The sequence below is a fragment of the Cyprinodon tularosa genome, unplaced genomic scaffold (genome assembly GCF_016077235.1).
Source record: "Cyprinodon tularosa strain WSP-4 unplaced genomic scaffold, ASM1607723v1 ctg857, whole genome shotgun sequence".
Lineage (NCBI taxonomy): Eukaryota > Metazoa > Chordata > Actinopteri > Cyprinodontiformes > Cyprinodontidae > Cyprinodon > Cyprinodon tularosa.
The window spans coordinates 1-52,192 of record NW_024039626.1 but is presented as its reverse complement, the minus strand read 5'-3'; the positions used below and the strand labels follow the sequence as shown (position 1 = coordinate 52,192).

General features: G+C 41.0%; 1 protein-coding gene across 2 annotated transcripts; it reads left to right on the top strand.

Moving 5' to 3' along the window:
* Positions 1-334: 334 nt before the first annotated feature.
* Positions 335-31,110, top strand: slc25a1b (slc25a1 solute carrier family 25 member 1b). 2 transcript variants are annotated; one of them, XM_038273101.1, is made up of 9 exons: positions 335-699; positions 20,360-20,467; positions 22,574-22,673; positions 23,108-23,246; positions 26,915-26,999; positions 27,179-27,283; positions 27,359-27,474; positions 27,553-27,626; positions 29,676-31,110. In XM_038273101.1, exons 1-9 carry the CDS (start codon positions 588-590, stop codon positions 29,788-29,790), a joined length of 954 nt encoding a protein of 317 aa, XP_038129029.1. In that variant the 5' UTR covers positions 335-587; the 3' UTR covers positions 29,791-31,110. The 2 variants fall into 2 exon arrangements, with proteins under 2 accessions (XP_038129029.1, XP_038129030.1); XM_038273102.1 differs by lacking the exon at positions 335-699 and adding an exon at positions 15,506-15,536.
* Positions 31,111-52,192: the final 21,082 nt, after the last annotated feature.

The window sequence follows — 52,192 nt, the reverse complement described above, 5'->3', positions numbered from 1 at the left end:
TTAAAAATGAATAAGTGAACGTTAAATAAGTAAGCATACAATTAACTGCCCCCAAAAATACCCAAATTTATTTGTTAATAGTATTCTGGGTGCAATTAATTGTAAGCTTATTTATTTATTTAGTATTTATTTATATAAAAGCTGGTCCTCCTCCTCTTTTTTTTTTTTTTTTTTTTTTTAAATGAGCTGCGAAGCTCCTGGCTTTATTCTGGTAATGGGAAACAACGCCCTCTGCTGGTAGAATGTTGGATTAATGTTGGTCCTCCTTAAAAATAACAAACATGGCGTTTCTTTTTTCCGTGTTGGTGGGGTGAAGTGTGACGTCCGGGCCCCGCCCTGCATGAGCCAGTGTTATCAGCTTCAAGTGTGCCACGGAGGGACCGAAGCTGTCAAAAGTCCACAGACAAGATGAACTCCTGAGTCCAACGGTCACCGTCGCGTGCCTGGTCCTTTGATGTCTGCCGCGCCGCATTTCTACACAGCAGCTAGTCTGCAGGAGGACCTGGAAGTGTGCGGCAGCCAAACTGCGTCTGTGCTGATTTAAAAAAGAAAACAAACTGAAGTGAGGTCCGGGGGGAACAGCGAGCATGTCCGAATCGAGTAGATTTGTGAGTCCGTTTCACAGACCGCAGTTTGTTGCTGCTGCGGCTCCGGCTGGGAAAGCCAAACTAACGCATCCGGGGAAGGCTATTCTGGCAGGTAAGGAAGAGGAGGCAGCTCCTGCTGTCACCTCCTTTAAACAACTTTACTCACCCGCAATGTGCTCATCTATGGAAATACATATTTGGGTTTTTACCTATCAGTGGCGGATCTAGACCAAATGTACCAGGGGGCCAAGAGGGGGCCAGGGTGTTTTCATGGGGGCCCAGAAAAGCATAAAATAAAAAAACAGGGCAAGAGATTCTAATATATTAACTATGGCTGAGTATTAGAACCAGGCTATATATATATATATATATATATATATATATATATATATATATATTAGTGCTGTCAATCGATTAAATTTTTTAATCGCGATTAATCGCATCAATGCCTGAGTTAACTCGCGATTAATCGCATTTTAATCGCACATTTTTTTCCTGATTGAAAATCATTTAAATACTCTCGATGACATACAAAAAAATACATACAGGCTAGGTTTGTGCCAATGTTCTTTTTTTAAAATGAAAACAGGTCACAGATACTGATTTATGCCATAGAAACATATGGCAAGAAGATGGGGAGGCATGTAGCAAAAAATAACAAATATGTAGCCAAAAAAAAAAGGCCCTGAAAACAGGCTGATGTAAAAGACAGTCTTTACAGTTAATACAGTCTTTTGAACAAAGACAAGCATTTTACCCTACTGCTATAAAATTTAGTAGAGTTAACATTAGATGTTAATTAACCAAGGTAATAATGAACAATTTTCAATCAATACATCAAAATCAATAGACCGACACCACTAGATGAAGGTAGTCTATGCTCTAGAAAGTTACTTTTCAGCCTCTTAACAAAAATGAGAACACACACACACACACTCACCCACACACAGACACACCCACCCACACAGACACACACACACACACACACGATACCGACCTGTGGCGTACACAGACAGCAAGAGTGCGGTAGCAGATTCCATTTCACCTCAGTAATCTGTTTTCTCAGCGTATTTCAGGTTGCTACTAGTTACCAGACACTCAACTTGTTTGTTGGTGGTGGGGCTTAAAGAAAAGGCACTAGCGCTACCCAGTGTATGAGCGTCTTTTTCCCTTGAGGAGGTCCGCTCTCGAAGCCTATGAGAAATGCATAGACTGGGGGAAAATAGCCCCGCCTTCCCGCAGGCTGCAGCGGGATGTACTTGGAAAATTGTACCATAAAACCACATAGCGTTAATCTCACGTTAAAAAAATTATCGCCGTTAAAATGGCCTCGCGTTAACGCGTTAATAACGCGATAATTTTGACAGCACTAATATATATATATATTTTCCCGAGAATAAAGTCGTAAAAATAACAACAATAAAGTCATAAAATTGCGAGTATAAAGTTGTAATATTACGAGAATGAAGTCATCATACAATAAACTGTTTCAGAAAAAGAAAGCATCAAGCTGCGACCAGCAGATGAAGGCCGACCAGCTCCACCGATCAGCAACCTGAGTTCACTTTGTCTACGTTCACTCTGCAGCCTGAAGTGACCCAAATTCGATTTTTTTGCCCATATGCGACCTGGATCTGATCTTTTCATGACAGTCTGAACAACACAGATCCGATTTTTTCCAATGCGACCCAGGCCACTTGGCTCTGTGGTCCTGAATCTGATACGAATCGGATCTTTTTAAATGTGACCTGTGTCTGAACGACCAGGTCACATTCATCCAACCTGAATGCCATTAATACCCGACAAAGGTCACCATTCTGCTTCTTGCTACACAGAAGCGGCAAGAAAAACAAACACCATGACGGATGATGATGTGGAGAGCAGTATTTTCTTTAACCATCTTGGAAAGATTGAGGTTTTAAGGTATGGAAAGATCGTTAGATGCGCTCCAGCTCTATATCCATATTAGCTTCCGTAAACACGAAGCACGCTGGCTTGTGATATCATTGCGTCCTCTACTGGGCATGATGTCACGTGTTGTATGAATGCAATTTACACAGGAGATCACATACAAGTCGCATATATTTGGAAATATGAACGGCAACGCAAAAAATTCGGATTTCACAAAAAATACGAATTGAGCATCAAGGCCTGCAGTGTGAACGTAGCCTTTGACCTTCTGCCCAATTTGACGCTTGTGATGAAACCAGAACCAAAGTGTAACGTCACATGATGCTCCACATTCCTCATTTTAGGGTAGACAGTGCTGCTTGTAAGAGTTGGCATAAAATACAAATTGTTTCTCATAATTTTTAGGAGTTTATTCTCTTAACATTTCGATTTTATTCTCGTAATTTTATGACTTTTCGTAATGTTACGACTTTATTCTGGTAATGTTACGTCTTTATTCTGGTAATGTTACGACATTATTCTGTTAATGTTACGACTTTATTCTGTCAATGTTATGACTTTATTCTCGCAATGTTATGACTTTATTCTCGTAATGTTACGACTTTATTCTCGTAATGTTACGACTTTATTCTCGTAATGTTACGTCTTTATTCTCGTAATGTTACGACTTTATTCTCGTAATGTTACGTCTTTATTATTGTAATGTTACGACTTTATTCTTGTATTATTACGTCTTTAATTTGGTAATGTTACGACTTTATTCTTGCAATGTTACGACTTTATTCTCGTAATGTTACGTCTTTATTATTGTAATGTTACGACTTTATTCTCGTAATGTTACGTCTTTATTCTGGTAATGTTACAACTTTATTCTCGCAATGTTACGACTTTATTCTCGTAATGTTACGACTTTATTCTCGCAATGTTACTACTTTATTCTCGTAATGTTACTACTTTATTCTCGTAATGTTACGACTTTATTCTCGCAATGTTACTACTTTATTCTCGTAATGTTACGACTTTATTCTCGCAATGTTACGACTTTATTCTCGCAATGTTACGACTTTATTCTCGCAGTGTTACAACTTTATTCTCGTAATGTTACGACTTTATTCTCGCAATGTTACAACTTTATTCTCGTAATTTTACGACTTTATTCTCGTAATTTTATGACTTTATTCTGGTAAGTTTATGGCTTTATTCTTGAAATAGAAGAGGAAAAAAATCTCTAGCCTGGCCCTAATACTCCATAATTAAGATAGCTGCATGAAGTGAAATTTCTATTCAATGAGCTTTAATTAAAATCCTATTTCTTATTAGGTCAATATACATTAATAATTTAGGAATATTACATATTCTTGACTTAATGTAGTTCAACATTACAATTTTTTTAAAATAAAATCTGAATTAGAACTGATAGAAAAAAAAAGATAAATTCAGCTGTAAAAATTAGAGCATTTTTTGTTTGTTTTCAAAAAACATTTAGGAGGTGAAAACTGGGATCCTATCTCAACACCGCTGAAGCTATCAGCTTATTGTTTTTAAATGATAAAACAGAATTTATAAAGAAAAAACATGAAATAGATCCAAAGGACCTCAGTAACCACGTCTGTTCCAGTGAATATCCTCATTAGATTTCTTTTAGTATTATGTCTTCAGTACAGGGGCCAGGACATGATCTACAGGGGCACTTGCCCCCGTTAGCCCCTGTCTAGAGCCGCCCATGCTTATGTTTCTACAACAATAACCCCAGTATTAAAATATATTTTTTTCTTTTAAATTATTGCTGGACGTCTTATTTTTTTCTAAATCCACAGCCAGTAAACTTTAAGGTGTAAAACTTAAAAAAAAACCTCTCAGATTAAAACAATAATTCCCATTAATCAAACTTAAATAATAATGGGAGCTGTGTTTAGTTATGAGGCCCCTCAGTCCTGCTGCCTCATCATCACATTGGAAACAAGTTTCATGAATTCAAGCCTGTGTTGGATAATCCCATCATCAGGCTGCTCTCCACAGCCTGTAGCTCTAATGAAGCAAATAAGAAACGATTTTAATCATTAAGGCTCTAAGAGATTGTTTCTTCTGCATGTTTTCATGTAATATATTCATTAAATATTTACAGCAGCACACCAACAAAAATAGATGCTTGTTTCCCACCTTTTCAAGTTTGAATGATTATTACTTTGCTTGTGAAATCTAAAAAAAAAAAAATAGAAAAAAGTTTGATTTCTTAAGCTTCCCAAATTGATAAACATTTTATGATGGCTATAGAGATTTTTTATTTTTGTAGAAATTTATCTTTGAATTGAAAAGGTTGCAGACCCTTGGCTATTGATCAGTGGTCTCAGACTAAAATCCCTTTGCAGATGTAAATCAAAGGGGTAAACTACATCACTAGAAGTCCTTTAGGGTCTACATAGCTCTGCAGATGCAGACACGCATTCAATGCAGGACATTAGCGCCACAGGACTTGCAAAGAAACTGGAACAAAATTAATGCAAACTTTTACATATTTCATATTAACCTCTTAGAAAGGTTAAGAGAGGCGCAGTTCTATATTGTTTCATTACAGTGATATAAAATCCTTGTATGCAGAAGAACATTAAACATTCTAATGTAGAAGTTTAGGTGGTGCAGCTTTAAAGATAAGCAGATCTACTATAGCACTCTAAAGCCTGTTTCACACTGAAAATAGCAGGTTAACACGTTTTTCAAACATGGATCCACTGGCTAAAAATCAGCATTTGGCTCCTTTTTTTGTCCATTTGGCAACAAAAAAAAGCCTATGTTCAACCCGTCGCTGGAAGCTGGGTGGTCTCTGTCTCCTCGCAACTGAGTGGAGACACAGTCACGCTGGGTTAAGGCTGGTTTATGCTCAGAAAACAGGTCGTCTGGGTGTGTGTTGCCCCGCCCCTTCCGCAGACACACTGCTGCACCTCGCCCAAATTTTAGGTGACCGGTGATTGGTCAAATCTACATCTCTAGATCTCTACAGGTTTGCATCTAGTTACTGGCATATACATTTAAAAAATGTTGAATAACATCTTTAATGCACACTATTTAAGTGGGACCAAAGCAAAACTGAGGCGGCACCTTAAGCGTTTGACTTTACTGAAGTTTTGAATGTCATGGATCACACCTATGACAAAAATGTAGGTGTGTAACTCTGATCTAGGTCTGAAAAACATCTAAAAGCTCCTTCAGTCTGAGATTAGGACTAATGCACAGGCCACCATCTCTGTTCAGTGTTACAGCACCATTTTACTGTGGTATGTTCAGGGTCAGATGGGTGACCCTAAACATACCACTTAATTAGTAAGATAAGAGAGCCATTGTTTAGAAGTGGGTATCACAAAGCCCCAATCACAGCCTGGGAGAAAGTAGAAAAATAAAAGTTGTTTTTGAGCGAGGCGTTCTCTAAACCTGACCCAGTTACACCAGTTGCCTCAGGAGGAATGGGTCAAAATTCCAGCAAACTATAGTTTAAGAAAACAGTGTTGGCCTCAAGTCATACAGTTACAGATACATTATTACCAAATGCTAAGGGAAAACATGTAACTGTAGAAACTCTGATTACTACTCTGGTTTTCATTAAATATGAAATATTGAATATAAGTAGGTCGATTTGTTTTTCTTTTTAGATAGGTGTTCTTGAATTGAGCTTGTAAGTAAGACAACAGTTTACATTTAATATAAGGGAAAAAAAACAACTACATGTCTTATTTTAAGGGCAAAAACACAAACTCCACTGCAAAGTCTCTTATTTACCTGCTGTGATTAACAACAAACACACTTACTTGAAGAGTTGTTATTTATTCTTAGATTGTTTTTGCAATGTCATTTCCTCAAATGACAAGTTTAAACAGAGATAAAAAAGGACGTTTTTAATAAATTCTATGTAAATATCTGGTTTCCGCTGACATTTTCTGTACATATCTAAAATATATTAATTGAGGAGAAGTTTAATAAGAGAGAAAAAGATCTCATTTTACTCATCAGTTTAGGATGAAATCTTCCTCTGAAAATGTCTCCCTCCTTTTATTAGAAAACATCTGTAACACTTTTGTTTTTTTATTTACATATATATATATTCATAGAGTCACCTATGGTTTATTTAGGTTCTGCAAAAAGTGAGTTAAATATAATTGGCGGAGTAAGAAAAAAGTAAATTTTGTCAAGTATTGCAATATTTCATTTAATGATATTTATCGATTCTGCTTCTGACTCTCCGAACCCCAGTCGGCCTCAGCAGATGGCCGCTCAAACTGAGCCTGGTTCTGCTGGAGGTTTCTTCCTGTTAAAAGGGAGTTTTTCCTCTCCACTGTCGCTACAAGCATGCTTAGTGTGAGGGATTGTCTTAGAGTCAATGAGTCGATGCGATCATCTGGTTTTCCTTAGATAGAAAACTTTGAATCAATCTGACTGGATGATCTGGTGAACTATAAAGTGCCTTGAGATGACATGTGTTGTTAATTGGTGCTGTAGAAATGAAAAATTGAGTCGGTGAGTAAAATGAAAAACAACTAGAATACATGTTTTTGCTCTACTTAAAATATCTTTAGCTGCAGAATACACAATGATCCTATTCCAGGGGCAAACTCATCCATTTAATTACGTTTATTTTAGTTTATCTGTTCAACTCTAATATGAAAACTATCCCCAGTATTGATACCAAAGATCTTTCTGTTATGTTATCCAACAACTTGTATTGTTTATCCCCTTTAATGCCGACTTGTCCTCACTTGTTATTTACCGCTCTGTCCTGAGATCAGCTTTAATTTAGTCTGTTTGCAACATCAGTGGAAAATTAAAAAAAACAAACTAAGCCCCTGAACTGATCGCGGGGCAGGCGTGTTGTAATCTATAATGTGGGTGCAGGCAGGCAGGCGGGGCAAAGTGCTTTGTTATTGTGGTTTGTACTTGTAAGCGCAGAAAGTCAGGCATCTAAGCCGACTCTGAGGGCAGCCGGTTGGTAAACACTGGCTGAACAACTCAGACTCTCGTTCAGTAAAACATTGAAGAGACGACTGTGGCTTTTTACAGAGCTTCAAAGTCAAAACGTCATCAGTAGCATTGTCCTCTGATCACTGTGTCTGTGTTAACGGCATTGATGACGCAATGTCGCCGACAGAGTTGCTCTCTAGAACACACTGATCTGTGGAGTCCAACCATCTGTTACTGTTTGACTAGAGAGGAGTAAGATAAAGGGAAAAGTACAAATACCTCCAGAACAGTGAAGACAGACATTGCTTAAAGCCATCATAATGTCCTATTCATCAACAAACAGTTATTCTTCTATCAATGAGTGATAAATGGCTTGAAAACATAAAAAAGTGTTGAAATGTTTGCACTGTAGTTGAGCAAGTATGTAAAATGATCTACCAATGGACAGAGTATTCACTATCTTAAATAATCATCTACTAATTTGGTTATCAAATCGAGAGAGTAATGGAAAACAGGCCCTACACTGGAAAAACGATCCAGAAATAAGTAAAAATGTCTTAAATTAAATGTATTTTACCCTTAATTTGAGTAGGTAAATGAGATAGTTTCCCAATGGAATGAGTATTTTTATACTTAAAATAAGACACTTAGAGAATATGCACTTGAAATAAGAAAATGCAATTGTGTTTTCTTATTTTAAGAGTAACATGTCTTGTTCCATTGGCAAGACGTCTTTTACCTCCTCAATCCAAGAACAAATGCACTTATTTTAAGAAAAAAAATAACAAGATCTAGATTTGGATTTTGTCCAGATATTCGCTGAAAGAATAACCTACAGTTATAAAGACAAAACTCTACAAAAACTGAAAATGATTTTTTTTTTTTAAGATTTAAAGTATTTATTTTATTTATGTCATGTATTTAGGCACATATATAACATCTTTTGTTCATTTATTGTTCATTTAACATTTGCAATAAAGGTTATTTTGTTTAAATTTTAAATGTATTTTGAAAACATTAAAATAATCGATAATCTGCAGCCCTAATTCATGTAGTTATATCTAACAGATGCACCAAACCAGCAAATGCAATTTTTTTATTTCATGTTAAGTAAATGGAGTCAATTCAGGATTGTTTTCTGTATTCAAATAGGCCAATCTTAGATCCTTGAATTTGCTTTATAAAGGAAAGCACATTTAGGTGATATTTCTCTTTTTTAGCATGAATGTAACTTTTTTCTCAATCAGAATGTGTAAGCTAACCAGAGTCTAACTGGTTCTGGGTTTGCTGATACTGGTGGAATCCTCCAGAGGCTGGTTTAGTTCAAAGGAAAGCAAACTTAAAGAACAGTATGTAAATATGCAGGTATGTCACTCTGATGTCAATCTCCAAACCTGCAACACCACGTTCAGTCACATTTAAAAAAATTTTCTTTTGCTTTTTGGGAGAAAAAACAATGGGAGAAAAATGCTTAATTTTGAACGTCGAGCGTAAAAATCTGATCAAACCTGTTATTGGCCGTATTGTGAAAGAAAAAGCTCCACTCCTGATTTTATGATTCGAAACCTGCAAGATGAAAACCTGACCGATACATTTTTAGGAGGTTATTTTCAAAGTTCATTCATAAGAGGATGGAAATTCAGCTTTCAGATTTCCCCTTTAAAGGTCTCTCTTTGTTTAAGTACTTCAATCGCATGGACCTCACAGAATAGTAAACACTCGTCTTCTTACTATTCATAGCGTCCCACTTAGAGATTAACGGTTTATATCAAGGATTAGAGCTGCAGATAATGAATATTTTACAAATCAATTTATTTGTTGATTTATTTTTAAGTTTTTTGGTTAATTGACTAATAATCAGACAGCCAAAGGTTACTTTAAGACAATTATTTTATGAAATTAAACCAGGTGAAACTCAAACGTTTTTCACTTTAGGACAGATGAAATCCTTTTTTTATCCTAAATGCAAACTGTATATATATATATATATATATATATATATATATATATATATATATATATATATATATATATATACATATATCATTTTTTTGTTCTGTTTACAATTTTGATATAATTACTGTTCTAAGTGGGTTCCTCTGTCGGCTTAATGCAAGTTTTAACAATCTCTATAATCCAGTTACTGATTAATCAATTACTAAATTAGTTGCAATTATTTCAATAATCGATTAATCATGATAAATCCGATTGTTTCAGCCCTACAAAGGACCCAAGTTATCGATTAATTAGTATAAAGTCAATTGTCCTTATTGATCATCTAACGGTTATCTATAAGTGGCCATTTTATTAAAACCTGAGTTTTCTCTCGTTTTCAGAGGATCTTTTCTTACCCTGAAGGATTAGATATTTTTTCTACAATGTGCTGAATAATAAAAAGCCCATTACTATATTTTAATAACTGCTGTAAATAAAGACTGGGTGAACAAATTTTTTTTATAAAAACGGAATTAAAAAAAGGATGTATAAAATATGCAAAGCACCTGATTTCTAATGTAAAGATGTAAAATGATCCCTGACAGGGTATGTGGCTCTGACCTATTGTCAGGCTACTTGCCTCTTTTTTTATTAATGAAGTCGACCCTAACTGAAATGCTTTTTCAGATCCGACAAGCAATGGAGGGAGAGTGTTTCTGCTGTTAGCAATGCTTATAAATGGGCAGTCGCTCTGTTTGCTCCCAGGGGAATGTTAAAACCTGGCTCCATGAAGTGCATCAAACCTTCCGCATCTACCATGCTAACGGCTAGCATGTCTTTTTCTATCTTTTGGCAAAATCCTATATTCATATCGCCTTTAGAGCAAAGAAGTTACACTGCTCCATCATGCAGCATGGCTAAATGGGAGCTAATTAGGTGATAATGTTACATTTATTGTGTGATTATATTTATATAAAGTGTATTCTGTAATTAAACGGTGTAAATAATTAAGGACCGGACTGTGGACAGATTCATGGAAATGTCAAAATGTCCATCCTAATAACTATATAGTTCACTATAAAGTGGTTACGCCATTTTAAATGAGTGAACGAACGTATAGTGTATGGAAAAGTAGTGGACTCAAAATTTCCCACAAAGCCTTGAATAGTAGTGATCGTCCATGGTCACTAGATGAGCTGATATATCCCATAATGCTTTGTGACGAGATCTCTCCTGGCAAAGCATTATGGGATTTGCTGCCACAGCGGCCCGCTATCGGGCGACTAATAACAAAGATGGCGCAGACACCGCACAGTGGAGTCTAAGGGCGTTTCTCAATATGCGTTCTTGAGCTTTCTCGTGTGCTCGTGTACTCGTGACACGTCATCAGCCTCAGCCCGAGTACCGTTCCAATTCTCGAGAACGCCAGATCGAGAACGCATTAAATTGCCGGATGTTGTTCTCGCCCCGCCCTCTTTATCGAGCATGCATCAGAGCAGACTTGTGCGTTCTTGAGACTAACCGCTTCCCCAGAATGCCCCGCGGCCGCAGCTTGATTCCAGACAGCGCTCACAGTGTTAAGTTAAACATTCCCTTTTCTGCTGTTGTTGTTCTTCAAAAGTACGATTTGAAATCGTTTGAGGCGATAACATTATACATTGAAGCCTCCCTGTGTGGTCTGTTTACAGAGTTAGTGCGAAATTTTTAAAAAAAGTCCGACGTTGAGCGGACCAGAGTGACCAGCAGACCTCCGAGGGTAACCGCAGCCAGGGCTAAATTTACCCCGTCTGTAGTGCACTTATCTCGGTCTAGTTATGTGTGAACTACCGCTCGTTCTGATGGCGGTTTTTTGCGGTTCGGTAATTTTTTTTAATGTTTTTTAAGCTTTAGAAATTAAAAATATTGTTTTCAAAATGTTTTGTGTAGGGAATAAATAGTTTTGACTGTTAAAGAAATGCTAAAGAACGTTGCATGTGATGACGTCACAAGTACGCTTCTGTTCCAATACACATACGTGCTTGCGTGCTCGCGTTCTCGTCAAGTCCGATCTTCCTGCGTTCTCGCCAAGAACGGACTTCACGAGAACGCGAGTACGTACTCGCGTTCTCGTGAATTGAGAAACGCCCTAAGCTATGTGACAAACGGGGTGCGGAAAGTTGTGATCAACGGCACCCTCTAGTGGATGGTGGTAACACTACAGCACCGAATAGTTAACTTTTCAGGGAGATGTTTTCAGTTAATCAGATGGAACAGATATGAATCAAATAAACCTTAAACAAACAATTAATTTTATTCTTAATTTTATTCTTTTATACAATTTATGTCCCTAGTTTCTACAAAAGCCTCATGAGCACTGATGTGCTGGTCTATGCATGTTACTTTAGGGCCGCGGTTCTCAAAGTGTGTGGCGCGACCCACTGGTGGGGAATTGAGACGTGACAGGTGGGGCGCGCCAAGTTCCGGTGTGTGTGTGTGTGACTATAACGTGTGAGAGAAAACTGTCCTTATAGCTGTATGTTGCCGCTTTTTAGACTAATCAAACCCACAAAGTAATCATTACTAGCCTACATGCAGTCTAATTAAAAGAACATTAGATATGAGAAAAATTTCCCCTGGAACTGAAGTACCAAAATGATGATTGACGTGACGTCGGCATATTATTTGTAACGGAATAAACTTTCGCGCCCCAGTGTTGCCAACTCAGCGACTTTGACGCCATATTTCAGACCCCTCCAGCGACTCTTTTTCAAAAAAGCGACTAGCGACAAATCTAGCGACTTTTGGAGAACATACTCCGTCAGCGCTCCGCCCCGCTGCGCTCCAGACCGCCTGCACAAAGCAAAGCCTACAGCCGCCGCTGTCCCCTCCGCTCCGCTCTGAGTTCCTTGGAGATCGTAGAGGGCATGCGCCAGATGAACCAGGGTTTCCGCGGATCATTAAAAATAATTACAATTCATAATTCTTTTTTTAATCAAGCCCTTAATTGGCACTAAAATTAATTAAATATGTTTATCGTTGCATTTATGATTCTTTAATAAAAATGCTTCTAAAAACAATTTTGTCAGATATATTATATCGCTATTAATTTGCGTGGAACTGTTTATAAAGCCGTATGTTCGGAAAGGAAGCTCGAGGCGGAGAAAAAGCTAGAGAATATATATACGTATATATATGTGTGTGTGTGTGTTTTTACATACATACAGGAGTCATGGAACTGTGCTTACAGCTCCATATTTCATGTACACTAATAACTTGTGTACATGGTTCTTGTTGATGGCATTAAAATCATTTCAAATAGCATTAAATTAGAGTCACTCATTCCTGTATGAACCCTGTGAGCGCTTAATTTAGTATGACATATTAAAAAAATCCCACCATCATCCAGCATATGTTCAGTTTCTGCCCAAATATATATATATATATATTTTTTTTTTTTGTAGATTTTTGTAACAGAGATAAGGATAATTCAAAACTGCTTTTTTTTTTTATGAACTTGTTCTCTACAACTCAGCATCTCTTTTCATTCATGTAATAAGAAGTTTCTTTTGAATGGATTTGATTAAACTTTAAGTCCCTCGGTATAAAATAAATATTTTAATGGAGATGAGAAATCTGCTTCCTGGTTGGTGAATAACCAATAGTTTGGATCCAATCATTTAAATAAACGGTGTTATTTTTTTTATTTTTTAGATATTTATAAGAATTGTGCTATAATTTCTAGTCACCAATCTGTTGCTACTATATTTTAATTTGACGAACCGGAATTTGTCGAGGTTCTTTTTCCTGTTTGGTGCGATTGCAATTGCGGATCTTGACCTGGCCGGACCGGAGCGGAGCAAAAAATAGCTCGGCTCCGTAATTTGTCGGTGACGGACGGAGAAGACGTACGTGGACGGAGACGTGCGGAGGAGTAGCGGTGGATGTGGAACAGCTCTCATTGATTTCCATGAAAGACAAGCGCTCCGCACGACGTACGTCAGCGGGGCGGAGCGGAGCGGAGCGCTGACGGAGTATGTGGAATCTGGGGGTTACGGGAAAGCACGTATCGTTCCTTTTCTTGTCCTGCTGCCGTGGGGCGCCTCCTCCCTCCCAACCCCGTTCTCCCCCACTATGTGTGCTGTGTGCATTCTTCTTCCCTTTGCCACATCATATCTCTGTGAGATGGGCTTTTCAGCTGCTGCTTCACTGAAAACAAAGCATGACTTGAGAGTGGCAGTATCAAGCCTGCAACCCCGTTTTGAGAAACTGTGCAATGCAAAACAGGCTCATTGAAGCCACTAATGCAGGGACAAATAGACCTGTATTGCCAGATGGATTTCACTTATTTTCTTTTATTAACAGATTGCAGAGTGGCACATTAATTTTTTCTATCTTTGAGCTTGATACAAATTTTGACACAGCTGCATTTTTATTTTCTTTATTTTTGAGCTTGCTGTTATTTGACGTAGATAGTTTGTATTTAGATACTACTTGTTACTTCAATAAAATTGGAACATTTTAAGATTGTTTCATATTTCATTAGCATTGTGTTGGGGCGATGGGGACAGGCGGGGCTTGAAAATTCCCCCTTGTCCAAAGTGGGGAATGACAGAAAAAGTTTGAGAACCACTGCTTTAGGGTGTGAGAACTAAAGAAAACTGAATGGAAAGTTCAAAAAAAAATTCTTCACCAGGAAATTATTGAATTATTTGTATTTTTGCTGCCATAGAGGAATCATTTGTCTGCTTTTGTAAAACAGCAGCTTTTACTTCCATTTTTATTTACGGCAATGAGCTTTATTGTTTTCTAACTAAAGGTATTGTGGAGGATTTTCACAAATTTTGTTAAAAACCCGCCCTCTACACTTTAAAAAAAAAACCCGCTCCCGAGAGGGTACACCTATTAAATGTGTGCGAGAGCGTACACAAGCCCATCTCTCCTCGTGCACACTCTGTTTAAAAGTAGCTGTTCTCATAGCTCATACAGGCTTACTGTGTCTGAACGTTCGCCCTAACCCCTAAATCCCTCAGTCACTATATAGAGCGGGGATTATATAGTGGACTCAGTTAACTAACCGTTCGCATAGATGATTACTGCTTTTTTTCATCCCGTTTTTCACGTAACTTCTCCTCCACTGTGCGATGCCTGCACCATCTTTGTTATTAGTCGCCGCTGTCGGGTAACAACAGCCTATGGCGACAGCGAGCCGCTGTGACAGCAAATCCCTAATGCTTTTCGAGGAGAGCTCTCAGCGCAAAGCATTCTGGGATATATCTGCATCTTCTGAGGCCTTTCTTTTCTTCTCATACACTTAGTAGACACTTTTTCTCTTCCAACCCTCGGCCATTTTCAAAAAACCACGCTGAGAAAAGTGAGCTTCAATGACTGTCTGAAACCGTAGCTCACCACTGATATACGCCTGAAAGCACAGAAAAAGATAGCTAACGGGACAAGCAAGTACGCACACATATCACCAGAATGATTGACAATTAGGAGAACCACTTATTTAGATGACCCAAAAGATCATCCTCTATACCTTTTAATGTTTATAATCTGTTTTAGTTTTTTCTTTTTTTTCCCCTGTTTGGCTTCACCTTTTGACTGGAAGTGGCCTGTGTTCACTGCTAAAGTAGTTACTGAAGGGTTGGCTGCATGCAGATATCTAGAGATCGATAGTGAGCCCAATAAATTGATACAGACATCAAAACATAATCTTTGCTATTGAGCAGACAGCAGAGAGAATGAAACCCTCCACTAATTATTAATATCTTTAAGTGCTGTCACACTGTTTCCAAATGTGTAAAAGTAGGGTGTATTTTATTTGTAATTGACTAAAAAGGTACATCCTGGCATTTTAATAAATATTGTTTATGATGATACTTTGTTACATATTTATATTATATTCCTACTGGTGTCAGAAGGAGCCACAACAAATAATCAGCATACCAAGATGATCTTATCTTCATCAGTGAAGACAGAGCATCTGCATAGAGTAGCATAGGAATGCTATTATTACTGCATTGAAAGCTTAATTATCATAATAGGTTTACTTTCCTGTTGTTATAAATCCTCTGCAACAGAATCTAGCAGCAGATTACTGCTCAACTGATCCTGGAACTGACAGAACACATGCTCATTCTTTGTCTTTCCCCAGCCTGAATATGTGGACCGCTGCAGGTACTGCTCAGAGTTTGTCTCTTAATGACTGTGTTGTGCACTGTGGTTTTGATCCCGGTTTAATTTGTAGCTTTGGAACCAGCCTGTAACTAAACAACCCACTGCCTGGGTGTGTCTTAACAGCACGTTTGTTCCTCAGAACTGGCACCCATAAAACACTAGAAAGTTTTGTGCAAACCATGGTTTGGGAAAGCCGTTTTCTTGTGATTTTTGCTTCTGCACAAAATCCTGACTTGTTTGTGTGAGTTTTTGCTTGAACCACTGCTGTGTTGAACTTCACTGCATGATACATTCTTTTATTTTATTTTTTGTTGGGGGGGGTGCATGTTAGGAGCATCAACATACTACATCCTTTTAATCCATAAGTGTACATGTAAGTTAAAGCAAAAGAAGTTCTTTAAAAGAGATTTTTTTAATGATAAACTATTATATAATTAATATAAAATGTTATTTCTGCCTTTTGTTTTATCAGTTCAAGCTTTAATTCTTCAACTGAGAGTTTTTAAAGTTCGACTTGTGCGCATTTCAAGAATGCTTGCACTCGCAGACACAGGATCTGCTGTGCTCACTAATGTGGTGCACAGTGCTGATCTGGAGGTTACACATCCCCTGCACTTTGAACAGAGTATGTGAGGGCAGAATCATGCTGAGAGCAGCTCATCCAATCAGCTACCAGCTTCCTGTTTGCTGTTTAACAGCAGATGTGTGACAGCGACTCATTTAAGGTGGAACTGCTCTACTGGAGGCATTTAGTCCAGCATCGACTTCGTTGACAATTCCTTCTCTGTCTAATTATCTGGGGTTTTTTCTGTATTTCTTACATCCTGTGCAATGTTAAGTTTTTCAAGCATGTTGTATTTTATTGGGTGTTTACATTGATTATATTTTATAACTATAGATTCTTAAAGATGGGAATTTTTACTTCTTTTTTAGCTTTTGTATCATTATTCTTTATTTTACATTGATTCTGACTGAGTTGATATGATTTAGCTATTAGTTTAAGGGTATATCCACAACATTCAGGAACATGCATACTAATTAATAATAATAAAAAAAAATATTTATTTATAAATATATATTTATTTATTTAAAAAAAATACAATAAAAAAAAGAATAAATAAAAGGGCAAAAAATATTATCACCAAAAAATTTGTTTATAAACAGGGTTTTCACGTGTCTGTGTGTGTACCTGTCTAGGACCAATTTCTCCATCAAATTGAGGACCAGTATTTGCAAAGTGAGGACATTTAGCCGGTCTTCACATGCTATTTTGCTAATGGTTAGCTTTAGAGCTAAGGTGTCAGTTGGTTAGGGTTAGGGTGAGGTATGCATTGGTAAAGGGTAGGTTTAGGGTAAGTTTTAGGGTTAGGGCATAGAAAAGGTTGAAAATAACTGAAAATCAATGGGAGTCAACACATGGTCCTCACTAGAGACTGACATTTTGGGGTCATCAAATTACATTATTACTTAATTTGCTTATTTTATAATGCTTTGATCCAGCTTTAAAGGAATAGTACACCCAAAACATGATTAGCCTTCATTTTCTACTCACCCCCATGCTGAACAACACTCTTACTTTTTTGATATCTCAAATGCATCTGGAGATCTGGGAGGCTTCTTGCTGTCTGCTGACATTCAAATAATGGAGGTCTATGGCGCCCGAGGCAGAAAGGTCCATAAAAGTCCACAAAAAACATTTCAATATTCCTCCATACTGCTCGTCCAATGTATTCCAAGTGTCCTGAGTGGGTAGCATCCAGAATTTACTCGAAACGAAGTCATTTAGAATGTTTTTAGAGCATAAACAGTAGTGTATAGGATTTCCTGAAAGCGCGCACCTGCACGATCACAACGCTATGGAAGCCGGCAGACCAAACCAGATGAAAGTGCGCATTCAGCGTCTGCTCTGCCGATAATGCAAGCGTAGAAGAAGAAATGTGCTGTTTACCTGTGCAAAGAAAGAAACAACGAAAGAAAAATGTCTGAGGACTTCAGTGTTGAGGAAGAGCATGAGTTCTTTGCCGAGCTGAATGCGCACTTTCGTCTGGTTTGGTCTGCCGCGGTTTCCGTAGCGTCGTGATCGCGAATGTGCGTGCTTTCAGGAAATCCTATACACTACTGTTTATGCTCTAAAAACATTCTAAATGACTTCGTTTCGAGTAAATTCTGGATGCTACCCACTCAGGACACTTGGAATACATTGGACGAGCAGTATGGAGGAATATTGACACGTTTTTGTGGACTTTTATGGACCTTTCTGTCTCGGGCGCCATAGACCTCCATTATTTGAATGTCAGCAGACAGCAAGAAGCCTCCCAGATCTCCAGATGCATTTGAGATATCAAAAAAGTACTCCAGGGTGTTGTTCAGCATGGGGGTGAGTAGAAAATGAAGGCTAATCATGTTTTGGGTGTACTATTCCTTTAAGAGAACAAAAATCAAAATTTTTGCGTTGTTAAAAAAAAAAATGTTGATATTTGGCAATTTTGTTAAGCCGTTGATTTTTTTGTTTTTGTTTGCACCAATCACAATAGTAGAAATGATTATGCTGCAGGGGTTGATTCTTTTCTCTTTAGTGCTGTATCATAAACTAATCACTTCCCCCTGATCCGCTGCAGCTCTATGTTCCCTTCTGTGTGGCGGCCTGAGCCCATTTCCACCACCTAAAAGGCTGGAGGGAAAAAAGTTAGTGTCTGTAATGTAACAAGACTGTAATTTTAATCAGATTTGAAAATTGTATTTCTTTTTTAATAGGGACTTTATTGCAAATGCAACAAACTGTCATAGAACCAGATATTCTAAGGAAGTAGTTGCTCTGTATCTCATTTAGTTGTAAAGTATTTGGAATTTCATTAGAATATATGCCTGATAACTTTTTTTTTTCCAAAACTGATAGGTAAAAAATAATCTTATAATAAGTGTATTTGTCCTTAATTTGAGCAGGTAAATAAGATGATGAACAATAAAATGAGAATTTATGCCATTGAAATAGGATTATCAGATATTATTACCTTAAAATAAAATGTTTTGGGTTTTTTTTCATTATAAATCATATTTTCCCATCCCATACTTAAAAATACACTTATTTAAAGAAAAATACTGACTGACTTATATTTTGATTATCATAATGATTATCTTGAGTATTATGCACCACTTTACGCCATTTAAATTGGTTATTGATTCGCTGAAACATAGACGGGGCCAAATTGGTTTAAAAATAAAATGTTATTTCAATACCAAATCCAACTAACATTTTTTTTTCTTTAGAATTACAAACTAGAAAGGAAATAAATAACCTTTCTTTTAATCATCCCTTCTGTAAGTTAAATATTTTTAGACTTGGACTGAACTTTATTTATCCTTTGGGATTACTCCTTCAGTGAAATTCTGGTTCCAGTAGCTTTTATAGAGTACAAAGAGTTAAAGCAAGATCCCATTAAAGATAAAAATACAAAAGACAATAATATAAAAGAGTGTCTATAGTACAAAAAAGGTTAAGAAACATAATGTCCTGGAATATGTTTCCTTCAGATATAAAAAATTTCTGCACAGTAAAGAGCTAAGGAAAGAGTACACAGGAGTTGACTTAATTATTGCATTTGCACCGCAGAAATGCACTGACCATATAAATAAGTAGAAATTATACAGACTACACAGAAGTTAGCATGTGTAATTGCAAAGTGGGAAAAGAATATTGCACAAGAGTGACAATAGGTCATGTTTCAGGCATAACATAGCAAGTTATACTATATTACTAGGTAACAAGAAACGCTTTATGAAGAATTTTGGAAAGTAATGTGCTTCAAATTTTAGGCAAACAAGGTTAAGTCAGACTTTGGTTATTAACAGGTAACTCAGCCATTTCACCGGCAGCAATAAATTAATGTATTATTATCTAGTAAAACGGAGTTTATTACTTGGCATATAACAGAAAACCAAACCTAGCAGACAGCAAGCCAATCTTCTTAATTAAACTCTTATTTATATTTAACTTCAGTTCAGTTTTATAATGCTTTATTAATCTGATCACAAGTTACAATTCACTTTGTAAGCTGCAGTCTTCATTGTTATATAGTAATATAATAATTGCATGCAGGTAATTACCTGCATATACACCTTAATTTTGGGGTTTTTTACCAAATAAAGTTTTTCTTGTTACCAAGTAATATCATATTACCATGTTATTACATGGTTATTGGTGAACTTCAAAAGAAAGCATTACCCAATATTCTTCTCTCTCACTCTTTTTTGTATGTATTTTTTGTAAATGTAATCATTAATAAACTACAAATGTAATTAATCGATAAAATCGATTATAGTGTCCAGACTTGGCGCCAACTAAAAAAAATTGAACTTTGTTGTACAAGTGAGAGAAGATGTGAAGAGGTTTGAATCCTTTACCAAGGTGCTAAAGTTGAATACTGTAGATCTGTTTGTGTTGGAGAAGCTGGTGACTGTTAAAGTCCAGTTAAAGTCCCTCTGTGAGTTAGTGGGTTTGTACTTTTATTGACACACATCTTTTAAAATGGGAAAATGGGCTACTTACTTAGCCTATCTGTACAGAAACAGTTTAGCTTTATTGGGAAACCTTCAACTAGATTCATCACATTAATGATAATCAAATACTTTATTTTTTGTTCTATTTTATGTACTACTTTTGAAAAACCCTAAACTGGATGATTGTTTTTTACCCCATCTGATGCAGCCTGACCATTGTGTGAACAGAAAGTCTCGTTTTCCTCGTAGGCTGAACCGTGATGGGTTCTTTGTTTGGGTTTGGCCAGAGGAAACCATCCTAAACCAGATGTTTTCTGTTCATTCAGGCGGCATTGCAGGAGGCATTGAGATCTGCATCACCTTCCCAACGGAGTACGTGAAAACACAGCTGCAGCTCGATGAGAAAGCTAACCCTCCCAGATACAGAGGAATTGGTGAGTTTGCTTTCTTTTAAAACCCTCTTGGTGTAATTCAGTTCGGCAAACGGTAATTAACTTGAAACGTCAAATGATGTCCAAGGTTCAAAAACGTAAATTATTCTGCTTTAAAGCAACTATGCAGAACTTTAGTTCTAGTTTAATTTTTAAATTTATCAAAGTATTTTTTTTAGGTCAATAATCATTTATATTCAATATTAGGCATCTATGATCTGTGCGGGCTGCTCTTCTTAAAAACACACACATGTAACTTGAAAGGATCTGAGAAATCTTTGAATGAGTCATGTGACCCATAGCGCTACTTTATGGTGTTCTGTCAGCACAGCATACCGAGTCAGGCCAGTATACCCTTAGTAATACGTATTACATAGTTTCCTATGTCTCCACTCTCCTTACATCCAAACACGCTGTTTTATTTCGTGATTTAGTCCGATTTTTGTCATAGTTTGTGTATAAAACAACAAAAAAATCAATCACAGGGTTCGTTACACACAGAGAGAGGGCCGGCTTTTCTTAAATCATACTGGCTTCATCTCTTACTGTCTGGCCGAAGAACCTACCTGTGACAGTAAATAACTAAAGGAGCTCAAGGAGTAATACAATGTTAACTACCTACATGATGCATGCAGTATTCATAGCCCATCCTTGTCATGCACATCTTTGTGATGGTTGGCATGTGGTGTAATTTTATATATCTTCAAACTGTAAAATCTTTGCATCAAACTAAAGTACAATAAACTAAAATGCTTTCTTTAAACCAAACTACAATGCTCCTCTTTTGCTTAGCGAATTTATGTTAGAATATTTTGCAAAAATATGTTGCAATGCATGATGAGGTTTTGCATCTAAAGGCTAACGCTTCCATCTTACATGCATTGTTGCCGGGTTGGGATGTTTCCCAATCTGGTAGTTTAGGATGGCCGTCTATGGGTAAAAAATGTTTTTCTTTAGATTTATGGCCTTAAAGATCATAAGACTTTGGTTCAACTTAAGCGAGATTTCGTATATCCAGGCGGTTTCTAAACAATTTTTTGGCTGGAAAACGTGAGTCAGTGACATCTGGCAGATCTGGTAGATCCATCTGGTAGATGGAAAAATGCCAGGGGCCGAAAATCGTTCCCAGTCGGAGCCTGGTTACACACATTAGGTTCTAAAACAAACATTGCATGTCCGTTTGATGAGGATCTTATTAAAGAATGATCAGCATTTTTTCACAGAGAATTTAGTGGCTAAAGTTATCTTAGTGCTGTTTTAATTATTTAAAACTAGAGTTGCACTGTTCCACATTTTTCCACTTCTATACTAAGTTCTGATTGAATCTGGATACCTGCACCTTTCAGATCCTCATACTTTTCTGATACCAGAGCTGTTTGCTTTAATATGATCAATACTGCTGATTTATTTCTGCCACTAACCAGAGGTTAGCATTAGCATTAGGCAAACTGGCTACAGGTAAAATATTTCCAATGGACAGATTTTTTTTATATATATATATATTTGGAGTGAAACTAGATAATTGGTAACGAATCTTCTTATTTTGATAATTAACCCAAAATGTGGAATACATGCATCAGCACTATTAGCAAGAAAACAGTCCCACAGGATAATACTGCCAACACCCTAATTTAAGTTTGGTTTTTCAGGTTTATTCTTCAGAGCTGTCAGAAAAAGAATAAAAAAAAATAAAATGTAGATTGGAAACTACTTTTTAAAATAATATATGAGATGTGGGGCAAGAAATCTAAATTTATTCTTTATAAAATGGTTTCAATCTGAGAATTAAGGCTGTAGTTTTTATTAAAAGTCACAACTGAAGAGTATTGGAGTATTTTGTCAGAATTAAATCAGATATTTGCATGGAGTATGCTATGTGTTTAACCTAAAGTACCTCCTGTTATCACAGGTTAAAGCACAAGCAAACAGGTTTTGACGTAGCAGGGAGGAGGTTTCTGTCTTTTGAACTTTGGCTGAGATCTTGACCCTTAGTCAAGATAAACCTGAAAGCAGAGCTACCGTTTGATTAATATTTATCTGCTTTGATCCTTTTATGAATTAAATCCTGTCCATGTTTCAGTGTTTTTCTCCTTTTCTGACGCCCAACAGTTGACTGCGTGAAGCAGACAGTGAACGGCCATGGGGTGAAGGGGCTCTACAGAGGCCTGAGCTCGCTGCTCTACGGCTCCATACCCAAAGCAGCAGTCCGGTACGGCGGCCTCACCACTAAACACATACCAGCTTTTATCTAATGTGGAGGAAAATTAAAAAAAATGGTTCTAGGGATATTTTATTTATCTTCCTATTTTCATTTACAGTGATTTTTACATAAATCATCTTTTTATTTTGTCGTTTTCTCCCAGTCACTAATTTTCACAGCTCACACACAATAAATACTGATTTGTTATAAAGCCTAAAGCTTAATATTGATCCATGATATAGTGAACTATATATTTTTTAAGTTCTGGCAGATTTTCAGAATGGCAAGTTGTTTAATTGCAAAAAAAAAGGAAAAAACGAAACAAATAAAACATCTTAACTGAGATTATTGCTTAACAACATCTGAGGAAAAACTGTTTTAAAATGACGTAGAAATCACTGAGTTTTTCTCTGTGATTTTCTTTGTCTGCTTGATCTTTGCAGGTTTGGGATGTTTGAGTTCCTCAGTAATAAAATGCGAGATGAAAGCGGTAAACTCGACAGCAGGCGAGGGTTCCTCTGCGGTCTGGGAGCCGGAGTGGCGGAGGCGGTGTTTGTAGTCTGTCCGATGGAGACCGTTAAGGTGAGGAAAGATAATATTTCTAAATGAATATGTGTATGCTATATGGGAATGTTTAAATTGTAAATCTTAGGAGAAAAATAATCCAACTGGAGGAGTAAACCTTTAGATAAATTTTTACATACTTAGAAGAAAATGCTTATATTTATCTGTCCGGTCAGCAATGAATAACCAATGGGTCACTATTTATAACTAAAACTAATACTTTTAAAGTGATTTGATGAATTTAGCGTTAATCAGTAAAAAAATAAAAACAATACTTTTCATTGTGATCACTGAGTCTGGGAGCGGCCATTTTTGCCCAAATATAGTAACCCCTCTCTGACATCTTCCAGCAGTGACGTCACGGTGCGGTAAGCCTAGCGCCATTCTCCTCACTTTACAAGCAAAACCAACGGGAACTACTAGACACATCTGCAATCAACAACAATTATTGAAGATTTCCAGAGGACTTCACCATTGAAATTCACCAGAGCTGTAGTGAAACTGACAATGCCCACGTGCATGGCAGTTGGATGTTTTAATATATCAAGTAAAAGTGGAAAAAAATTAGTTATTTCACCTTTGCTATTCCTGATCCTCCACGGACGGGTTTACGTTGGCTTCCCAACTTAAAGAGGGAGGATTTGCCATCGAACTTCTGGCCAGAGGAAAAAAACACGTAATATGTAGCCAACATTTGGAAGAAGAATGTTTTCAAGATGACTTGGATAGTAGCGCGTTGATACAAACACCTGATACAGCACTGGGACTTGATCAACAGCCGATACCGCACCGTGACGTCACAAACCAGTAGGTGGCAGTAGTGTTCTTTGACAAACATGGATGCCTCCAGTAAAGCACATTCAAATGAAAATTACTCTTAATTAAAAACAACAGTTTGTAATAATTTCATCTTTAAAGTACTTTCAGAAGTTGGAATTCTGAATATGATCGGACTTTTCCTCTAGATTTGAATAAAAAAAAAACTGTCCATTTTTCTATCATTAAAGGCATATATTTATATTATTAAAACACTGACATTGTGGCTTGTTTTGCTTGTTCTGGGGATCCCATATGAGACGTTCATGATGAATCTGCTCCAGGACAAGTCCTTCCTAAAAACATCTTAAAAATGTATCCAATAAACCTTAAGGTGGATTCAGATTGAGTGCTTTGTCCGCTGTGATTTCCACACTTATGGCCTCAAAATTCTGCCAAAAGTCCACACACACTCTAAATAGTGATGGTTATAAAGCCTTAAGAGCGGGTTATCCTCCCGCAGCAGTGTGTCGCAGTGAGCTTATGGCAGACACTTTTGATTTACACTCAATATTGAAGCGTGGTCTGCGCTATGTTATTCCACGCCACAACGCAAGAGGGACCAAGAACTAGCTCTGGGTCTAGATACGGCTGAGGCGGTGAGGAAGTGGGGGCAAGTTTGTATGACAATGGAGGGACATGAGGGCGAAAAACAGCGGGGATCCAGGTGGAAAAAGGGTCCCAGCGTTCTCGCTCACCTCGCTCTTCTAGCTGGTCCAACTTCACGACTCGTTTTCCACAATGGCGGTCATTCAAACGAGACAAGCCTGTAAGGTACCAAACAGGAAATACTGTACGTATAGAGTAGAGCGGATGTAGATTTGACCAATCAGAGGCCTCCTGTCTGCGGTCACCTACAATTTTGGAGAGGTGCAGCAGAGTGTCTGCAGGAGGGGCGGGGCATATCTGTGTTCACTGTGACACTGTGAGCATAAACCAGCCGGATCTGTGATAACGCTCCCTGGTGCATTTAGGGTGCAGCAGCCTGTTTCTGAAGGAGCTCTCAGTTCAGCATCAGCTTCATGCATGGGGTGGTAGTCAGTATCCAACAGAGATGTTATTTTAGTTAGGATTCTTTGTTTCCCACCTCCTGCACTGAGTCCAGAGGGCATCCGATCACAGATCTGGCCTTCCTCAGCTACAGATAAGCCACTTCTCCATCAGACAGGTCCATAGAAGATGGCTGATGCCACACTCTTTTTAGTGCCCCCTGCACTCCAAAAGACCTCAGTCTCCTCAGCAGGAAGAGTCTGCTCTGACCCTTCTTGTAGAGAGCCTCAGCGTTGTGAGTCCAGTCCAGTTTGTTGTTGAGGTGAACACCCAGGTACTTATAACTTGTATATGGTGACTGCTGAACCCGAAGGAGGTGATCACATTTTCTGCTGCTGCTGCACCTCCCTGCTCTGTCCCTGCTTTGCTGTGTCCTTCTCATCATATCACTCAAATTCAAACAATGGATCTGTTCAGCTGGTCTCTCAATGAAATTGATCAAAATTTCTCAACTGAAAGACAAGGAAAATGGGACTGTCCTGCTGGAGCATAATTTGTGGGATGCACCATGGACGCATGGAAGACTTGGAGGAGGACTTGGAAGACATATGGGTTTTCGGATTTATGATACTGAGATTTTGGATTTGGAGTAAACCTAATGTATCTACAATTACAGAGGATGTCAATGGCAATTTGGGTGTTGATCAGGCTGCTGGCAGCAGTTAAAACGCTCAAAACGCAAGCTGGCTGTGGTGGTTAAACTCAAAGGTGAAATGGGATAATATCTCGGATGTACACGCTCACCTTAAGGCGAAAAAGCCCAACAAATTCGGAATATTGGATTCGCCATGTGGAGCCCAGCGACAAAAGACTTCAAGGCTGACAGAAGATTCTGTGCATCTTGCTCTCAAAACAAAAAAGTGTATTTTGTGTTTCGGCCTCCCCGTTATCAACACTGCCCAGGATGTTATGGCGGAAGGGCCCAGAACTGCTATCCCCAGAATAGTATGGATCCCCAGGATACTCCTCCACCACCACCACCACCAGCGGACATGTGCTAATGTGTTCAGAACTATAGCGCCAGTTGATAAACTTCCGTCTTATCAAGGACAATGGCCTCTGGAGAGCGTTCATGGACAGATTGAACGCACTCACCCATACACACAGATTGATGCTCAAATACCAGATTGACTCACAGGTTACTCCGGCCTCAAAGGTTTCCCTTCTGCTGAAATGTTTGTATCCTGTTATATGTGCTTTTCTTGTGCTGAGATGTTTTTTTTTTGGTATCTCAAACTGTACCCTGTCTAGGATAAAGTGTTAAATGTCCTTTTTTTTCCCCTCACTCTCCATCCCCAATGTGGCTCCTCTCTTGCCACAGAGATAAAGGCAGCCCTGTAAGGGAACCGCCTCATTTCAGGGCCCCTGGCAGCTGAAAGAATGCGGCAAACAGCAGCGTTCTGTGGCACGCAGGGCCTCAGTCAATCATTCCCCTGTCCACCCCCCCCCCAGTGTATGTGATGTATGTGATGAACGGTTTGTAATGAAACTGAAATCTTTATTAAAGACAGTGATTAATTGATTGGTTGATTGATTATAAGAGTGAACTATCTCAATGTCTGTTCCCTGAATGATCACTGGGGTCAGTTTGGTGGATTTGCTTCTGCGTAAGTCCACCACTAGCTCCTTGGTTTTCCCTGCATTAATGGAGGTGGTTTTATTGGCACCAGTCTACAAAGTCCTTGGTTTAATGTCTGTACTCTGTGTTGTCCCCACCTGTGATGAAGCCAACTATGGCAGAAGTTTGCAGCCCTGGTGCCGTATAGTTTAATGCCGATTATAGTGCCGATTAATTTATCTCTGATTCTGTTTCTTTTTAGGTTAAATTCATCCACGATCAAACATCAGCCAACCCAAAGTATAGAGGATTTTTTCATGGGGTCAGAGAGATCATAAGATCTGAAGGTGAGGATGGTTTTGTTTATATTATACTGCCCCCTACTGGTTCACTGCCTCTATATGCTTCTGGCTCAAGTAGTCAATTAGCAGCTCAGCTTCTTTTCTGGGACTCTTAAATGTAATTTAACACATAATGTCCCTATTTTACTTAGATGATTAATTGTTTTTGTCTGATGCTTGTTTAGGACTGAAGGGGACCTATCAGGGTCTGACTGCCACTGTCCTCAAACAGGGCTCCAATCAGGCCATCCGCTTCTACGTCATGACCTCACTGAGGAACTGGTACAAAGGTAGGAAAACAAACTCTGTATTGGAATTAATTTAATAATGCAGCTCTATTAAGAGGTTTCTTGTTCTATTTTAAGGTGATGATGCCAACAAAACCATGAACCCCTTGATAACCGGGCTGTTTGGAGCTATTGCTGGTGCCGCCAGCGTCTTTGGAAACACTCCGCTGGATGTGATTAAGACCAGGATGCAGGTTAGCTGCATGAAATTTTTGTTCCTTCTCCGTCAACTCAGCCGGGAGCTTTTAGTGACCTCTGCTTTTTATCCACAGGGACTTGAAGCCCACAAGTACAAGAGCACACTGGACTGTGCCATAAAGATCATGAAGCATGAAGGCCCTAAGGCGTAAGTACATGTCGATAGGGTTCACCCCTATAACCGTTGGTTGAAAAACGGGTTTTCCACTTCAAATCTTTTGGGGAGATGTCTCCAGCAGCTTTAACGTTCTAGAGCAGAGGTTAACCGGTTAACAGGGGGTCTGTGAGACCTATTGGGTCCATGGAGGTACTGCATGGGGGTCATGAATGTTTTGTTTGATTAGACCTTTTTTTTTTTTTTTTTTTTTTTTATTCCCCCTGCAATCATTTTCCATTAATTGAAATTTCTTTAAATCCAGGTTAAAGGAATAGTACACCCAAAACATGATTAGCCTTCATTTTCTACTCACCCCCATGCTGAACAACACTCTGGAGTACTTTTTTGATATCTCAAATGCATCTGGAGATCTGGGAGGCTTCTTGCTGTCTGCTGACATTCAAATAATGGAGGTACCCAGCACCTGAGGCAGAAAGGTCCATAAAAGTCCACAAAAAACGTTTCAGTATTCCTCCATACTGCTCGTCCAATGTATTCCAAGTGTCCTGAGTGGGTAGCGTCCAGAATTTACTCGAAACGAAGTCATTTAGAATGTTTTTAGAGCATAAACAGTAGTGTATAGATTTCCTGAAAGCGCGTTCACGACGCTACGGAAACCGCGGCAGACCAAACCAGATGAAAGTGCGCATTCAGCTCAGCAAAGAACTCATGCTCTTCCTCAACACTGAAGTCCTCAGACATTTTTCTTTCGTTGTTTCTTTCTTTGCACAGGTAAACAGCACATTTCTTCTTCTACGCTTGCATTATCGGCAGAGCAGACGCTGAATGCGCACTTTCATCTGGTTTGGGCTGCCGGCTTCCGTAGCGTCGTGAACGCGCAGGTGCGCGCTTTCAGGAAATCCTATACACTACTGTTTATGCTCTAAAAACATTCTAAATGACTTCGTTTCGAGTAAATTAGGGATGCTACCCACTCAGGACACTTGGAATATATTGGACGAGCAGTATGGAGGAATATTGACACGTTTTTTGTGGACTTTTATGGACCTTTCTGCCTCGGGCGCCATAGACCTCCATTATTTGAATGTCAGCAGACAGCAAGAAGCCTCCCAGATCTCCAGATGCATTTGAGATATCAAAAAAGTACTCCAGGGTGTTGTTCAGCATGGGGGTGAGTAGAAAATGAAGGCTAATCATGTTTTGGGTGTACTATTCCTTTAACATGAATTCAACACACTGTAGTAAACAGATAAATGGAGGCAGAAGATGTCTTTCAGTCATCAATGCTCACATTCAGCGACACACAGGAGCTCTTTTAAGCTGGGCACCGTTTCATTCACAACACCTGTCCCATCAACCAGGAATCAGATTCAGAAATACTTTAATAATCTCAGGGAGAAATTACTTTCATTACATTACTCCATCTATAATAGAGTAACTAAAGGACCAGTTTGATATGAAACAATTTCATACAATATATATATATATAATTAGGGGATCCCGCTTCATCTCGCTATCAGTTTTGAGGTCCTTGGCCTGGAAAACATTGAAGACCCTTGATCTTGAGACAGAAATTTCTCAAGCTCAGTCATGTGGCATAGAGAAGGAATGTGATCATTAATAGTCCAATAATCGAATAATTCAATTCAATTCAGTTTATTTCTATGGCGCCAATTTACAACATGTAATCTCAAGGCACTTTACAGTTCACCAGACCATCCAGTTAGATTGATTCAAAGTTTTCTATCTAAGGAAAACCAGTTGATTGCATCGACTCATTGACTTAAAGGCAATCCCTCACAATAAGCATGCTTTTAGCGACAGTGGAGAGGAAAATCTCCCTTTTAACAGGAAGAAATCTATAGCAGAACCAGGCTAATTGTGAGCTGCCATCTACCGAACAATTAATCCGATAAATCACCATTAATCGGATTAATTGTTTCAGCCCTAGTGTTTTCCACACCTCTTCCTGCAATTTGTGCACCTTTCAACACTAAACAAGGTTTAAATGGAAGCTCCTAGCTGTCTTGTCAGTCTGAATCATGTCTTCAAGTAACATAGTCCTCTCTGCACAACCAGGTTCTACAAAGGCACCATTCCTCGTATGGGTCGGGTGTGTTTGGATGTCGCCATAGTCTTCATCATCTATGAGGAAGTCGTGAAGGTCTTGAACGTGGTGTGGAAGACGGACTAAGCCGGACGCCCCCGGTGCTACACTACCTGCAGTGTTTGGACAGCTACTAAATCCTGTCGTCTTAAATCCTGGTTTCTAATGTCTACCTCCAAGTATCTTCAGACGGAAAAAAAAAAGAAAACTGGTTTGTTTAATACTTGTGTAATGTACAGTGCAGCAGCAGTGCTAGCATTACCTGCTTAACAGCTGTTAAAGTTGCGGAGCTGTCGCTCACAGTGGCTCTTTTTTCTTTTTCCCCTCCATTAAATCTTCCTTCAGAGCTCAGGGAAAAGAAACGGAGCGTTTAGTGAGATCTGCTCCTCTGTCAGCTCAGACTAATGCTGTATGCACTTAAAACAAACCCCTTTACAATGTGATTTAAACACTAGATGAAAAAAAAAGTATACTTGAAAAACAAAGATTTTAAAGCCCTTATTTTTAGATGTAATTAACAGAATTGTATTAATTTGGTAACAAATGCAATAAATAATATTCAGATCTACTATGCTGCTGAGAGAGAAATAAATTAATAACTAAATGCCTTAATTCTAGAAAGCTAATAGATATATAGATTTTGTTAGCTGTAATATAATTAGATTGTTGTATGAAAACTTTAAATGCACACATCCTTTAAGGATGAGTTTAAGTAGGGAGGGAGGGTTTCCCTTTCATTTGCAAAGATCTTCTATTCTCATGTATCGATGCCCTGCTAAGTGCCTGTTTTCTATGATTCACTTTGAGCTAAAGGAGGAGAGGAAAGACTAATCCGTCACTACAGATGTACTCTGTTTAAAACGCTGCTGTTAATCCCCCCGCAGTGCCTATAGTAGTCCTAAACCAATGATAGCTTCTCACCTCATCTGTATCCATGTCTCTTTATATTCCTTTTGGCTTTGGAATTGTAAACTTTTCTTTTAAAGTGCTTCAGATGGACAGATGGTGCCTTTCAGCTCATTTCATTCTAGCTTTTAATTCCAGATATTTAATTCCTGACCATTTAAAGTTGATTGCCTTTACTTTTTTACACCAACCTAATGTGCCAACTACGAGTTCTATGTTTTAAACGTAGAGCTTGCAGCCTGTGAGACTGGCTTGTTTACATGCAGTGTTAATACTTCTGTGGCTTATTGCAGTCTCTCTGTTCAGCACACTATGTTTAATGTGAATAATATTTATCTTTCATATTGATCTTTTAACTCTGAACCTTCATCACAACTGTTTAAATGGATGTGAAGTTATTAGATTAACAATGAAAATGTTCACAGGCCATAGGAGCTCGTATTGTGCCTCAGTCTCATTAGTTCCCCATGCATGTACACAAATAAACATCAGTCAGATTTACTGTGTTTTTGTCCTGTTCTTGTTCATACTGATGATGGGTTTTTTATTGCATATATATATAGATGTTTTTTATGATTTTCAATTCACCGAAAGACTCTTCCATATTGAATAATAAGAGTGAATATTGGTAAAAAGTAACTGATCTGTTTTTATCTACATTTCAATAGAAAATAGGATGTAAAAAACGATGTATAACTTTTTTTCAATAATCAAATCCAAACGTCCATTAGCATTTCAACAATCAGTGTTTACTGGTACATAAAATAGCTTTTACTTCCTTTACAAATCATGTATCTGTTGAGAGTTTGAAATCAAGCATTTCTCCAAAATATTAATTACACTTCATTTCAAACGTTGTAAAATGTTGGTTTTGTTGAATAGAGTATTACTTTTAAAAGTAGATCTGACAGAAATATGAATTTAGCTGATAAATGTACCTCTTCTTCTTCATGTAATGTTTTATGGTGATTGGCAAACTGGTTAAAGTGCATCACCGCCACCAACTGATAAGGAGTGAAATGAGGAAGCAGGAAACAACTCACCCCCAGAAAAAAATAAATAATAGTTTTCCGTACTGTATGTTTTAACCCAACATAATGAAATATATAATCCAATTCGTCCTCATAATTACTAATCTGTCTGCATGCTTATGTCACAGCCGGTTTCTGATGGTCCTACTTGTTTTCCCATCATACTTTCAACAGTTTCCCAGTTTAAATCTTTCACTTCAAGGTATTTTTCTGCAGCTTTCACTGTTATTAAGGTTTTTTGGGGGTTTTTTTTTAAGTCGTCTGAGGATTACAATTGATTACCCCACCATAAAAATTACAAAATCCTTTTTTTCTTTTTACTTTTTATAACTTTTTCAATTCTGCATAAAACGCACAAAAAGAAAAGTGAAAAGAGAAGGGCAACAAAAGTACGACAATGGTATACCAGAGTCCATGTTTAGGGGATGTGGGGGTCGCACAGTTCTTATATAGATTTGTCTGGCGTTCCAGTCTTATGTAGGGGAAGTTCTTTCTGATTTGTGTAATTAAACCAAGTTGTTTCAGGTATTGGACTTGATCCTTAGATAGTAGGTCATTTTCTCCATTGTGAAGATTTCCTCTACTATTGATATCCATTGTGTCAGGTGTGGAGGGTCACTTTTTAACCATTTGCTGGTAATCGCCTTTTTAGATACCACTATCAAGGTTTTAAGAAGATGTCTTTCCTGTGTATCTCTTATCACTCCAGCCAGCCCAAGTACACAATATGTGGGTCTTTGGGTATCTTGTATCCTATTATTTCTTCTTTAGCCTGAAAAACTTCATCCCAGTAGGTTTGTATTTTTGTACATTGCCAAAATATGAGTGACTCGCATTATTCTGTCCATATTGCCATGAATGTGGGATAATTTATTTTGTAATTGAATATTTATAAACTAGTGTATAAATTTTTTCCAGCCAAATTCCCTCCAGCCTCTAGAGCTTGTGGAGGACTGCTGTGTTTTGCACACTGAAAGCCAGTCAGTCTTTGACAGTTTCACTTTTAGCACTGTTTTCCATTTGGACTTAATATAGAGTGAGTCATTTCCATTTCTTTTTTGTAAGCTTTTATATAGCTTAGAGACAAGTTTTGTTGGGGGTTTTGTGTATGCATCCACAAAGAATTAAATCAACTAATTTCCTTCTGGTGATAATTCTTTCTCAACTTCATTAGTATCAGATATGGCAAAAGTACTCACTTTCCGTACGTGAGTAAAAGTACAGATACTTGTGTTAAAAAATACTCTGGTAAAAGTGGAAGTACTGATTAAACTTATTTACTCAAGTAAAAGTAACAAAGTACAGGCTTGTAAATTTACTTAAAGTATAAAAGTCAAAGTAGAAACCCCTTTTTTCATGCCGTTGCCTACATTTTAAATGGATGTCTGCCAATAGGACTAGATCTCCGTTGTGTTCATTTTCAATCATCTCGTCGTCCATACTACTATGCTAACGCCACCGCCACCAAGCTGCAATGATTTGCCGCAAATGAATACCGCCGAATCTGTCGATTCATCTTGTAGTGGTGCGTCAAATGCAACGTAGATTCCCATCCAATTAGATTTATTTTGGTATTGATGACGTGAAACATAATAACGGTAACTCCATTGAAATGATTCAAAACTAAAGTAACGAGCCAATTTTTTAAAATGTAAGGAGTAGAAAGTACAGATATTTGTGGAAAAATGTAAGGAGTAGAAGTAAAAAGTCGCCATAAAAATAAGTAGTAAAGTAAAAATATCAGAAAAATCTACTTGAGTACAGTAACGAAGTATTTGTACTTCGTTACTTCCCATCTCTGATTAGTATAGAGGCGTCTTAGCTGTAGGTATCTGAAAAAAAATCTCTGTTACACACAAAATCCTTCTTTTTAAGGATCAATGAGTCTTCTGATATTTTGAGGCACTCCTTCAGATGTTTTGAACTTTTCATTTGGACCACTGCTGTTGTTTTTTTTTTTTTTAAGATTAGTTTTATTAACAGAAGCTTTTACAAGATATTTATGGTGTCTAGCAAGCATTTAGACTTAGACAGATTTTATTTGTCATTTTGTTTATTATATATATTATAATGAAAATTGTACTTTATAAAATAAACTTACTGATATATAGTCTTAGAGATACTGCATACAAGTGTCTGATTAGGCTGTGATGTAAGGACCCAAATGCAGAGGCAGGGAGGCAGAGGTGAGTTTCCTGATGATTTAATGAAGAGTAAACAAACAACTGAGGCAGGAATCAAAAATCAAAACATGAAATCAAAGTCAAACAAACCCGAAACCATGAAGACATCAGGCGGGGAAAACTTTCACGAGGAGGAAGACTCAGAGAGACGGAGTTAGAGGAAGTTAGACGAGGAACCAGCACTGAGGAACTGAACAGAGAGTGTATTTATGGGACAAAGAGAGAACTAATGAGGAGATTTGGAGCAGGTGTAAACAGAGCAGAACAGGAAATGAGCTAGGGAAAAAGGAGAACACAAGAGGGCAGCAGAGGGCAACAAATAAAAACCTGAAAACTGAAAATAACCAGAAAACACAACAAAATAGGAATTAAACCACTAAAACCAGAAAACATGGAACAAAGTAAAACTGAGGACTCAAAAGAAAACATAGCAGAACCAAAACTGTGACAACAGGGAAGAGGAATTTTTATTTTTAACACCAAAAAATAACAGCTAAACAAAATATAACAAACTTTTCCCCTCCCACCCTCTTTTCTCGTATGGTTCTCAATATCCTTTCATTTCTGTACACAACACATCCATCTGAGTAAAATATTATCTGTATAATTCAACACACTACTTCTATCAAGGTACATAAGTGAGGAGGTCATATAAGAAGAACCTGCAAAGGGCTAATTTGAAGCCGGTCCAGAAAGGCTCACTCTACCATCAACAGCTGGGTCCAGAGAGGGCAGACTGTCTATGAAGTGGCCCCAGATTTTTTCAAAGATTGCATGTTTTCCTCTAGCATTATATAGTATCTTTTCAGGTGTGCAGTAAGACACAAGCTCATTGATCCAGTGTCTTACTGACAGGGAATTTTCAGATTTCCAGTTAACCAGGATGCATTTCCTCACTGCAGCACTTGCAAGTAAAATAAGGTACTTCTTGTAATAATTTATATTAATAGGGCCCGTGTCCATGAGAATCCATAGTTTTGGGTCTTGTTCAATTTGCATTCCTATTACCTTTGAAGTTATCACAATGACACATTTCCAAAGTTCCTTTGTCATTGGGCAACTCCATAGCATGTGGATAAAATCCCCATCAGTCACTTTACATCTCTGACACCTAGAGGAAATTTTACTCTCAATTCTATGTAGCCTTTAAGGAGTGTAATATGTCCTATGAAATAAACTGAATTTGTCTGCGTTTTGTGGAGGTTGGTCTTTTTTCCCCATTTCCCTTTAATAACTGTTTTATTAATCTTAAATGGGTAACTTTCCATTGATGATACCATATATAGAAGATATTATTCCTTTTGTTTATCTGCATGATTTATTACATAGGTGGCCTTCAAGAGTTTCTTTTGGGATGTCTGGGGATGTTTCTTTTGAAATCTCTTTAACCCAGTCTCTGATTCCTAAAAATATAAAGAAACTATATTTGTTGAGCTTAAATTCTTCACTTAACTGAGGAAAATTACAAGTTATATCATTAATGTATGAAACAGCAACTGTTTGGATTCCTCTATCCCTCCACTCCCGCAACGCTGAGTCAGCAATGTGATGTGAGAGGCTGGGATTACCCCACAAAGGTGCTCTTCTAAGAAAGGAAAGATTTGTGCCAAGAAGTGAATGTATTCAGTATTATTTGGTTGTTTGTTAATGCGGCTAAACATTTCTTCGTACCCAAGATTGGAACATTCTTTAAAGGTATAGGTTTCATCTCATTTTGTTCCATTGGGACCCATATGCTGATGAAGGTTCTCAGTCATCCAGGTCATAGTCATTCCGTAAAAATTCAAAAAATATCCACTGGACTTGGTTTTCAAGATTTGAAGACGTTTCGCCACCTCTCCAGGAAGCTTTCTCAATTCAAATGTCTGGATCCGCAGTGAGTTTGAGTCTTATACAGACAACGCCTTGTATCGCTTGGAAACATGCAATGGTAACCATTGCATGTTTTCAAGCGATACAAGGCGTTGTCTGTATAAGACTCAAACTCACTGCGGATCCAGACATTTGAATTGAGAAAGCTTCCTGGAGAGGTGGCGAAACGTCTTCAAATCTTGAAAACCAAGTCCAGTGGATATTTTTTGAATTTTTACGGAATTGGGACCCATCTTACCTCACTGTTTTCTGCATGCAGCCAGATCCATATTGATCGGTACTGAGAGGCTAGATAATAATTCCTAAAGTTCCGTAGGTTAAGTCCCTCCTTTGAATAGGGAGAGGAGTTTGACTCTAGTGTTTTAGTAGTTATACTTTTGTTAAATTCTTTGAAGAAGTTCTTAGGAACATTTATTGGAAGACACTGAAATAGATATAAAAATGTTGGTAAAATATTCATTTTAATAGTGTTAATTCTGCCTATAAGAGACTTTGGGAGCTCCATCCATCTTTGAAAGTTAAGTTTGGTTTGTTCCAATAATTTGATATAGTTTTGTTTGAATATATGCTAATCTGATTTGCCAAATGTATACGCAAATATTTGAAACCTGTGTTGCACCCTTTTAATGGATCAGTGAGAGCTCTAATATTTCTGTCCTGTATATTTAGAGATAGAATCTCGCTTTTAGTGTAATTCAATTTATACCCTGAAACAGTACTATATTCTTTGAGACATTTTAATATAGGGGGGAGTGATACATATGGATCAACTATATATAAAAGGAGATCATCTGCATACAGAGAAAGGCTATGTTCACTTGTACCAAATTGAATTCCTGCTATGGAAGTGTTGGAGCAAATAACAATGGCTAATTGCTCAATTGCAAGTGCAAAGAGCAGAGGGAGCTTGGACAGCCTTGTCTGCAGCCTCTGGTTAGTAAGAAAGTGCTGGACAAAATATCATTTGTTATAATATTAGCTTTGGGGGCATTAAAAAGTGTTTTAACATATTGAGAAACCTTGTGAAACAGAAAGCTTGGTTCAGTCCTGTCAAATGCTTTGTTTACATAGACTTTATTAGCATAGGATTTGGATTTTTTTTCAATATGTGGAGCAATTGGCGCTCATATGCTCCATGCCTGATTTTTTTTTTTTTTTTTTTTTTTTTTTTTTTTTTAACAGTGTCCTGTCTGGCAATGTGGCAATACGAATAATTGTCTTGATGCCAAAAGGAGCCCAACAGATTTTACTTTCACAAGTGTAGCGGTATCGCAATTGCCATACTGCTCCACTTGTCATGTATATAAATTGCTTTATTATAATTATGCAGGGAGTTTTACAGTTCATATGGACACTGCAATGTAAGTAGAGCAGAAAAACAGAAGAAGAAGAAGGAAAAAGAAAAAGAAAAAAACAGGACAAAAGATGAAAGAAAGAGGAGATAGGAAGGAGACAATGACAAAACATTTTCAGTCTGCTTCAACACCTGTAATGAGATGGAGAAAAAAAAAAAAAAAAAAAAAAAAAAAGAAAAAAGAAAAAAGAACAGCACAACCAAAAAACATGGTACGAGATATACAATAAAGCAAACACCTTGAAACTATCGCTAAAGTAATATTATTAAGTCTGACATGTACTCTGTGTTACCTGAAGATATGAATGTGGGGTTTCTGTTTGGAAGTGAATCTCTGAGTACCTGAAGCCTAGCACCTGTAGTTGTTTGTGAGGGTGTACTTGTGCATGTAAAGTTTTAACCATAGAAAAAAAATGCTCAATAGTGGTTGTGGAGAGCCGGAGAGGCACACCCCCCAGAGCACTGAGTCCAGCGCCGGGAGACCCAAAGCCCCAGGCGCCCAAGGGGACCCCAGAAGCGAAGGCACCAAGGCGGGGCCAGCCCCGGAAACCAGACCCCACCAAGGCAGGAGGAGAGACAGCCACGAAGAAGCCCCCCAGCCACCGCCATGCCGGCGCCCCGGGGAGCCGCGGGGACGAGTCCGCGGGCCCCGCCAGCAGCCGGCCACCCCGAAGTAGGGCCGGGCACCGAACACCAGCCCCCCCACGGCGCCGACCGGAACGCCCCAGCCCCACAGAGCACCGAAACACGCCCCGCCCCCCCGCACCAAGCCCCGGCGACCGGCCGCAACACCCACCGCGACCGCACCACCCAGGAAAACACTCAGGCGGCCCCGCCCCCGGCCGGGGCCCATGCGCATCCGCCGCGAACCGGCCACGAGCGCCGCGGGACCCCCCCAAAACGCCCCCCCGGCCAAAAGCGCAGCCCCACCCCACCAAGACCGATGCCAACAGCGCGCAACGAAACACACCGCGCACAGAATCAGCCCGAGAGCAGAAAAGCCGCCCGGCGCAAAACCGCAAGAAGAGCAGACCGCAGCCGGCGCAACCACCCCCTCCAGCAGCCCGAGGGGCAGCACAAAGCCAGAGCGGAGCGAACCGCGCCGCCCCCCCCACCGGACGAAGCCAAAGCAGCCCAGCCACGTCCGCCGCCCCCCCCGCAGCCCGCACCAGGCCCTGACACGCGGCCAGAGCAGCTCCGCCGCCCCGGCCCCCCACCACGCGCCGGCCATAGCCACTCCAGGCCCCCCACCCGCCCCGCAGCCCCACCCGCCGCGATCAGCGGGAACAGAGCAGCCCCGCCATGCCTCCAGGAGGGAAAACCCACCCGAATACCCAGCCAGCGCAGCCAGCCCGCCCACACCGGCCCCCCCCCCCCCCCCCCCCCCCCCCCGCCGGAGCCGGGCCGGGGCCCCCCCACAACCCGCGGGGGCGGGCCGGGAAGCAGGACCCCCACCCCGCAGGCCGCCCCGCCCCCGAGAAAAACAGACATGCCAAACCCCCCCAAAAAAAAAAAAAAAAAAAAGAAAAAAAAAAAAAAAAAGAGCCCCCACAATGTGCACGGACACCAGACACCGACCCGCCCCCAACCGTTTTCCCCCCCCCGAGGAAGAAGAAAAAAAAAAAAAAAAAAAAATAAATTTTTTAGGTAAAATTAAATTAAATTTTAAATTAAAAATTAAAAAAATAGGCAAAAAGGGAAAAAGTGGCCCAGCGGAAAAAAACCCGGGGCCCAAAAAAGGACCCAAAACCCCCCACCCCACCATGCCCCCGGCAGCTCCCCCCCCCCCCCGAACCAATACCACAGAACGGAAAGGGAAAAAAAACACCGCCCGGAAACCGGGCAATCGAGCGAAGGACCTGGGCACCGACCCGGGAAAATTTCCCGAAAACCCAAAACCCAAACCCCACCCCCGGGAAACGGATTTCCCGTCCCCCGGCCCCCGGGAACCGGGGGGCCCAAGGGGAACCCCCCCCCAGACAGGGCCCCAGCAAAACCCCCGGCGGCCGGGGAAGCGGAGAGGGCCCCCCGGGAATGGGCCCGCAGTCCCCGGGGGGAAACCCCCCCAAACTCCCCCAGTGCACCCGGGGTGCCCCGGACCCCGCCCGCGGTGGGAGAGCAGGAGGGGGGGGAATTTGGGGTCCGACATAGCCCGGGGGACTTGAGATTTATTTGGGGGGGGTGCGGGTTTTAGACCCCAACCTGGGAAAGGAAAAAAAAAAAAAAAAAAAAAAAAAAAACACACCAACTCAATTTATTTCCCTTCCCCCCGTAGTGCCCCCACTCGTACCCCCAGAATAAAAAAAAATTGAATTTTAAAAAAATTAATAATTTAAAAAAATAAAGGAAAAAAACAAAAGCGGGGCCCCACCCTTACACATAAAAACTCCCCATCCAATAATACCAGGACCAAAAACCCCGGTGGGCACCCGGGGGTCGGGGGCCCGGGGACTATGGGAAAGGGCCCCCATTTTGGGGAACCTAAAAATTTCCGGGGGTGTGGGGGGAGGGGAAGGGGGGGACACCCCCACACCCCCCATTTTCTTTCCTTTTCTTTTAAGCCCGGGGCCCCCCACCCCGCACACGGGGGCCGGGCCACCCCCGCAAGAGCCCCCCCCGGGACCCGGGGGGGCCCACCCCTCCCGCGCCCGGCCCCCCAAACCCGAACCGCCCCCCCCCCGAAAAGAAAGAGAAAAAAAAAAAAAAAAAAAAAAACCCCTTTAAACCCGGGACTTCATGCCCCCTCATCCAACCCACTTTGGGGGAGGGGGCAGAGGTGGGCAGCCCCCCCCCAGCAGGCCCCCCTAGGCCCCCCAGCCAGCCCCCGCCCCAAAAAAACCCGGGCCAGGTGGCCCGCTCTTCCTCCAGGCCCCAGACTCCAGGCGGCAGCCGGAGAACAGGGGTGTGAGAAGACCCCGATCCTCACTGCGCCCGCTCGAATGTGGTGTTGTTGCGTGTTGCTCTCAGATGCAATTAAAACTGGGAGTACCAAGAGGGGGTGTCCGGCACACTCCACCCCCCCTCCAGGAGATAGACGGTGCCAGCACACCCCCCCCCTTCGACAACCCTCAACCCTCAATGTCTAGATGCGAGAGGGGATGGAGGAGGCCGACCGTGGTGAGGCCCATAAAATAAGCCCCCCCCCCCGGTGGCCCCTGACCCCCACCCCCCGAAAATGCCCTACATAGATGTGTGTTGTGAAAATGATGTAGATGGAAGTGTCTAAAATGCAAAATAAAATTGGGGTGGGGGACGTCATCAGAAGGTGTGGCCCTCCAGTAACGACCCCCTCCCCAAAAACCTACATGTGGGGTCCCCAAATGATGGGCAGGCAAAAAGGGGGGGGATTTTTGGGGGAAAGGGGGGGCAAAGGACTGGGGTTTTTGCTGCACTCCCAGGGGGGCCCGCTCCCCCGCTGAAATCCAATAGGCCCCCGTTCCCCCAGGCCCCCCAGAGAAGGGGGGGCCCCCCAGGGTTTTACCACCATTGCCCGGGGGCACGGGACCCGGGAGGGGGGGACCCAAACCCGCCCGCCGGGCAAGGAACCGGCCCCCACCACCCCTTCCCCCCCGTCCTGTCCAAACCAAAAAAAATAATAATAATAATAAAATAAATAAAAAAAGTAGATAATAAAAAAAAATAAAAAAAAAATAATAAAAAAAATAAAATAAAAAATAAAAAAAATTAAATTTTAAAAAAAAAAAAAATAAAAAAAAAAAAAAAAAATAAATTAAAAAAATTTTTTAAAAGGAAAAATAAGGAAAAAATAATAATAATAAATAAATGAATTTAAAGGGGGGGAAAAACCCCAGCCGGCCAGCCAACGCGCAACACGCAGAGCCCCCACCCCGGACGAAGCCCCACCAGGGGGCAGCACGGACCAGGACCAAGACAGGGAGCCAGACCCAAAGCCCTTCAAAGATCTTCTTCCCTCTATCACCACCCCCCACCCCCCCTCCGGAGATGTAATCCCTCCCCTACAATAACAATCAAGCTACTCACCACACAAGCGACAGAAGACATCCAGGCCGAGATCATACCTACTCCCCCTCCCTCCCCTTCCCCCACTTACAGAGTGCAAACCCGTGAGGGGGTAAGCACTTGCCATAGGTGTTAATGTCCATGCCCCCCCCCCAGCCCAGCAGGCCCCGAGGCACCCCGGCACACCAGAGGCCGTGGCAGCAGGGACAGACAGCCGGGCGTACACCGGCCCAGAACCCAAGCAGCACTCCCCACAGAACCCGAACCCCCCGAACCCCCACCGGGGACCCCGCCCAAGGGCAATGCGCCCCAGGGATCCCAGACCCAAGGAGCCACCCCAGACCCACCCCGCAGTAGGGCCGGGCAATGCCCAAAAACCCCCGGCACCGGCGCCAGCACCCCCACCCCGACCCCCGAACGACTCCCCCCGACACCGGTCCCACAGCACCAATCCGAAGAAGAAGAAAGCCACACAACACAGCTAAGCGCAAATCCCGAGCCCCACTCCAAGCCCCGATCCCCCCGCCCACACACCCCCTCCCACACAAAAAAAACAAAAAACAAAAACAAAAACCAAAAAAATTATAATATTCTCCCCCTCACCGGAGAAGAACGGCCGCAAACAAGCCAGTGCCCAACACCCACCGCCACACCACGAGGACCCCTCCACCCAGATGCTCCTCCCCAGAAAAGTCAACATGCCTGCCCTCCCAGGAGACAGGCAAGCCCGCCGAACAGGAATCCCCCCGGCAGCGCACCGCCGGCATGCGGGGGGCCCGAGCAGCCCCAACAGAAACAACACCGGAAGGCCGACACGGACGAACCGATGGCACCAACCAAGCCCCCAGGCGGACTCCCCCACCCAAAAACACAACGAAACCACCCCGCCCCCACCGACCACAGCAAACACAGCCGCAAGGCAAAGGACAGAGCAGCCCCACCCGGCGCACGCCAGAGAGCCAGAGCAGCAAGGCCGCCCCAGCCGCCAGAAGCCGGCACAAGCAGCAAAAAGAAAGCAGCAGACGCGACCCCACCACCCCCGCCGCGCCCGGCGCGAAAGCAGCACGACCCACCCCGCTCCGGCCCCGCACCGCCCACAGGCCACCGAGAGGAGGATGGCCACGCCGGCCACGGCCCGTCCCCCCCCCGCCGCCAAACACCGAGCAACCCTCTACTCCCGAACCGCGCACGATGCACCGCACCACGCGCCACCGGCACCCGCCCCAACAGAGCGAAGCCACACCCCGACCCGGGGGCACTCCAAAGGGACCCCCGACGCCCGCAACCAGCCCACACCAGACACACACGAACCCCGGCCACAGGCGCGACCACCCACGCCCCCCCCGGACGACGCAACCACGGCAAGCGCCACGGCCAACCACCGAAACCCGGCACCGGAAGACGAGGCACGCCCCGACGCCCCGCAGAGCAGAAGCACCCCGGCCAGCACCACAAAAGAACCGATGCCCGGCGCCCAGCCCCACCCAGCAGCAGCACAGCCACCAGGCCAGTAGCCCACGTCCGCCACCACGGAACCCCCCAAGAGCACCGCACGCGGCCGCCGCAGGACCCCCCCGCGGCGCCCCAGACCCCGCCCCGACAGGGGCAACAGTCCCCCGGGCCAGACCCGCCAGGGCACCCCGCTCCGAGCACCCCCCCGAGCCCCCAGGACCCAAGGACCCCCGAACTAGCCCCCGCGCCCCACAAGACGCACCCCATAGCCCCCCACTACACTCAGTGATGGAGCCGATCAAGGGAGCCCAGAGAGATCGGTCTGATGGGGATGCAGATGCTGTCTCAAGATTAATATGATCCAACAACAGATCTCTGTACTGATTGATGTTGAGTTTATCCTTACTCTTCCAATTCATGAGGATAGTTTTCTTTGCGATACATAATGCAGTGAATGCCAAGCAAACCGATTTTTTTCCCATAGAGCTTCCCTCAAAGTCACCCAGCAAGCAAACTGAAGGGGAAATTAGGATTTTACAACCCAGGCACAGTGATAGATCCTTACATACCTGTACCCAGAATCTCTGAACCGGCGTGCATAACCATAACACGTGAAAATAATTATCAAGTCGATTGCCTGTGCACTGTGGACAGATGTTAGATTGCGCAAAACCCATCTTGAATAATCTTTGACCTGTATAGTGCACTCTGTGGAGGATTTTGTATTGTATTAATTGTAAATTGGGGTTTCTGGTCATGTTAAAAGTTCTTAGACATACACTATATTGCCAAAAGTATTTGCTCACCTGCCTTGACTCACATATGAGCTTAAGTGACATCCCGTTCCTAATCCATAGGGTTCAATATGACGTCGGTCCACCCTTTGCAGCTAGAACAGCTTCAACTCTTCTGGGAAGGCTGTCCACAAGGTTTAGGAGTGTGTTTATGGGAATTTTTGACCATTCTTCCAGAAGCGCATTTGTGAGGTCGCACACTGATGTTGGACGAGAAGGCCTGGCTCTCAGTCTCCGCTCTAATTCATCCCAAAGGTGTTCTATCGGGTTGAGGTCAGGACTCTGTGCAGGCCAGTCAAGTTCATCCACACCAGACTCTGTCATCCATGTCTTTATGGACCTTGCTTTGTGCACTGGTGCACAGTCATGTTGGAAGAGGAAGGGGCCAGCTCCAAACTGTTCCCACAAAGTTGGGAGCATGGAATTGTCCAAAATGTCTTGGTATGCTGAAGCATTCAGAGTTCCTTTCCTTGGAACTAAGGGGCCAAGCCCAGCTCCTGAAAAACAACCCCACACCATAATCCCCCCTTCACCAAACTTTACACTTGGCACAATGCAGTCAGACAAGTACCGTTCTCCTGGCAACCGCCAAACCCAGACCCGTCCATCAGATTGCCAGATGGAGAAGCGCGATTCGTCACTCCAGAGAACGCGTCTCCACTGCTCTAGAGTCCAGTGGCGGCGTGCTTTACACCACCGCATCCGACGCTTTGCATTGCACTTGGTGATGTATGGCTTGGATGCAGCTGCTCGACCATGGAAACCCATTCCATGAAGCTCTCTGCGCACTGTTCTTGAGCTAATCTGAAGGCCACATGAAGTTTGGAGGTCTGTAGTGATTGACTCTGCAGAAAGTTGGCGACCTCTTCGCACTATGCGCTTCAGCATCCGCTGACCCCGCTCCGTCAGTTTACGTGGCCTACCACTTCGTGGCTGAGTTGCTGTCGTTCCCAAACACTTCCATTTTCTTATAATACAGCTGACAGTTGACTGTGGAATATTTAGGAGCGAGGAAATTTCACGACTGGATTTGTTGCACAGGTGGCATCCTATCACAGTTCCACGCTGGAATTCACTGAGCTCCTGAGAGCGACCCATTCTTTCACAAATGTTTGTAAAAACAGTCTGCATGCCTAGGTGCTTGAATTTATACACCTGTGGCCATGGAAGTGATTGGAACACCTGATTCCAATAATTTGGATGGGTGAGCAAATACTTTTGGCAATATAGTGTATCTGAGCCCAGATGTTTTGTTCAAAGCTGACTGATAAATCCTCCTCCCATTTAGTAATAGGAAGAGATATTGTATCATCCAGTTTAGTCAGTGTCCTGTATAACTTAGACAGTAGTTTGGGGGGGGTTAACTCTAGAAACTCTGATATTTTAGTTGGAATTATTAAACCTCCATCAATATGCTTAAATTTATTTCTAATTATAGCTTTGATTTGCTCATATTCTAAGAATTTATTGTTGTTAATGCCATATTGCAAGTTTAATCTAGCGAATGTGATAAACTCCGTACCTTCAAACAAATGATCCAGATATGTAATACCTTTATTCTTCCAGTACGGAAAGTTTATCACATTATTGTTTTGTAGAATGTCAGGGTTATTCCAGATGGGTGTACGACTGCACGGGATAAGTGATGAGTTCGTTATTTTTAGAAATTCCCACCATGCTGTCAGGGAAGAGCTGATGTTAATATTTTTGAAACATGGGTGCCGTTTGATCTTAGAGCTAATAAACGGCAAATCTGAGATTATTATATTACTGCATATATCCTGTTCTGTGTCTATCCAGGGCTCATCTAAGGGATTATGTTTTATCCATTTAGAGATGTATTGTAATCTATTTGCTAAATAGTAGTATTGGAAGTTAGGTAAATCTAGCCCCCCTCTGTCTTTAGTTTTCTGTAGTGTTTTTAAGCTGATACGAGGGGGTTTGTCCTTCCAAAGAAATTTAGAGATGGAAGAATCTAGAGATTTAAACCATTCGGTTGATGGTTTATTTGGGATCATTGAAAATAGGTAGTTAATTCTGGGTAAGACCATCATTTTAATTGAGGCTACCCGACCCAAAAGGGAGATCGGAAGCGATTTCCATCTTTCTAGGTCCTCTTCTATTTTCATTAAAAGAGGGGTGTGGTTGAGTTTTGGTAACTCAGCTAGTTTAGATGACACAGTAATTCCCAAATATTTGATATTTCCTGATTGCAATTGTAGACCTGAGGGATTCTGTAGAGAGCAATTAATTGGTAGTATTACAGATTTAGACCAATTTATAGAGTATTCTGAGACTTTTGAGAAAGATTCTAGTAAACTAATCACTTGAGAGAGGCAAGCGTTTGAGTGCTGGAGATAAAGTAATACATCATCTGCGTAAAGACTAATTTTATGCTCCATTTTCATGCCTTTTATACCTTTAATCATATTTGTTTGTCTGATTGTAGCAGCCAGAGGCTCAATAAAAATAGCAAAAAGTGAGGGGGAGAGTGGGCATCCCTGTCTGGTGCCCCTCTGGAGACAAAAACTGGAAGATGTTTGATTGTTTGTCCTGACACAGGCTGTTGGGAAGCTGTATAATATTTTTAACCAATTTATAAAGGAATTGCCAAAGCCAAATTTATGTAGAGTAGCAAATAAAAATTTCCAGTTTACTCTATCGAATGCTTTTTCTGCATGCCTGTTTTTAACAAAACCTGTTTGGTCAGTGTGCATTATTTTTGGTATAACATCTTTCGGTCTAAGGGCAATTAGTGTGGATAATATCTTGTAATCTGCATTTAATAGGCTGAGGGGTCTGTATGAGTCACACTTCTGTTTTTTCTTTACCCTGGTTTGGAAGCAGTGTGATTGTTGCGATTTTCAGTGAGTCTGGTCATTTCTCATTTTCTAGAGCTTCTTTAATCATATTGGTGAAGAGAAATAAAATAAAATAGCTTTTTTGAAAAGGCCTTATAATACTCAACAGGGAAGCCATCTGGCCCTGAAGTCTTTTTATTTTGTAAAGACTTAATGGCTTGGAGCACCTCGGTTTCTGATATTTCTATATTAAGCAGCTCTCTATCTTCATCTTGTAAATTAGGAAGGGTTATTCCATCCATAAACCTATTTGCTCTAATATTATCCATGTCCCGTCCTGTTTTATATAAGTCTTCATAAAACTGCAGAGCCCCTGCGCGGGGAGCGTGATCACGCACAGAGACAGATTTGACGGTTGCAGAGTCTATGCATCAGAAGCAAAAATTGGCCTTTAGCCAATCAGTGGTCACCCCTGTGGCCACCAATACCATTTTTCCCTAAAGCTGGTGGTAGCAATAACACTCAAGGGGAATATTCAAAAACATTAAATTTTTTCTTTTATTAACAATTACTTTACAACTGAAACACTGTGGTTTATTATGCACATCGATATACCAACATTGAAGATGATAAGTACAGAATTCATGCTCTTTTCAGAACTAGATTTTGTGTTATATGTGGTAAAGAGAAAATGATGTGTCTCTGCAAGATATTAGTCCATGTAAAATATTAATTTTATGCAGAACAATTTTTGATAATAGTAGGTAAGTTATGACAATGGAAAAGATGTTTGACCCAGAAGCTTTGTCCCTTAAACCTTTTATTTAGACAGAATGGAGGTTTAAAATATGCGTCTATTTGTTAACAAAGGCTTTAGGAAAGTATAGTTAGTCATATTTAGAAAATATGGATGTTGTGCTTGTTCCAGTTTACCCTGAGGTTCTGGCACCTATCTGTTTTTCGGCCACACCTCAGTGTGCATTGGTTTTTGACTCGCCACCCCTATTAAAGTTTTCTGGCTACGCCTCTGATCTTTGGCTCTGTTCGAATTCATGGGCTGCGTCCTCGAAAGGCCAGATTCGAAGGCCGATTACGTCATAGCACGGCGCCGAGGTCTGGTCGGATTCCAAGACTGCTCGTTATGCGTCCTTTTTGCCCGATTTGAAGGATGGGTCCGATGTATCCTATCCTTGGATATCCCAGGATTCATTGCGAGACCAAGTACGCCAGCTGCTTCCTGATCAGAGGAAATGGTACTTAGCGCCAAACAGTGGTGAATATTGGAAGATCAGTTTAATACACTCACCGGCCACTTTATTAGGTACCCCATGCTAGTAACGAGTTGGACCCCCTTTTGCCTTCAGAACTGCCTCAATTCTTCATGGCATAGATTCAACAAGGTGCTGGAAGCATTCCTCAGGGAGTTTGGTCCATATTGACATGATGGCATCACACAGTTGCTGCAGATTTGTCGGCTGCACATCCATGATGCGAATCTCCCGTTCCACCACATCCCAAAGATGCTCTATTGGATTGAGATCTGGTGACTGTGGAGGCCATTTGAGTACAGTGAACTCATTGTCATGTTCAAGAAACCAGTCTGAGATGATTCCAGCTTTATGACATGGCGCATTATCCTGCTGAAAGTAGCCATCAGAAGTTGGGTACATTGTGGTCATAAAGGGATGGACATGGTCAGCAACAATACTCAGGTAGGCTGTGGCGTTGCAACGATGCTCAATTGGTACCAAGGGGCCCAAAGAGTGCCAAGAAAATATTCCCCACACCATGACACCACCACCACCAGCCTGAACCGTTGATACAAGGCAGGATGGATCCATGCTTTCATGTTGTAGACGTCAAATTCTGACCCTACCATCCGAATGTCGCAGCAGAAATCGAGACTCATCAGACCAGGCAACGTTTTTCCAATCTTCTATTGTCCTATTTCCATGAGCTTGTGCAAATTGTAGCCTCAGTTTCCTGTTCTTAGCTGAAAGGAGTGGCACCCGGTGTGGTCTTCTGCTGCTGTAGCCCATCTGCCTCAAATTCGAAGTACTGTGCGTTCAGAGATGCTCTTCTGCCCACCTTGGTTGTAACGGGTGGTTATTTGAGTCACTGTTGCCCTTCTGTCAGCTCGAACCAGTCTGGCCATTCTCCTCTGACCTGTGGCATCAACAAGGCATTTCCGCCCACAGAACTGCCGCTCACTGGATGTTTTTTTCTTTTTCTGACCATTCTCTGTAAACCCTAGAGATGGTTGTGCATTAAGTTCCCAGTAGATCAGCAGTTTCTGAAATACTCAGACCAGCCCTTCTGGCACCAACAATCATGCCACGTTCAAAGTCACTCAGATCACCTTTCTTCCCCATACTGATGCTCGGTTTGAACTGCAGGAGATTGTCTTGACCATGTCTACATGCCTAAATGCACTGAGTTGCTGCCATGTGATTGGCTGCTTAGAAATTAAGTGTTAATTAGCAGTTGGACAGGTGTACCTAATAAAGTGGCCGGTGCGTGTATAATCCAGTCTGTGAATAGTTCCATCTGAAATGAATGAAAATAGCTGTTTTAATGGTTATTGAGTCAGATATGTGGCAGTAATGTTTGATTTATCTAAAAGTTTTTATCTGTTACAGTGTAAATGGGTTTGGCTGTAATTTAAGGACAGATTCTAATATATCTACACTGATGGGACTATAAATCTGATCTGCTTTTTATTTTTTAATTGCTATTTTGCACAATTTGCTTAACTATTTGTTGTTGACTATAAAAGATTTTACAGATATTTTTTTATACATACATTGTTTAGATTTACTTATATCTTTCTACCCTTCTTTTATAGAATAGAGTACAAAAATCTCTTTATTGTCCCACAATGGGGAAATTTACAGCAGCAAAAAGATTATTGAAAAATGTGATCACACAAATGTGTAATGATAACATAACAGTGTAGAGTTAAAATATAAGCAATAAAATACTGTAAAGTGAAGTGTTTTAACTATATAAAACTGTCCACATGGAGAATAATATAATATCCAGCTATGGACATTTTTACAGTGATGGATATTTGAAAATAGAAAAATCAGAGATGTGCAAAATGACAGCAGCATGTTATTTAACTGACTAAGGTTTATATATATAGGTTTATACATTTGCTTTTTTTTTTTTTGTTCATGCATCCAGTGGTTGGCACCTTTATTCCACTCTGTATTCTCATGAGTGGGGTCTTTGTTCACTTTACAATAAAAGAAAAAAGAAACGGTTTAGAAAGCTTTCATTCTTTTCCTGCTTTGTTTGTCAGCGGTTGCTAAGCGACAGAGCATATTGTGGTAAAAGCCGAAGGTTGGACCTGTTTGAATCCACAGCCAAAACTCTTCCGGTCTCCTTATTTTTAAGGACTTCAAAGGATAAAGTTCAGTTAGACCGCATCCTCGGAAGATGCAGCCCATAAATTTGAACACAGCCGTAGTCAGTGCAGCTGAGTGCTCCCACATCTTTTCTTCATGGTGCCCATCTACATTAAGATCTAAAATTCTGAGATTAAAGTCAGAATCATTGGCGTAACTATCGGTAAGCAGAGACTGCAGCTGCTTAGGGGCCCCGTCACTGACTCCTGAGTGGTCCCCTACGCAAGTGTAGACTAAGACGTAGTCTTGCAGATGTAATGGTGCGAAAAAATCCTCTTAAACCCACCTAATACTACTTTAACTCACCAGACCTTATTTATACCGCAACACATGCCAGATTCACCATGATGGTGAGTCGTTTAAACACGACACCAACAGCAAAGCAGACAGCAGGCGCGCTGGAAGCTGTGTCAAGCGAGGGGGGCTGATGGCTGGGTTGGAAAACACGTGACGTCATTATGTTGAGGGCTGTGGCTGACGTTTTTAACATAATATTGTAGGCCTACATTTGTCGCCAAAAACTGCCATTTAAAATGCATCGGAACAAAGCATGAACATTTTAAACTTTATTTCTTCTCTTTTAATCATTCAAAACAAACAACAGCTCCCAATCAACAAGATCAGGAATACTTGAATAAAACATGGCCTAAATATAGCCTACTGTAAACTGAGCATTGAACGTCTTGAAAGTCCATTCGACTATGGATATGGGGAATGATTTCATATCTGAAACAAAAAACACACACACAAAAAAAAAAACTAATTTCATATTTTATCACTAAATAGCTTAATACAGACATAATATTTAGTCATATGCAGCCTTATTCTAGCGTAGACTTCTTCAGCCACAGGACTAAGACGAATAGGCACATAAATAACGCTAAATGCGGCAGTATAAGGGAATTAAAACCATTTCTTACCTCGAAATAGTCAGAAATACGTTTCTGCTGCCTATTGCTAGCCATGCCTAAACGAATGTGAGGTGGCGGAAGCTTCCAGGGGAGTAGCCTAGTTTTTTATGAAATATTAAAATAATGAATCATTAGTTTATATCTTATATACAGCCCATCATTTTAATCCCATATCAAACAGTCTTTTAAAAAATAAATACATAAATAATTTCATGTTTTTAAGTACAATATTATGTTACTCCACAGCCCCCCCACCATGGGGGGCTGATGCTATGACGAGGGAGGCTGCAGCCCCCGCAGCACCCCCCTTCCCGTGCCACTGGCAGACAGTGGTACTTTTAATTACTATGTTAATAGTTCATTAGACGGTTGGTAAAACGTACACTTATATAATATGTTTCAAACCGCAATAAAGATCTTAAAAGAACCATGTATTTCAGTATTTTATTTTTTACACTACAACTTGGAATTATGGGTAATCCAGAGCATAGATTAAAACCATAACCGTTACGTACAATGTGTTAGCGACGACGGATACCAAAAAGAGTTACTTAAGCGGACAGGATGTTGTACTTAATATGGGGCCCTTCCAGATAATTAGGGGGGCCACATGCCGAAGGCATGGCCCACCTACTACTATTGCACATATTTATTCTGCGTATTATTAGGGGGGCCACATGCCGAAGGCATGGCCCACCTATTACTATTGCACATATTTATTCCGCGTATTATTAGGGGGGCCACATGCCGAAGGCATGGCCCACCTATTACTATTGCACATATTTATTCCGCGTATTATTAGGGGGGCCACATGCCGAAGGCATGGCCCACCTATTACTATTGCACATATTTATTCCGCGTATTATTAGGGGGGCCACATGCCGAAGGCATGGCCCACCTATTACTATTGCACATATTTATTCCGCGTATTATTAGGGGGGCCACATGCCGAAGGCATGGCCCACCTATTACTATTGCACATATTTATTCCGCGTATTATTAGGGGGGCCACATGCCGAAGGCATGGCCCACCTATTACTATTGCACATATTTATTCCGCGTATTATTAGGGGGGCCACATGCCGAAGGCATGGCCCACCTACTACTATCTCACATATTTATTCCGCGTATTATTAGGGGGGCCACATGCCGAAGGCATGGCCCACCTACTACTATCTCACATATTTATTCCGCGTATTATTAGGGGGGCCACATGCCGAAGGCATGGCCCACCTACTACTATCTCACATATTTATTAGGGGGGCCACATGCCGAAGGCATGGCCCACCTATTACTATTGCACATATTTATTCCGCGTATTATTAGGGGGGCCACATGCCGAAGGCATGGCCCACCTATTACTATTGCACATATTTATTCCGCGTATTATTAGGGGGGCCACATGCCGAAGGCATGGCCCACCTATTACTATTGCACATATTTATTCCGCGTATTATTATTATTAGGGGGGCCACATGCCGAAGGCATGGCCCACCTATTACTATTGCACATATTTATTAGGGGGGCCACATGCCGAAGGCATGGCCCACCTACTACTATCTCACATATTTATTAGGGGGGCCACATGCCGAAGGCATGGCCCACCTACTACTATCTCACATATTTATTCCGCGTATTATTTTTATTATAGCTTATAGTTCTCCTCGCCACCAAAAACTTCGGCGCGTAACTAGTCACGCACCATTCGTCGGATCGGGTCCAAAGTTGGCACACGCGTCGGGACCAATGGTGCGATGCGTGCTTGTATAAAACTTTCTAATTAGTCCGAAGGTT

Excerpts from the sequence above, each read along its gene's own strand:
- slc25a1b (XM_038273101.1), top strand. The coding sequence starts at position 588 with ATGTCCGAATCGAGTAGATTTGTGAGTCCGTTTCACAGACCGCAGTTT. Across the intron at positions 27,284-27,358 it reads ACTGAGGAACTGGTACAAAG|GTGATGATGCCAACAAAACC; the intron begins GTAGGAAAACAA and ends TTCTATTTTAAG. Across the intron at positions 27,475-27,552 it reads TGATTAAGACCAGGATGCAG|GGACTTGAAGCCCACAAGTA; the intron begins GTTAGCTGCATG and ends TTTTATCCACAG.